The 72,089-nt window shown below is 38.5% G+C and overlaps 1 pseudogene; it reads right to left on the bottom strand.

Moving 5' to 3' along the window:
- Positions 1-17,410: 17,410 nt before the first annotated feature.
- Positions 17,411-44,238, bottom strand: LOC133069539 (tigger transposable element-derived protein 1-like; annotated as a pseudogene).
- Between the last annotated feature and the right edge of the window lie 27,851 nt (positions 44,239-72,089).

The raw sequence follows: 72,089 nt of genomic DNA, 5'->3' as shown, positions 1-72,089 counted from the left end.
CCATGTCTCCTGCATTGGCAGGCAGATTCTTTACCACTGAGCTACCAGGGAAGCCCACCCCTATGCTGTACCTGCTGCTGCTGTTGCTGCTAAGTCGCTTCAGTCGTGTCTGATTCTTTGTGACCCTATGGACCATAGCCTGCCAGGCTTCTCTGTCCATGGGATTCTCCAGGCAAGAACACTGGAGTGGATTGCCGTGCTCTCCTGCAGGGGATCTTCCTGACCCAGGGATCGAACCTGCATCTCTCGTGTCTCCTGCATTGGCCACTAGTGCCCTCTGGGAAATCCACCTTGTACCTAGGGGCTAATTTATTTCATAGAATTTCCAAAATGTTTTGAAACAACCCTCCTTCACAGAAAGGAAAAAAACAAATGATTTAGAATTCTAAAACTGTCAATGATAGCCTCATCAAGGCCTTTGGGCATCAGCTTTAAGAGAAAGTATGGAACCTGGTCAGGTTACATCTTTACTTTTTCTCTTCTCTGGTATTTATTTTTAAACAAACATGGACAGAGGAGCCTGGTGGACTACAGTCCATGTTCAGTTCAGTTCAGCTGCTCAATCATGTCTGACTCTTTGCAACCCCATGAACCGCAGCACGCCAGGCCTCCCTGTCCATCACCGACTCCTAGAGTCCACCCAAACCTATGTCCATCGAGTCGGTGATGCCATCCAACCATTTCATCCTCTGTTGTCCCCTTCTCCTCCTGCCCTTAATCTTTCCCAGCATCAGGGTCTTTTCCAATGAGTCAACTCTTTACATCAGGTGGCCAAAGTATTGGAGCTTCAGCTTCAGCATCAGTCCTTCCAATGAACACACAGGACTGATCTCCTTTAGGTTGGACTGGTTGGATCTCCTTGCAGTCCAAGGGACTCTCAAGAATCTTCTCCAGCACCACAGTTCAAAAGCATCAATTCTTTAGCACTCAGCTTTCTTTATAGTCCAACTCTCACATCCATACATGACCACTGGAAAAACCGTAGCCTTGACTAGATGGACCTTTGTTGGCAAAGTAATGTCTCTGCTTTTTAATATGCTATCTAGGTTGGCCATAACTTTCCTTCCAAGGAGTAAGCGTCTTTTAATTTCATGACTGCAGTCACCATCTGCAGTGATTTTGGAGCCCAGAGAAATAAAGTCTGCCACTGTTTCCACTGTTTCCCCATCAATTTGCCATGAAGTGATGGGACCGGATGCCATGATCTTAGTTTTCTGAATGTTGAGCTTTGATGGGGTCACAGAGAATTGGACATGACTGAGCACACACACACGAAAGGTACTTCTCAGTGCTGTGTAACTATGTAAAATCTTCAGTATTAGGCAATGGTAGGCTTTGTTGATTCATCTAGGAAATTCAATCTTTGAACTTTTGAAGTATGTTGAATCCTTAAAAATCCTTAAATTTCATTTGTGTCTGTAGTTGTTTGAAGTCTGTTCTGGTGCAGCGTGCATGTTGCATGTTGTCTTGCTGTCTTGCATTCAGCCCATAAAAGCATTGAAAAATTGCCAGGTGATTTTCACCTTCCTACAGACAGACATTGTTCCAGAGATGTTAAATTCAGTAAAACTGTGTATATGTGTATGTATGTCTGTGTGTGACAGAGAGTCAGAGAGAGGTGAGAGAGTTTCTTTAAACTTTATTAATAATGATTCTCTTTCATAAAAATTAAAGCAGCACAGTTGTATTTTATGCAAAATAATATAGACTGACAGCAGTGATGTGCTGCAGCTGGTTTGTACCAGCTGGTAGGAGATGACTGTGAAATTTTCAGGAATTCTGTGAGCTGGTGATTAAGCATAGCTGTTATTAAAAATTAATTATACATTTAAAAATTGTTTTGAAGTATAGTTGATGCAGAATGTGTCAATTTCTGCTGTTCAGCAAATTGACTCAGTTATACATATATACAGTCTTCTTTTAATTTTTTTATTATTTTTTATTACAGGATTTGAATATAGTTTCCTGTACTATACAGTAGGACCTTGTTGTTATAAATGATACATTTAGAATTAAATAAATTGTATTGAAAACAAAAGTAATCAATGTTAACAATCTGTCACCTCCTATTATTTTACTATATTTTATTGTTCTCAATGCTCTTTAAGTTCATTTACCTGTAATGTTGCATCTTCCTGAGGAGAAACTATGAAGTAGTATTCTACTGTGCATATTTTCTGAACTGTGCTCAGATTGATAGCTTAACATTAGCTATGGGAATTTTATACTTCAAAAATAGGCAAAAACTACAAATCAGATCTCCCCCTCCAGCTTCAAGGCAGGTTTTCCGTGATAGTTTCATTTACTTTTAGCTGTGCTGGGTCTCTGTTGCTCTGCAGGCTTTTCTCTAGTTGTGGCTAGTAGCGTTACTCTCTAGGTTGGTCCTCACTGCAGTGAGCATGGGGTCCTCACTGCAGTGACCTCTTTTGTTGTGGAGCAAGGGATCTAGGGTGCACAGGATTCAGTAGTTGGGCCATGTAGGTTTAGTATTTGTGGCTCTCGGACTCCAGAGCGCAGGCTTGGTAGTTGTGGCCCATGGGTTCAGTTCCTCCACAGTATATGGGATCTTCCTGGCCTAGGGATTGAAACTGTGTCCCCTGCATTGGCAGGCAGATTCTTTACCACTGAGCCATCAGGGAATCCTGAGGCTGTTGTGAAACATTTTTGCCAGCACATGGATGACTCCCAGGCAAGGCTCAACATTCCTTTCTTTCTGTTTCAAAGGGTAGAATCACAACCTTATTAACATTCATTACCTCTTAGTGGAAATTTGTCATTTCTCACCTTGTAGGACTTGAGTGAAGCAGATGGCAAATCTGAGAACTAATTAATTCCTGTTCTCGCAGTTGTATTTTGAGTTCAGGAGAGTGCATGTGGGATATAGATGAAACTACCGTTTTCCAAGTCAGGCCACAAATATGTGGAATTTACTTGTGGAATTTACCAGTCAAGAATGTGGAGAAAGCAAACACAAACCTAGAATGAAAATGGGCATGGAAAGCTTATTTATCGTCCTGTCAATTGTGAAGCTCCTTGTAAAGACGTGGATTAAATGAATGTTCATCCCAGATAAATACTCATTCAGTGATTGCCCCTGGGGCTTTGTCACTGTGAATACAAGAAATCGATAAGTGTGCACTTGAGGGCAATTACGTATTTCTAAAAATTCTTTGAATACACTGTGTGTCTACGCTGCAGTAGATGAAAACAAAATGGTGAGTATGTCATACATATTGTAAAACATTTTTAGATGTATTACAGCTAAGTGTCCTATATTGTTCTTCATTTGACACATCCTAAAAGAACTCGCTTACCAATGCAGGAGACATAAGAGATGTGGGTCCAATCCCTGGGTTGGGAAGATCTCCTGGAGGAGGAAATGGCAACCCACTCCAGTATTCTTGCCTGGAGAATCCCCTGGACAGAGGAGCCTGGCAGGCTACAGTCCATAGGGTCACAAAGAGTTGGACATGTCTGAAGTGACTTAGCACACGCATGAAAACTCTTTGTAATTATTACTTCACACTTAGGGAGTCCAGATGGTTTTCTTATTGAGGAAACCAAGAAGAGAAGGCTAAGTGAGCTTACAATCTTGACAGGAAACCTCAAGGAAAATATGAAAAAGGAATAAAATGACATTTTAGAAGAAAGGCGGTTATGTGATATTATAATTGGCTGAGAAAAATAGTTTAAAGTTTGTATTTCATTCTGCATAGAAAGACAGTCTGTAAAACTTCTGTGTCTGTTTATTCTACAGACCAGAGGTTAACCAAGTTTTTCTGTAAAAGGAAGGATAGTAAATATGCTAGAATTTGTAGAGTCTGGAGTTTCTGTTACAGTGGTTCAGCTTTGCTGCAGTGGCAGTACTGAGACAGCTAGAGAGAAGGTGTAAATGAACGGGAGTGGTCTTTCCTGTAACTCTTTTCTAAAAGATGATTTTATTCATTTATGGCTACACCAGGTCTTTATTGCTCCTTTCTCTAGTTGCAGCGAGCAGGGGCTGCTTTTTGGTTGTGGTGCATGGGCTTCTCACTGCGGTGACCTCTTTTGTTGTGGAGCAGGGGGTCTGGGGTGCCTGGGCTTCAGTAGATGGGCCATGTGGGTTCAGTGTTTGTGGCTCCTGGGGTCTAGAGCACAGGCTCAGTGGTTGTGGCACATAGGTTTAGTTCCTCCGTGGCCTGTGGGATCATCCTGGACCGGGGATTGAACCTGTGTCCCTTGCATTGGCAGATGGATTCTTTATCACTGAGCCACCAGGGAAGCCCTCCCACAAACTCTTAGGGCAACAAGATTTGGTCCGTGGGGCTGTAGTTTGTTAGGCTTTGGTCTATAGCAATAGGGATTTGGTAATCACTCTAAACAGCTGATAGTTCTCCTCTAGGACCTGAGTCGTTTGTTCAGAAGTTCTATTCTGATCACAGTGACTGGGGAACTCCCAAATGTCCCTGCATTTGTGCTGTGAAGACTGATGTGGCAGGAAATAAGACTGTATTCTCACTGCCAGGCACAGACTGCAACCTTTATTTAGATGTCTTTCACTGCAAAATATGTCCCCAACTATCTGCAGGCACTCTGCGAGAATATTGTGTACTGTCTGGATAATCCCAGCCTTTGAAAGTGCTTTTCACATTTATAGCCACAGTGTTAAACTGGCTAGCCGGAAGACAACCATGAAATCTCATGCATAGGAAAGATGACTGCACTGATTTAAGGACCTTTGTTTTTAAACATGAGATTCTAAGAGTAAGTGAGATAAAAGTTTGGAAACTGAAACCAACATAATTAAACAATACAGGAACAGAACATACTTGGTATTAAAAATAAGCAAACGTAACTTAGCTGCTGGTACCTGGACTGTAACAATGTGAACCAATTAAAATAGCATACTTATTTAGTGTTGTGGTTAATGTTATGTGTCACCTTGACTGGACCTGGGAAAGCCCTAACATTTGGTCCATTATTCTGGGTGTTTCTGTGAAGGGTGTCTTGGGATGAGAGTAACATTTCAGTTGGTAAACTCAGTAGAGCTGATTGCCCTCCATAATGTGGGTGTGTGTGTTACTGTGTGGGTTAGTTGCTTGGTTGTGTCTGACTTTTTGTGACCCCATGGGGTGTAACCCAGCGGGCTCCTCTGTCCATGAGATTTTCCAGGCAAGAATACTGGAGTCGGTAGCCACTCCCTTCTCCAGGTGATCTTCCTGACCCAGGGATTGAACATGGGTCTCCTGCATTGCAGGTAGACTGTTTACCATCAGCCACCAGGGAAGCCCAGTAATGTGGGTGGGTCTCATCAAATCAGTTGAAGATTTGAGTAGAACAAAAGGTTAATTAACCTCCCCTGAGTAAGGAAGAATTGTTCCTGCCTAATGGCTTTCGAACTGGGACACTGACTTTTTTCCCTGCCTTTGGATTTAACTGAAACGTTGCATCTTCCTGGGTTTCCAGCCTACTGGCCTTCAGACTACAACTACACCATTGGTTCTTCTGCTTCCCAGGCCTTTCGACTCAGGCTGGAACTAAACCATCAGCTTTCTTGGGTCTCCAACAATTTGCTAGGATTCACCCTGCAGATGTTGCAGCTTGTCAGCTTCTGTAACTGTATGAAGTAATTCCTTATAATAAACCTCTTCCCATGTGTATTCTGTTTCTCTGAAGACCCTAAGGTGAACAGTTTCCTCATCAAGGTTTTCTTCAAGAAGATTGCCACATTGTGCCTATCAATCCAAAATTACTGTGTCATACACTCTACTCAACTGTAGCCAGTTCCATTCTTTGCAAGACTCACTTTAATATCACCCAGCCCAGGTCATACCACTCTAACTACTAGAAACATGGTCCTCTAACTGTCCCCTTACAGATACTACTGTAAGTCCATCATGGTGATATTCTTCTTTTATGTTGTAGATCTAATAATCATAGCTTTGCTTAAAGCTGGTTTTATTGAAGGCCCTAATAAGTTGACAGTTGCAGTTTACATGAACTGAATTTACATGTTCAGTTTACTGAACATGAATTTGAATTAGTTACACCTTCATCATTTAATAAATATTTATCATAAGGCAGGACTTCTGCTCAGTGGCTGGGAGAGTTCTGGTCAATAGGAGAAATGCAGGCCTCATGTTTGTGTCATAACAATTCAGATCCTGTGACATTCCCTCCATTATAAAGATTTCAGTGGCATAAACCCAAATCTGTATCTCACCCAGCCCTAACTTTCATCCCACTGGTAGTTGACAGTTTTTCTTGAACACTTTTCTATAGGAACTTGTCAGTAAATAGGCTGTGCTCACATGTAATAGCACCTGCTTGTCACATGTCAAGGATGTACTAAAACCATTTCTGAGTTCAGTTCTGTTAGACCATTCTTCCTAATCCATCCTTGAGATTCCTGTCCCCCCAACCCCCAACCTCACCAAACACTTAAGAAAGGCAGTGGGGGTCCCCTTCACTCACACACAGACCTGGTGACTGACGATTCTGAGGAGACTCCCTGGCTTTTGCTTGGGCCATAAACTGGGCTCCAAACGTGGCTCAGTGGTAAAAAAATCCACCTGTCAGTGCAGGAGATGCAAGAGACGTGGATTCGATCCTTGGTTTGGGAAGATCCCCTGGAGAAGGGAATGGCTGCCGACTCCAGTATTCTTGCCTGGAGATCTCGTGGACAGAGGAGCCTGGTGGGCTACAGTACATAGGGTCACAAAGAGTCGGACATGACTGAGCGACTGAATACACACACAAACTACAAACCTTAGAATTTAGCCAAATGCCACTTTGGCTGCAATACATCACAATTTACTGGTGCTTAATTTCTGTGAATATACATAAGATAATAAAAATATCTCATTAAATCAATGGCATAGTTTTGTTGCTGTTACAATAAAGCAACAACAACAAAAAATCAGTCCTTAATTAAAAAGAAGAATCTGATTTCATAGAGTAACACAGAAAATAAAGCTGACATAATAATCAGAGTAGCTGTTTCCAGGCAAATACCTTTCCTCCTTTGTTCACCAAAAGATCCTTATGGAAAGCAACAGGTGTTGGGGCGGAGGAAGCAACTCCTTTGCATACCTGCTGCATTCATTAAAGAAACTGAAGTTATTAAAATACTTGGAGCTGTGTTGGAAGTGAGACACTCATTGCTGAGAGATGGCTTTTCAAAGCATCTACTCATTTTACACATGTGCCTCCAAACCCACAAGTACAGGATTGCTCGAGTACCGCTAATTGTGCCTGTGTTAGGTCCTTCCTCAAGGCATGTGGCCAACTACACACCTAGCCAGTTACTCAAGGTAGCAGTGACTTCAATATACAATTTTATTTTTTTTTCCTGGGGAAGCTCTCTTTTTGGAACATAGTTTTTGGGAAACCTCTTGAGGGATGAGCAGTACTTTTTTTTTCCCACCTCCCACTCCGTCCCACCCCTCTAGGCTGTGACAGAGCACCGGGTTGTGCTCCCTGCTTATAAGGCGAATTCCCACTGGCTGTCCAGTTGTACGCATGGTAATGTGAATGCTTCAATGCTGTTCTCTCAATTCATCTCACCCTCTGCTTCCCCCTCTGTGTCCATGAGTCTGTTCTCTATGTCTGTGTCTTCACTGTTGCCTTACAAATAGGTTCATCAGTACCATTTTTCTAGACTCCATACATATGTATTAAAGACCAGTTCTTTTCAGCTGCTGTTTGGTTTTGCTTCTGGAACAGTTGTGCATGACAGCCTGACACCCCTGTGCTGAAAACCAGTGGAGGGGATCCTCTTTACAGTCTACAGGGCTCAAACATAACCGAGCATATCTGGCTTCACTCTCTCCTAAAATGAGTGTGACTAATTAGAACAGCAAAAACCTTACATTTTATTGCAAGCCTCTGTTAATGCAGTTGCTTTTGTTTGCTATTATTCCTTAATAAGATACAATAAAATCACCATAATGCATGTAAACAACTAACCTCTTTGGGATAAAGCTGGATTAATGACATATTTTGTGTTTATAGAAACAAACACCATTTAGCAGCCATGCCTCTCCAGAGATTTTTCTTAACCAGGAACCAGGTACTTATTTTAGAACTGAAAGGAAAACATAGTTAATAATATTGAAAGGTTATTAGTGCAAAAGGATACTTATCATCCTCATGCAATGGAGAAAAGCAGGTTCATTTAAAAGAATCATAAAGAAAACCTACATATTTATATGAAACCTGGGACCATTGGCTTTCTCTCTCTTAAGGTTTGGAGTTACTTTTAATTACGAAATCCCTTGTTGACTAGGATCCAACAAAGGAGGCAAGAAAGTCGTCATTTCTAAATTGAAAAGCTGAAGTGTTTGCTCATCACATTCTGAACAGCAAGTTAGGAAACATTCAGGTGGTGAGATGGCATTTTCAGCTTAATTAACTTTGACTTAAGAGTCGTAGATGAACAGATTTCCCCCTTAATAAGAGACATGCCTCCCTCATGCATATTCGTCTGATTGGATTAAGTAGTATCCTTTAACATGGACAAAATCATATCTTCCTATGAGGTTTTTGCTCACAATCTTCTCATTTTTAAATGAAAATGACTTCTTTTAACTGAAAAGCAGATTTGGAAATTCAGGAGTAATATTTGGCCCAGGGCATTAGTTTCCTATCGCTGTTCTAACAAACTACGGCAGATTTATCTTTTTCTGAAAGGGGGAAGTGGGACTGGGAAATCACTGGGCTATAATCAGGTGTCAGCAGGCTTGCATTCCTTCTAGAGATTCTAGGGGAGAACATATTCCTTTCGTTCCTTAATGTCGTAAGGCTGCCCACATTCCTTGGCTTGTGGGCCTTGCCTCCATCCTCAGTGCTAGCAATTCCATCATCCAGACTTCTGCTTTATTGTCATATTTTCTTCCCTGATTCTGACAGTCCTCCCCAGTTTTTGTAGGGATCCTGATGATTGCCCTGGATCCACCTGGATAATTCAGGTAATCTTCCCTTCTTAAGACCTTTACCTTATTAAATCGTTGTGTTCCATGTGTGGTAACATATTCATACATCTCTGGGATTAGGACATGGACATCTTTGCGACTGCATGCATGCTCAGTTGCTCAGTTGTGTCTGACTCTTTGTGACTTATGGACTGTAGCCCACCAGGCTTCTCTGTCCATGGGATTTATCTGGAGTAGGTTGCCATTTCCTTCTCCAGGCGATCTTGACTCAGGGATCGAACCTGCATCTCCTGCATTGTATGCGGATTCTTTACCACTGAACCACTTGGGAAGCCACGCATAGACATCTGTGGGAAGCTACTATTCTGATTACTATACCCAGTCATTGATTTATTTACTTAGTTGCTCCCTTTATTTACACTATTATTTTCTTTTTTTAAAGTGCTTTTTTCAGAATGTGACATTTATCTTATGTGGGTTTTTAGTTGTTTTCTGGTTAATGTATCATTTTCAGTGGATCAACAGTATTATGAGTCAGTCAGTTATCTGCCTCTTAATTTTCATTATTCATTTGTCAAACTATTTATTTACTGTGTTTTTGGTTCAAGAAGCTGATAAAAAGGAAATGAATCAGTGATGACTCACATGAGATTCTTTAGATGCAGACTGGTCCTGCTTTCGTCCTTATAGATTATTGAAAATTAGTTCTAAGATACAAAATATAGGTTGACTAGGCATTTCTCCTCCCCAGGTACTTTGATTTGTGGGGTTACTGGTTAATGTGATAAAGGAGAGATAACTAGATGTTAATACTTAATTTTTTTAAAAAAAGTAACAGTTTATTATAAACGTAAACCTAATTTAACATCTACAGTATCTTACTTTTTTACCACCATCATTAATTCAAAATTCATTTTTTAAAAACTGAGTTTATTATGGTCAAGTCAAAAAAGATAATCCAGTAGGAGGTAAACATGAGACTTTCTAACACCAAAGACTCCCAGTGAAATGGGAACAAAAAGTAGCAGTGCTGCATGGAAAAAGGGAGGGGGGGGGTCTGTCCTGTGTTTAGCCAAACACTAGATTGTTATTTTAACATCTCACAAGCTCTAGTTTCATGTTTCCCTCTCATAGAGATAATTTTTAATATGCTTTGATATGTTGTACAATGCAGTGGTGTTTCCTGAAGGGCTTAATGCATTTTGCAGTGTTCTATGTGTTGAATTTAATAAGGAGGAATTTGTGAGAAATTTTGAATCTTAAAGGGGATTGTTCAGGGGCTATGTAGGAATTCTTTGAGTTAAAATCAAATGTAAACTGATTGAAGCACCTCTCTGATAAAACTGTGAAGTCTGGCGCTTTCTCTTTCTTTCAAGTTTATAGCTTTGTCTTCCAGTTACTCCACTAAAAGCTTCCAGTTCAATGGATGAACTTCTTTTACTTCGCTAAGAAAAGGTCAAATCCTGTTTCCCCCTCCAATCACCTCGCACCGCTCACAAGCTCTATGAAGCAGAGTGAGTTTTTGAAAATCTTATTTTACCTTGAGATGCTGCTGTCAGTGCTTTCAAGGCTTCTAATCAGAGCTGGCACTTTCCTGTCCCTGCTGATTCTTTGACTGCTGAAATCATTCCCTTTATCCTTCGTATATCAAGCAGCCTCAGGAAGACCTTCCCTCTGACTTGCTGTATATTTACATGTTATTATCTGGGCATGTGTTTCAATGGACTGACTGAGGATTGTTGCTATTTGATGAAGTTGTAAAACTGTGAAATAACTCACTAGAAATTAGCATAAGGAAATGTAGTCAAAGATACACTCAGCACTTAGTGGACTTAAAAAAAGTACTTTGGATGATGTTTTAAAGTAGTGTCTGCATGAAAGATTATGCAGACAGTTAATGTGAATTTGTTTTCTAATTTATAAAGTGCTTCATGTATGAAAAGTATTATTAGCTAATATATACACAACATTGTCTTGTATGTAAATAAATGCAGTGACTGTAAATTGTTTGCATTTTAATATAGCTTCCTTTAGAGGTTAGACTAGCAGGAATGTGAAATGATGTTGAATGACATGGTGTTTTTGACTCAAATTTTGATTTAAAGGTTTTCTTTTTTTGTAATGTAGGCAATTGTGACATTGATGATGCTAATTTAGGAGTTTTCTGTGTTTAACTTATGTATTTCCAGAAAGTCCCTACTATTTGAAATAATTGACAATTAAGTATGTTTTAACCAATTGGTAGTAATGCTTTAACTTCAGTCATGATCATTGAACAGCCTCATGTTTGCTGTCAGGAGAGAATCATATTTTTCAGCATTAAAAACTCACAATTCTTTATAAATTGGGTAAAGATTAGTATTAAGGATTTAACAGGTGGTACACATAAAGGAAGATTTAAATCAGTAACATTTAGCAAAATTCATCCCTAAAAATCTACAATTATTCTTCATCTAAACCCATTCATTTCTCCAGACTTTTATCAGAAAGATCTTTCTGTAATGCCCTCCCAAACACTTGTCCTGGAACTGTGGATTTTCTGGGAGATGGAGTAACTCTGCTGTGTAGGCTGGGATTAAGGTTCTGCCCTGTCAATCACAGCACAGGTTGAGCCTCCATTTCTGGGGTCCTGCTTTCGTTTTGTCTAGTCTTGTAAACAGATTGCAGAAGCAAAGTAGAAATGAATTATAACAGTAACTAAGACATGTGAAAAATGTGAATACATGGCCTAGTGTAGACACTCTTTGGATGTCTGCCTGGGATCTGTCATTAACTTTCAAGAATGGTAGGTAAATTTATCCGCTATCTTAAATACTGGGTTTATTATGACAAACTTCCAGTCATGATTCATGTAAGTTTCCCTGTGACAAAGTTCATATAAATGCATTACTATTATTTTAATGTCATCTCATGGCAGTGATGTTATTTTATGGACAAATTCTGGAACATGAGACTTTCAAGAGATGCTAAAATACTCTTGTCTACTGAAGTGTAACCAGCCCAGGCTTCCAATGAGACAATCATTCAGATGAAAACTGGGATTAGTTAATCAATTGCCAGGATAGTTAATTAATAATGTGTTTATAGGAGGCATTTCATAGTATCAAAGAAGGAGTGGAATTTGAATTTAAGGATTTTGTTTCTAGTTTGGTTCGGCCACAAATTAGCTCCTTTTGTCTTGGGACTTGTCTGAAGCTACATCACTTCTAACTCATGGGGTTGTTCTTAGTGATATCAAAATATTCTCCCAGGCTTCAGTGTGTTTGTAATTTTTGGGTGATTCTGGTCTGTATCATCACATGCTTGGCAGTAATTAATACCAGTTGCCTTGTCTCTGGTTTTTCCTCTATTGCATCCTGTACACTGCCTTCATAACAAGCATTGCCGAAGATTTTATTTTTCTATATCCTTCTGAAGTTGCTAGTGATTCTTTGATGATCGTAGAAAAAACTCACCACAGACTCATTCTTATCTGCCTTTTTAAACTTTTCTTGCTGAGCTCTCTAATACATATTTTTTTCTGCTTCAGTCTGTTTACTAAAAAGGAAACCAAGCCAAAGCAAACAAACCCCCAACCAACCAACCAACTGGTCAAACAAAGCAACACAGAAACAGCACTTTTTGCTTTATCCCTCGGATCAGAATGACTTTTTTTTTTTTCCTTCCCATATAACTGATCTTATTTCTCCTTTAAGGCCTCACTTGGCATTTTGACCTACAGGAAAATTTTCCAGATCTTTCTAGAATGAATCCTGTACTTCCTGAGTACGTACTATTGATTTGTGCTTTTCTCTTGTATGAAAACTCTATTAAATTCTAAACTGACACTTGTATGGATTGTTTACTTGTTCATATGCTTATTTCTCTCATTTCCAACTAGGATATAGGTATTTTGAAGAAAGAATACATATATGTCTTTGTCTTGTGCTTGGTACAGAGAGTGTATTGGTAAAAATTGGCCCTCAGTAAATACTTGTCAAAAGAACCTATAATTTGGAATACTTTTGTTTCCATAGCATTAACACACATTTTTTTCTGATGCAAAGATAAAGTAGAATGAAACAATGAAAATTTGATTTTTTTCCAGCAAGGCCCTGTGAAGTAGAATTATGTGGCTAAGAGAATGCTAATAGGATTTATGTATTAGATCCTAAGATCAACAGTAATACTAGTCCATCATTGGGTTCTTATTATTTGAGATGCTGTCCATCAAATTCTTATTTACTATATAAGAGCACTATCTTTAGCTTGGTGAAATACAACTAAATCTGGGTCCTCTGGTTTTGCTTTAAGCCCAGTGTCATATCCAATATAAGCATAAACATTTATACAAAGATTTGAAAAATAATATCTGTGTATCTCAAAGCTGTCTTGAAGATACTGAGAAGTATCTTCAAGTACACAGCAATAACACACAAACCTTTTAAAAATTGTATCTTAAAATATGTTTCTTAGAAAAGCTTTCTAAAACTTCTCTTTAACTATCTGGATATTCTCACTCTCCAGGAGTTTTTTCGGTGGTTTTTTACTCTCTCTTGTCTTTTTCCAATACTCCATTTTTAATGCATTATTTTAATCAGGACCACCGATTTCCTGGAGCAGATCAACACAAAAGAATTCTGTTGAGCAGCCTGGGGAGAGAGGAGGTGGGGAATACTTCTGTTTAAATGTTTTCGCCTGTGTTATGTATTCTTCATCATTCCTGTGTTAGAGGTTCTGCTTCCTCATGTTAGGGACTCAGGCAAGTGAAGGTTAGAGAGAATACAGAACTAGCCCAAGGCCACTGTTCCATTCAGCATTGCTCCGTATACCAGCGCAGAGCTCCGTGGTACACAGTAACCATTGTGATAGTCATGCTGTCTCTGTGGGCCAGGAATCTGGGCTGGGCTCAGCAGGGCCCTGGCGGCTGGGGCGTCAGCTGGGAAGGTGTGAATACTGGGGTTGATGCATCTGGGCTGTAAACTTTTGGAGACGCCTTCATTCACATGAACGGTAGGTAGGCCACTGATGTTTGGGCTCTCAGCTGGTCTTTTGGCTGGAGCACTGACCCGGGCCTCTCCAGGGGCTTTACATGCCCTCGTTCAGGCTTCCTCACAGCGTGGGATCTGAGTTCCCAGAACAAGCACTCCCAGAAAACAAAGCAGAAGTGAGCACCATTTTTAAGGTCATGTCTTGAAACCTGCAAGTGTCACTTCCGCAGTACTCTGTTGGTTTGAGGCTGTCCTAAAGGTCTGTCCAGGTTCAAGGGGAAGGGATCCTTACTGCTGAGTGGATGGACGTCAAGGTACAATGCATGAAGAGCATAGGGGATAGGAAATATTTCTGTGGCCCCAAAATACAATCTTCCAGAGTCACAGAGGTAGTCAGAAGCTGAGTAGGGATTAGAACCAAGGTTTTCTAACTCCAGTTCTGATCACTTTGATGATTATTCTCAAATCCATTCTTCAGTATAAATAAGAATTCTGTCACAATGTAGAATTGTATTCATTGCATTTTAGATATCAGTAAATAATTCAAAAGGAAATGCATTTACAAAAACATTGGATTATACAAGAAAAAATTTGTATAAAGCCATTTAAAATGTGCTGTTTTCCAAATAATAATGGGGAAGATTTTATTTCCTTTCAAAACCACATCTTTCTAAAATGAGTGTGGGGGTTTGGCTTACACTGAGTTTCTCTGATATTTCTAAATGAAATGTCAAATATAATTTAATGCTTGAAACTTGAAGCAGGCCTGACTACATTTAGAGTTTGACAGCTTGCTGTGTTTCTATTAAGCTATCTCACCATGGGGAGCAATATTATGTTTAATGTAGAAGCTAATTAGGTGATATCTGTGGATCCATCTATATATTTATGGGTTATTGATTATTAATAATAACTTGTATTTGAGTACTTTCTATGTGCCATGTGCCATGTTCGTAGTTTATCATTTTGAATACATTTAATAACTGTGTGTGGAAGATATTATCACTTCCTTTTGACAGATGGAGAAACTTACAAGTATTTTTTTATTTTTTGTCTAAGGTCACACAGCTGGTCAGAGCAGCATTCTTAAGCTCTATTTTACCCTATTTCTATCATATGTGAAATACAACAAATCTCATTCATCCTTTGAATATCTAAACTCCAACTACTCCCAAGGTGACCCTTTGATAGGGTCCACCCTGACCCATCCTGCCTGGAGCAGCAAAGGTGGTATGATGTTGGTAAAGGTGCAGTGCTCAGGGACATGTCTGTGAAGTCACTGTAGTTCAGCAGATGTGTGGCAAAGGCCATTTCTTTGGTTACTCCAAAGATCTGTAGGTTATCATTCTCCACCTTTTATAGACGACAAGTGGCTTCAGAGCTAAAATGAAGGACATCTTTTGTCACTTTGATTTCAATACTGGGAATCGTGCCTTTAAATACTTCACTTCTTCTTGCCCGTTGATGCTTTTTGCTATAATGTAAGTACACACACACTCTCTTCACACTCTTTCTCTCTCTCTCTTAGTGTGTGGGGTAAGGATTATGTGGAAGGAATGATAGGACTAATTGTTTCCTTTAACGATGGCTTTTCAGTCTTATAAAATTTGTGCTCGTGGAAGATTGACATACTAAAGCTAATGCTTTAGGTTAATCTGAGTGCTAACCTCTTACGTTAGTGCAGCATCTGGTGAGTCACAAACATTAATATCAGGATGAATGGAACCATTCCTTCTTTAAAGTTTCTGAGAATAAATATAGACTCAATTATGTAAGTGATGTTCAGGGTAAGGAAGTTGTCTGTAGAACAGGTCTCCTGAAACATCCAGTGGAATTGGATTTTCTCTTCTTCTACATAGTCCAATGGAGAGCTTCCTCCATAACTAGTTTTAGTGGACTAGAACCCCTTTCTTCTCCTGTGGGTACTATTTGTTGATTCTAAAATTTGTGTCCAGTGATCCAACCATAGAAGTCTTTCCTTGGACCATCCATGATTTAACTGATGTGTGTGTGTGTGTGAGTGAGTTGCTCAGTCATGTTTGACTCTTTGTGACCCCATGGACTGTAGCCCACCAGGCTCCTCTGTCCATGGAATTCTCTAGGCTAGAATACTGGAATGGGTTGCCATTCCCTTCTCCAGGGGATCTTCCTAAACCAGCGATCGAACTCAGGTCTCCTGCACTGCAGGCAGATTCTTTATCATCTGAGCCACCAGAGAATATGTTAGGGAATCATTTTCAGAACGTTTTGACTATTAACATTTAGGTTAACTTCATGGATTAGCCAGACAGCACAGCACTCATTACTTGCAGATGATACTATGATTTTAACATTTTTGGAGTTTTTTTAGCTCAAGATAATCACCTTGTACTGCCCCCTGGAATGCTGTGTGTGGTTTTGGCATAAGGACATACTAAGAGGATCAGAACTAAGTTTGAAAATAAAAATATTAAAAATATGATGGCCAGAGTGATACGGTTGATGTCCACAGGTGAACAGGTCAATCAAATCCATGTGAGGTTTCTACATCAGGTAGTTAACACAGATACAAACTGAAAAGTATAATTGGTGAACATTTTAAAATTAAAATTAAGAATATTAAATAAAGAATATTTTTAAAATTCTGTTTATTTACTTTTATTTTTGGCTGTCCTGGGTCTTTGTTGCTGCGCAGGCTTTTTCTCTTTTTGCCGAGAGCAGGGGCTACTCTCTAGCTGTGATGCTCGGGCCTCTCACTGTGGTTTCTCTTGTTGCAGAACAGAGGCTCTAGGATGTGCAGGCTTCAGTAGTTGCAGCTCCTGGGCTCGGGAGCACAAGCTGAGTAGTTATGGTGCATGGAGTTTGTTGCTCCGTGGCATGTGGAATCTTCCCAGATCAGGGATCGAACCCGTGTCTTTTGCATTGTCAAGTGGATTCTTCACCACTGAGCCACCAGGGAAGCTCCCCGAGGTCACCTTCCCGCCCCCCCCCCCCAAAAAAAAAGAAAAACAGTTTCATAGGAAATTGTTAAGCAAAAGCCAGCTGCTTTCGGGGCATATGTCTAACTTCTGGAGGTTGACGTCATGGTAGGTAACCATTGTGTTTCATTGCAAATCATCTCTTGGTGACAGGGGGTAGATATCTGGGCCAGTTGCCCAGCATGACATTGCTTATTGTACTCACCTGCCTGTCTTCTCCTTTATTCTCTATGTGGAAATATTCATAGGTTATCTGTAGTCATTTATTATCTTTGATTCCTTTTTCTTAGCAGTTCTGATAGAAAAATGGATGACATTTTATTATTGGCACAAAGATCAGTATTATTATTATTTTTTAATTAAAAAATGATTATGGGGAGCTCTATTACTAAATTTAAATCAATCTAGCATATTTAATCGATGTCTGTCTATACCCAATTCTATAGCTATATCTGTGTTTGTAACTTATTAATCATGTTGCTATGAGACCTATTTCTTTGGTTTATCAAGCAGGTTTTCTACTTTACCCTAAAAGCTTGTATTCTGATCTGATTTTTCTACATTCTTCCTTCTACTGACTCTGGCTCACTGAATGCCTAGGGTGAGCATGTACATCAGGAGACTGCAGTTTTGGGACATTAGACATTCGAAGCTGCAGAATGTGCCAGTAAGGAGCTAATAATCCGGCCGAAGGGCCGTGAGTGATGAAGCGAGGTCTGCCAGCTACTGTGCTACTTTGTCTGTTGACCTCGAGGAGGCTGAGTCCTGAGCAGGTAGCTTGGCGCTCACCCTCAGCCCAGTGCCCACCTTGCTGTGACCTCCAGTGCTCAGGCAAGTGTGGCACGTTCTTTGCATTAGTTCGGCACCTGAGGAAAATCTAGCTGTAATGTTGAGGAATGGCACAGATATTAAGGCCATTTCTGTTCCCACTAAGGGAACGGATTTCAGACTAACACACAGAAACTGTGCTAGTCTAATCTCACAGGAAGACCGATTTTATAGAGAAGACAAATAATACATATGGAACAAAACAAATACTGAATAAAAATAAGCTCCATTGACTTGTTCAAAGGCTTCCTGGTAAGTGGCAGGGAAGACAGTCACATGTTGACAGTTGGGGATGAAAGCTGGGACACAGCGGAAAATTATGCTCGAATCTTCTGACAGGATATTACATTTGCTTCACTTGCTCCTTATGTCTGAGACATAATTGAATGCTCCTTAATATGCCTTTCTTCCCCCAAGCAAGTGCCCTGACCCAGTTACAGAATATTTGTGGCAATTTTAGATGAAGGGTTGAGGGAGAGGGTTATGAGTCTGAGATAGTAACAGAAAATTTAATTTACTTTGCAGATCTCCGTGCCTGTTTGAAGTCTTCTGGCATAGTTGTGATAGAATTTTGCTTAGCCCGAGTCGTTACTTTAGCTTGAAAAATAGCGTGTTAAAATAAGTTCACTGGGCTGATCTTGGGTGAAGGATTTTATCTGAAAATAAGGATTAATCCAATCATACCTAATTTGTAAAGTGCTCCAAAATAAACTAGAGTTGTATGTTGTATCTATTGTTTCATTTAATATAAGTACACAGATTGGATTGCAACTTTATGTGAGACCTCTTGGGAAGTGCTTCAAAGGATGAATACCTCCAGTAAAAAAAAAAAAAAAAACAGAATCATTTAATCTTCTGTTAAAAGCCCATAACCTTTGGCTCCTATATATTTGTTTTTTGAAATTAAAATTATCTGAGACATTAGTTGTTGTTGCTGTTTAGTTGTTCAGTTATGTCTGACTCTTTTGCAACCTCATGGTCTTGTGTGGATTCTTTGTCATTAGTATCCATCTCTAATTTCCAAATAGCTACCTGTACATAAAATCTTAACATTACAAATAAAATACAGACTTCAGATATTGAGGACTTGGAAGGAATTAAACCATGCACATATGCTCACTAAGAAAATTTACACCTCAACTTGAGAAAGTTTCAAAATTGTTCTGAAAAGTAAAATCTAACACTCTGATTGGTGGAAGGAAAAGAAGTTAGCTGAAGTTATTTGTTTTTTAGGAAGTCAGGGTAGTGTGGGATAGTCTGCTTCAAATTGTAATGTCTTTACCTGGGAAATATGTGATTCACAGGGGATCTTGCTGAAATGCAGATTTTAATTCAGTGGATCTGAAATGAGACTGCGAGTGTTTCTAATAAGCTCCCAGGTGAGACCAGGGCGGCTGGTCTGAGGATCATATCTGAGTAACAAGGAGCAGCAGAGGAAACTTTTCTTCCCTGGAGGCTCAGATGGTAAAGAATCTGCCTGCAATGCAGGAGACCTGGGCTCGATCTCTGGGTTGGGAAGATCCCCCGGAGGAGGGAACAGCTATCCACTCCAGTATTCTTGCCTGGAGAATCCTGTGGACAAAGGAGCCCGGTGGGCTACAGTCCATGGGGTTGGACACGACTGAGCAACTAACACTTTCACAGAGGAGACCACCTATGCAGATGCAAGGGTTAAATCCTAGTCCTGTTTACTAGCTGATCTTAACCTCTCTTAGCTCCAGCTTGCTCACCTGTCCAATCGAACCTATTCAATAGGAACGTTGTAAATACACAACGTTAGTAAAGCATGCTTTTTGTATTCCCACTATATGCTATGTCAGTAACTGTAAACGTAGATGATTTGAAATATAATCAAATCTCATAGAGCATTATTATAACTATTTACTATTTTTTGTAGGATGTAAATATCTTTTGATGATAAGTTTTGAATTGTTGCAGATACAGGAAGAATTAGAAATAAATAAGTACTGAGTAAGCTGGATGGAAACAGAGTCCCAGTAACCATAGAGGTTCATCTAGAGTTGTTTTGGGAGCCTGGTCCTGCCTGGTGGCATGTGCCTCACCTGGAAATGCATAAGAAGTACAGGTTCTCAGACGTCATCCCAGACTTCCTGAATCAGGGGTGGCCCAGCCTCCTGGGATCCAACAAGCCCTCTAGATGATTCTGATGTATGTGAAAGAGTGAGACCCACTGAGGAAAAGCAGGAAGGCCTTTATTTGGGACTGTGGGTTTAAGAAGCCTTTCGTGGCTGTGCTCTGCAAAATGACCCTATTCTGTTTCTGAGTCTAGGTCTTCACATGAATAAATGGTTCAGCTCAGAAAGGGTTAAATATATGTTACTTATGAAACAGCACAATGTTGAACAATCAGGAGTCCAGGCAAGAGACACAGATGAGGTTGGATACAAGGGCGTGTGTGCGTGCTCAGTCGGTCTGACTCTTTGCGACCCATGAACTGTATCCCACCCATGGTCTGTAGCCCACCAGGCTCCTCTGTCCACAGGATTCTCCAGGCAAGAAGACTAGAATGGGTTGCCATTTCCTCTTCTAGGGGATCTTCCCAACCCAGAAATAGAACCTGTGTCTTCTGCATTGGCAGGTGGATTCTGTACCACTGAGCCACCTGAGAATCCCAGATACAAGAGTAGAGAGTAGAAGAAAAAAAGAAAAATAATAAAAAAATTGGTAGAGACTGGGGGTCAAGAGAAACTGATCTGAACAGAGTCAGATCACTGACAAGCAACCACAATGTTTGACATCAGAAGAACAGCACAATATACCCTATGCCTTTGGATGTCTCTGTCTTACAGTAATGAGCTAGAAATTGTAACCCTGGCAGAGGAAACTTCAAAGAAAGCACCACAATTTTCAACCTATATTATAGTGTAGAAAATGATACAATCTAAAATATCCATAAATTCAGGAGCCTTCTGTGAACCATGAGAAAAAAAATAATGCTTCAAATTTTGTAGATAAGTAGTCACTAGAAGGTTCAACTACAGATGCACCTGTAAATTCAAGTCTGTGATGTCTGCATTTTAAAATCTCTCCCAGGTTCTTGAAATCTGAGTTTATCACACACAGCTTTCACTAAGGCATCTACTTATATCTGTCTATCTCCACCCACAAGGCATGACATTGAACGTTTCTTAAAATAGAAAAAGAAAACCAGCTTTATGGAAGATGATGTAACGTCTCCTGGTTTCTGAACAAGATGTTTTACATTTCAACAAGGTCTAAGAAATCAGACTATCACTGGGTACAGGCCATAATTTGAGATAAGCTCTGTAACCAAACATTTTAAAAGTTCTCGTATTTAGTTTGTATCAGGTCAGGGGAGAGGAGAGGAAGAGAGAGGGAGGGAGAGATGAGGAAGAGGGAGAAAAAGAGACAGAGAGCACTGTGTCTGCTGTTTTATATTCATTCAGTGAGTTATAAAATAATACTGTGTGTGTCTTAGTTCAGTGAGCACTATAAAAAATCAGAACTCTGTTTGTGGCCCTATGTGAGCAGGTAAGAGGAGTGACCTGTCAAAGCCTTGGAGATGCAGCTCAAACCTGTTCTCTGCAAACCTGTGGGGGCATCTCAGCACTGCTGGCCTGTTTCTAAGAAAGAAGCCCAGGGACTAGTGGTCCAATGGTTAAGAATCTGCTTTCCAATGCAGGGTATGTGGTTCAATCCCTGCTCGGGGAACTAAGATCCCACACACTGCAGGGCAACTAAGCTCGTGTGAAACCGCGAACAGCCCGCATGCTGCAGCTGAGACCCAACACAGTCAAATAAATAAAAATACAGTAAAATGAATTAAGAAAGAAGCCCTGAACGACAGTGCGGTTGATGATAGAATCCAGCCAGGATTGTGTGTCCATGACTCAGCAGCATTTTCCCCGTGGTGTGTTCTTGTCATTTTCCTTAGTGATGTGTTTCCTTGGTGATGTGTTTCCATTTTTCTAAAGGGAACAAGAAGGGATGAAGGAGCAGAGGCTTAACTGTGAAATCTCTCTCTCTGTAAACACTTCCTTGAACCTTGCCCTAAGGATGGGTGGAGGGGTATTTTTTCAGTTTCATGAAAGAGAGTCTTTTCTCCTTTGACCAACATGAATGAGAATGTTCCTCTTTTAATTGGAGAAGAGATACTTGTCACGAATGAGGCATTTTTTGGTCCAGGGTGTCTAAAATCTTGTTGTTTTTATACTGTAGAAACAAGTCCAGTTTTACTAATTTATGGTATGAATTTATGAGTTTCATCTCACTGGATCAGTGAGATGATTATGTTAATTTATGTTAGTTTTTGTTAATTTTGATTTATGTTAATTCTCCATGCTCTCATACAATGAGATCAGAATTTGGTATCTTCATTTTCACCTTTATATCTATTACCAGTATATTGACTTGCACTCAATTTTAGTGGAGTGAATAAACAAATCAATGAATAAGTATTTATTTATTTTTTTTTAATTTTTTTATTAGTTGGAGGCTAATTACTTCACAACATTTCAGTGGGTTTTGTCATATAATGAATAAGTACTTAGTGTTTCTTAATATTTTATTTTTTTTGTTGGAGTAAAGTTGCTTTACAATGTTGTGTTAGTTTCTGTAGGACTAGTATTCCTTAAAATGACATTGTAGTGTCAGTGGAGGATGGATCATATCTGTTTTTAAATAGCAATTGGGGTGAATTTTGAAAAATTGAAAATCACATTATTTGGAATTGAAATGAGTAAAACAAAGATAAGGTGTCCATAGGTTCGTGGATTTATCTCTGGGCTTTCTATTCTGTTCCATTGATCTATATTTCTGTCTTTGTGCCAAAAACTGATAATAATGAATTATTAATTAATGGCACTGTGGATATTTGTTTAAGGAATGTAAATTAAACTGCATTCTATTTGTTAAAAACAAAAGAGGTTAACTGATTTTCCAATGGTTCTAATCTAGTTAGTCTCGGAACAGATACCAGAAGAAATTTTTTGGAATATTTTTGTTAAAGAAGGTTGCAAACATTTATGAAAGTAGAGGAGAGAGTATAATGTCTTGTTTCCATCAGTATTTTCAAGCATATTCTATTCATTTACTCAATATTGGTTTTATAAGAGTTTATTTCTACCCTCTGCTGTCCCCAGGTTATTTTTAGGCAAATCCTAGGAATCATATCATTTGTAAACATTTTAGTATTTAACTTGAAATGTTAGAGACAACATATCCACAGTACCATTAATTGATAATTCATTATTATCAGTTTTTTGTTTTATTTTATATTGGATTCAGTTCAGGTCAGTCGCTCAGTCGTGTCCGACTCTTTGCGACCCCATGAACTACAGCACACCAGGCCTCCCTGTCCATCACCAACTCCCAGAGTCCACTCAAACCCATGTCCATTGAGTTGGTGATGCCATCCAACCATCTCATCCTCTGTCATCCCCTTCTCCTCTTGCCCTCAATCTTTCCCAGCATCAGGATCTTTTCCAATGCATCAGCTCTTTGCATCAGGTGGACAAAGTATTGGAGTTTCAGCTTCAGCACCAGTCCTTCCAGTGAACACCCAGGACTGATCTCCTTTAGGATGGGCTGGTTGGATCTTCTTGCAGTCCAAGGGACCCTCAAGAATCTTCTCCAACACCACAGTTCAAAAGCATCAATTCTTCAGCACTCAGCTTTCTTTATAGTAAAGCTCTCATATCCATATATGACCACTGGAAAAACCATAGCCTTGACTAGATGGACCTATGTTGGCAAAGTAATGTCTCTCTGCTTTTTAATATGCTGTCTAGTTTGGTCATAACTTTCCTTCCAAGGAGTAAGCATCTTTTAATTTCATGGCTGCAGTCACCATCTGCAGTGATTTTGGAGCCTAGAGAAATAAAGTCAGCTACTGTTTCCACTGTTTCCATTATTTCCCCATCTATTTGCCATGAAGTGGTGGGACCAGATGCCATGATCTTAGTTTTCTGAATGTTGAGCTTTAAGCCAACATTTTCACTCTCCTCTTTCACTTTCATCAAGAGGCTCATTAGTTCTTCACTTTCTGCCATGAGGGTGGTGTCATCTGCATATCTGAGGTTATTGATATTTCTCCCTATAATCTTGATTCCAGTTTGTGCTTCATCCAGCCCAGTGTTTCTCATGATGTACTCTGCATATAAATTAAATAAGCAGGGTGACAATATATTGGATTACAGTTGATTATAAATATGTAAGTTTCAGATGTATAGCAAAATGATTCACTTATACATACATATGTATATATTCTTTTCAAATTTTTTTCCCATTTAAGTTATTACAGAATATGCACAGAGTCCCTTATGCTATACAGTGGATCCTTGTTGGTTATCTATTTTATATAAAGTAATGTATATGTCAATCCCAAGCTCCCAGTTTACTCTACCCCACCTTTCCCCTTCAGTAACCATAAGTTTATTTCCTAAGTCTATGAGTCTGTTTCTGTTTTGTAAATAAATTCATTCATATCCATCTTTTTAGATTCCACACATAAGCAATATCATATATTTGTCTTTCTGTATCTGACCTTATCATCATTTAATATCCAGTCAGTGTTCACATTTCCTTGTTTGTCTTATACATTTTTTACATTTCATTTGTTTAGATTGGAATTCAAATATGGCCCATATGTTATGTTTAGTTTTGTCTCTTAAGTATCTTTTAATCTACAAATTCTTCCTCTCTGCTCCTTGACCTCTAATCTCCCTCTGTTTTTTCAGTTGTTATTCATGAAACTAAGTCATTTGTCCTGTTTTTCCAAGTATGGAATTTGCTGATTGCCTAAAATACAGTTTTCTAACATAAAATTTGCTATTTAGTCCTAGTTAAAAAAAACAAAACAAGAAACTTGGAGTGGAAGATACATGTAGATTGAAAAATGTTTTCATAATGCGTGCTTTTTTAAAGTTTGAAAAATTGTGCTATCATATTTGCTCCTATTTGAAATTCAAAAATGACATCTCAAGAAAGTTTTACCACAGGATTCTATAAATGATCTTATTAATTTTCTAAAGTGTTTGTTTCTCTTTCCTCTTTGGTATTTGGATTAAAACCAACTTTTAATTAATGCAGAAAAATTACAAATCAGAACTGTGACAGGAACTTTCATAATGCTTAAGTGTTTCTTTACTGATTAGGGCAAATCCAAAGTAGTTATATTAATTTTTATAATTACTGAGTTTTTATTAATCATTTAGAATAGGAACCAAATAGACATGAAAATCCTGTCTTCTAAGGATTTATGTAATAAAACTGTCAGTAATACTAGTTGGTGATATTTCTGGGTACAGGAGCACCATTATTGCCCCTCCTGGTTTATTCTCCATAGGCTTCTGAGGATATTCTTAGAGATATGTAATGGTAAATTGAAGTCGACTCATGAATTTTCACCTTATTGCATAAAAACAAAGGGATTAAAGTATATGCTACAAGAATGTAGAATATGAACTTTTTGTCATACGTAAAATTAGCTAATCCATCTAAATTGTAATAATATCTGAACAGTTAGTTGGTGGTGGTACACAGAAAATTTCTTTAAAAACAAAGTTGTTGTTATTCAGTCGTTAAGTTGTGTCTGACTCTTTGCAATCCCATGGACTTCAGTACACCTGGATTCCCTGTCCTTCACTATCTCCTGGAGTTTGCTGAAACTCTTGTGCATTAAATCAGTGATGCCATCCAACCATCTCATCCTCTATCGCCCCCTTCTCCTCTTGCCCTCAGTCTTTCCCAGCATCAGAGTGTTTTCCAATAAGTCAGCTCTTTGTATCAGATGGTCAAAGTATTGGAGCTTCAGTGTCAGCATCAGTCCTTCTAATGAATATTCAGGGTTGATTTCCTTTAGGATTGATTAGTATGGTCTCCTTGCAGTCCAAGGGACTCTCAAGGGTCTTCGCCAGCACCAGAGTTCAAAAGCATAAAAGCATAAAAGTTACCTCCCTCGTTAGAGGTTTCTGTTGTCTTTGCTCTGTTGCTGACCTGACTTTGCTCTGAGCACTTTAATTTCTGCAGCTGTGAAAGCTCTGGCATCTTAGGCAGCTGCCAGAGAGCTGTGGAGGAGCCCACATGTGATTCTTTGCACTTGAAACACTTAGGATTGGGAAGGCTGACTGAGGGGTAACTGAGGACTCACTTAACCATACACTATTTTATGTCTTTCTTTTCAATTTAAATCTATTTCAAAAGAGAAAATATGTGAAAAACTTGAATTTTATTAATTTCACTCTATTACTGAAATTTCATTAAGATATGAAATATGTATTCACCTGTGCTTTCTTCAGCCTACCCCAACAGAAAAATATTTTAAGTCTTTGTTGAAGTTTTTATGATATTGCTTCTGTTTTATGTTTTAGTGTTGTGGCCCTGAGGCATGTCAGATCTTAGCTTTCCGACCAGGGATTGAAGTTAGAGCCCTTGGATTGGAAGGCAAAGTCTTAAACACTATCAGGGAAGTTCCCCAATTAAAAAATTTCTTTTTCATTTATTTCTGTTAGTTGGAGGCTAATTACTTTAAAATATTGTAGTGGTTTTTGCCATACATTGACGTGAATCAGCCATGGATTTACATGTGTTCCCCATCCCGATCCCTCTTCCCGCCTCCCTCCCCATCCCATCCCTCTGGGTCTTCCCAGTGCACCAGCCTTGAACACTTGTCTCATGCATCCAACCTGGACTGGTGATCTGTTTCACACTTGATAGTGTACTTGTTTCATTGCTATTCTCTCAGAACATCCCACCCTTGCCTTCTCCCAGAGTCCAAAAGTCTGTTCTGTACATCTGTATCTCTTTTTCTGTTTTGCATATGGGGTTGTCATTACCATCTTTTTAAATTCCATATATATGTGTTAGTATACTGTATTGGTCTTTATTGTTCTGGCTTACTTCATTTAAGAAATAAAATCAGAGAGGAGAAATAGTTGAAAGGCTTCTCTTTGACGTTTTAATGGAACAAAAATGGTTGTTTTGCCTATTTCAGGGGTAACACTATTTACTAAATGTTTTTTTCTCAAAAGGGGTGTCTGTTTAATGGCCACCTTATACTTTTTCAAAGATAAAATTATAGAATGCAAAAAATTCAGTTATTATAAGTCATTTCATTTATGAAAAGGATAAAAATTACTAATTGAAGTCTCTGACTCCAACAATTGTATTGTGACATTGGAACCAACTAGACCACCTAGAGTTGAATTCTTAGTAGGTTAGTGTTCTAGATGGATTTATACTCAAGTGTAAAAATTTGAACTATTACTGTAATAATTTTAAATGTTATATTCCTTTCAGAAATTATTATCAAACCCTTTCCTGGTGACTTTGCATCCTATATGTTATACTGTCTCTAGTTTTAAACTTCTCAATTTCACTTTCCATAAGACTTCCAGAGACATTTTAGCAAATATAAAAATTTTTATATCATTCCTTCAGTGATTTTCTTCAGCCTTGAAGATAAAGTCCCAGCTCCACTCTGTGACAGATGATGCTCGTATGCCTTGCCTTTGTGGACCCCTCCACCTGTATATCGGAGAAGGCAATGGCACCCCACTCCAGTACTCTTGCCTGGAAAATCCCATGGATGGAGGAGCCTAGTAGGCTGCAGTCCATGGGGTGGCTAAGAGTCGGAAACGACTGAGCGACTTCACTTTCACTTCTCACCTTCATGCATTGGAGAAGGAAATGGCAGCCCACTCCAGTGTTCTTACCTGGAGAATCCCAGGGACAGGAGCCTGGTGGGCTGCCGTCTACGGGGTTGCACAGAGTCAGCCACGACTGAAGCGACTTAGCAGCAGCAGCCGCCTGTACGTGGAGGCCCCTCCATCTCCTCCACCCTGGCTTCTTGTCACCCAGCCCCAGTCTTCTTTACTCACTTTTTCTGTCACACACAGTGTGGACACTGCTTTGAATACCTTCTTCTACTCCTGGCCTTGGTTAAAGCTTAATCATCTTTTAAATATGGAAGATTTAAACAGGTAGCCCTCCTCCTCTTCCCCCTTCCTTCAGGATACCACAGATCCTGACGACCTCTATCACGTCTCCTGTGATGCTGTATTGTAATAATGCACTATGTGTTTGTCAACGTTTAAGATGATAAATATTATGGATATAGACCACTTGTCGTTTCAGCATCTATTATGGTATTCTTACACATAAGAATCAATTAATAGTGGTGGTTTTTGAATGAATAACTAACATTGTTATTATTGGAATTTACTGAAGAACATAAGGTTATATTATATCAAATGCTGTGTTTTTTTCAACTATTGAGTTTTCATGGTATAGTCATTCTGTACATTCCTTCTCTGATTGAAAGAAAGTGAAAGTGAAAGTTGCTTAGTTGTGTCTGACTCTTTCTGACCCCATGGACTCTATAGTCCATGGAATTCTCTAGGCCAGAATAGTGGAGTGGGTAGCCTTTCCCTTCTCCAGGGGATCTTCCCAACCCAGGGATCAAACCCAGGTCTCCCGCATTGCGGGTGGATTCTTTACCAGTTGAGCCACAAGGGAAGGCCAAGAATATTGGAGTGGATATCCTATCCCTTCTCCAGGGAATCTTTCCAACCCAGGAATCGAACCAGGGTTTCCTGAATTGCAGGAGGATTCTTTACCAACTGAGCTATCAGGAAAACCCCCTTCTCTGATTGGCCACTGCTTGATCCTCTGGTGTTATCTGTCTGTGGTAGCTGCATATTTTCTTTTTTTTTTTTGATTTGATAGTTTTCATATATATTTTGTTTTCTTCTCAAGAAAGAATGTGAGAATATTCTAGTTGTGGCTAGAACTATTTGCTTCTAAGTGCATTAATTAATTCTATTCAAGAGCTGCTTAATTATATGCTATGACTAATTTTATAATACTGTCGGTTAAATAAATGTTGCTTGAATCCTTGATTATTTCAATCTAATCCATCATTGTTTTTATATTATTCAATAATAGCTTCTGTTACTTTTCTAGAACATGCAAATTTCTGTCATGTGCTATAAGCATGAACTTACTAATGTAAGTTTAACCAGGTCTATTTCAGTGTTAAAAGCAAAGCAGATAAAGAAGTTGTGGTTCATATACACAACGAAATACTACTCAGCCATAAAAAGGAATGCATTTGAATCAGTTCTAATGAGGTGGATGAACCTAGAACCTATTATACAGAGTGAAGTAAGTCAGAAAGAGAAAGATAAATATCATATTCTAACGCATATATACAGAATCTAGAAAAATGGCACAGAAGAATTTATTTACAGGGAAGCAGTGGAGAAACAGACATAGAGAATAGACTTGTGGACACGGGGAGAGGGGAGGAGAGGGTGAGACGTATGGGAAGAGTAACATGGAAACTTACATTACCGTATGTAGAGGGAATGTGCTGTCTGTCTCAGGAAACTCACACAGGGGCTCTGCACCAACCTAGAGGGCTGAGACGGGGAGGGAGCTGGGAGGGAGGGTCAGAAGGGAGGGGGCATATGTACACCTATGGCTGGTTCATGTTGAGATTTGACAGAAAACAGCAAAATTCTGTAAAGCAGTTATCCTTCAATTAAAAAATAAGTTAATTAAGAAAAAGAAAAAATGAAAGACAATTCATTTGTAAAGTGGGGAAAAAAAAACAGCAAAGCAAAATTCACACAGGTAAGTAAAAAAAATAGCACCAACCTGTAATTCTGTTTATAGAAAGATGGGTACATCATATTATGTTATTGCAAATGTTTAGAATTTTTTTTTACAATGAGAGTTGGAATGATTCTTCTTTTTAGAGTTCATAACAGCTAGTTTTCTCAGTAAAACCATAGGAGTGTTGATTTTTTTCCTCCTAGCTTATAGTTGAGAAAATTAGTGTGCAGTAAACTAAAGAGTTATTATATTGACCTCTCGGTTTTGGCCATTTTTAGGGGTAACACTGCCCCTTTTCATTAACTCTGTTATAAAGGCAGTGACCATGTAACTCTCCTCTCTCCAATAACCTGTGTCTTTAAATTAAAATATCATGTTATATGCTTTGTCACACAGTAGAGTTAGGTGTCACTTTCCTTGGGGTGGGGGTCTCCTTTCCTTGCTGGGACTATGGAATTGAATTAAATTGATCTTATCAAACAGTTAAATATTCTCAGCAATGTGACCTGGATTGACCAACTGAAATGCAAGCCGGGCATTTTGACGTGAGCAGAAGGAGTGTGGGGAGAGTGTCCTCTAAACTTGTTTCGCTCAACCTTGAAGGCAGGTTAAGTGTTCATTCCCTGCCTCAAATAAAGTGCACCAAGTGTACGCAGTGTTCCTGAAAGCTTCCTAATGAACTGAAAAACAAACAGTTTGAGGTGGGAAGAAATATATTTCATCAGCCCCCTGCACAGCGATGATTTACCTCAGCTTGTCATACCTACTTGATTCTGATTAGAAAAAGGCAAAGGAGCTATTTTAACCTTTCTTGATAAAGAAATTGCACTTGTATTTCATAAAATCTCAGACCTCTCATTATCTGGATTTTATACGTTCACTGTTAACGTGAGATGAGATGGGTACATGAGATGGTTAAATCGAGGAATGTGTTTCAGAGGTCACGGCTGGCTAGAGAATTCATCATTTTAAAATGACCCAAATGACAAAGATGACAGGATTTGATGTGATGATCTGGCTAAGGAGGCTTTCAAAACTTGTGATTTAAATGTTAGTCGCTCAGTCATGTCCAACTCTTTGCGACCCCATGGCTGGTAGCCCACGAGACTCCTCTCTCCATGGAATTCTCCAGGCAAGAATATTGCAGTGGGCTGCCATTCTCTTCTCCAGGGCATCTTCCTGATTCAGGGATCCAACCTGGGTCTCCTATACTGCAGGCAGATTCTTTACCTTCTAGATACCAGGGATGCCCTGATTAAAGTCAAGTTCTCCTCAAATAGTTCCATTCTTTTTTGACATTTCTTGTAGTTGGGTTAATAACAGTCACAGTGGTGACTGATGTTTCAAGAAAGAAAAACAATATCGTAGGGGAAAAACAGAGGCAATGCAAGAACATTTCTGAATTAAGTTTCTTGTGCTACAGAAGACAGATGAAGGGTAGCAAGACAAAAAGGTAAAGATGGTCCCCAGGCTCTCCTTGTATCGCTGTTCCCGCTGCAGGTCTGAATAGGAGAGGGTCAGCTTGAGGCTTGTTGATATACTGTGGGACGCCTGTTACCAAGCTAGCTTCCTACCTTCTGAAGGCATCTACTAGGAACAGCAAGACTTTGAGAAATGATCTACGTAATTTTAATCAAAAAGATAGTCTGCCTGACTAGTAATAAACCAAGATGATTTTATAGTTAGTATGATGTTTTATGTTTTATAGAGAAAGTTCAGCATGTAATCTCATGCATGTTCACAGGGACTTTGGGAGACACTATCATCCTTTACTGATGAGGTTCACAGAGATTAAGTTGAATAACTAGAACGTGAAACTGGATTTTCAGATTTCAGATCCAGAGCTATTCTACCATTTTGCTGTCTGTATTTCATACCTGAAGGTCTTAGTGAAAATCATCTTGACCGGAGAGCATCTAACAGCTACTATTATAGCTATTACTGGTTCTTGGAACTACAGAGTGTGGCTTTTTCTCTTTCTGCACCTGGCATTTCAAACTTTGCATTGTAGAATGTAGTATAAAGATATAATATGACTTTGGTTCTCTGTAACATATTTTAATGTGATATACAGGTATCTTCTATAATGCTACTAATTTCATGTTAGGGTTTTTATGTGTGTGATTCAGTAACTCAGCGTCCTTTGGGATATTCTGGTTATGAACACATTGGTTTCTGATCACAGAAGTTTGTGATGCCGTTTGCTGTGTGTGCTCAGCTGTGTCCAGCTCTTTGCAGCCCCATGGACTGTCACCTGCCAGGCTCCTCTGGCTGTGAGGTTGTCCAGGCAATAAGACTGGAGTGGGTAGCCATTTCCTCTTCTAGGAGATCTTCCTGACCCAGGGATCGAATCCGCATCTCCTGTGTCTCCTGCATGGCAAGCGGGTTGTTTTTATCACTGAGCCACCTGAGAAGCTCTTGATATGTTGAAGACCCTGCTAAAGAAAGGCTCTTAATGGTCATATATTTTTTATCTGAAGAAGACAAAATATTTTCTCATTGGAATATTATTATTTTTTGGAATTTAAACATGCTTTTATTTGCTAATAATTCTGTGGATCAGAAAATTGGGCTGATTTTTTTAAAAAAAAATTTCATTGGCGTATAGTTACTTTACAATGTTATGTTAGTTTCTGCTGCACACCAAAATGAATCAGCTATACGTATACATATATCTCTTCTTTTTTGAGTTTTCTCCCCATTTAGGTCACCACAGAGCACTGAGTAGAGTTCCCTGTGCTATGCAGTAGGTTATTATTTATCCATGTTATACATAGTAGCAATAATATATATATTATATATGTATATGTATAAATGTACATACATACATATGTCAGTCCCAAACTCCCAATTCATCTCAATCCCCTTTCCTCCCTGGTGTCCATATGGTTGTTCTCTGTCTGTGTCTTTATTTCTGCTTTGCAAATAGGTTAGTCTGTATACCATTTTTCTGGATTCCATATATATATGCATCAATATACGATACTTGTTTTTCTTTTTCTGATTTGACTTAACTCTGTATAACAGTCTCTGGGTCCATCCACATCTCTGCAAATGGCATGATTTTGTTCCTTTTTATGGCTAAATAACATTCTATTGTATATATGTGCCACATCTTCTTTATCCATTCCTCTGTTGGTAGACATCTTGTTGCTTCCATGTCCTGGCTATTGTAAATTGTGCTACAGTGAATACTGAGGTGCAGGTGTCTTTTGAAATTATGGTTTTCTCCATGTATATGAACAGGATTGGGATTTCTGGGTGATATTATTATTATAGTCAATGTTTGTTTATTGAAATACACATGTACAGACACACATATATATAAATATACATGTACACCCTGATATTCAAGATGACTGTGAAGAGCTCTACATTATTTTTAAATAACATATGATATGTATATGGAACATTTTTATAACCCACCCCTAACACATAACCTTTGTTTCATGTCTGTTTCATTCTCAGGAGTTTATTCAATTTTATTAATCTTTAGGCAGAATATTTAGTATTTTGAAGGTATATACTTTCCATAAAGTAATAAATTCTATAATGTCAATAATATTTCCAAATAGATTTCTTTGAAACTTAGAAACATGAAAAATAACAGGAACTTTTTGAAAAAGTAGAGTAATACAGGAAAAGAATGGTTTTAAAACTATAGGACATTGACACTAGCAGAGATAGTGGAATAGTCCAGAAAAGGCCCCTATGAATATTCATGAGTATGTAAGTGGCATTTCAATTCAGTAGAGAGAAAATGGTTCACTCAGTAACTAGTATTGGGAGAACAGTGGTTCATGTGGAAAAATGAAGATGAATCTCAATCCTTGCAGCAAGTAAAACTTTTGCTTTTCACTTGTACCATCTTATCCTAGATCACATTTGTACTCTGCTCATGTTTTATTTTTATAAAAAAATTATTTAAAAATTAATTTCCTCATAATTTGACTGTCTTGTGTGAATACCAGTTTATGCTGTTGTTACCATAAAATGAGTGATTTGTTATTCTAATGTTTCATAGTTTACTCTATGTAAACATTGAATATACATTTTAAAATGTGGACTTTTAAGTTGATAACAACAACCGAATGCCTTGCTTAGAAAATGAACTGTTACGCAAGTACTTTTAACAAGAAGTTTTAGTTCCCTAATTTTCTTATGATGCTTCTTGTTGGTGGCTTTTGATTCTGCTTTAAGTCTCTGATTTTCTTTTTTTTTTTTTTTCCATTTATTTTTATTAGTTGGAGGCTAATTACTTTACAATGTTGTAGTGATTTTTGTCATACATTGACATGAATCAGCCATGGATTTACATGTATTCCCCATCCCGATCCCCCCTCCCACCTCCCTCTCTACCAGATCTGAAAGAGACACGTGCACCCCAATGTTCATCGCAGCACTGTTTATAATAGGACATGGAAGCAACCTACATGCCCATCAGCAGAAGTCACTGGTTTTCTAAAACTCAACTTTCTCTAATGCTGCAGTGCCTGTGACCTTCCTTGCAGGCACTGATATTTCTGTTCACCGCTTAGTCTGTGGGTTCCTTTTCTGAGCTGAACTTTGTACAGCCCTGACTCAGGTGTCCGCATGGCACAGCTTCTGTTACCAGGAAGGAAGGGTCAAAGAGGACCCTCCCTCATGAGCATCAGTTCTTGTTGAGGACACAGAGAAGAATCTGAGGTTTCACCTGTGGTAGAAACAAGTTTACTAAAGAAAGAACAGAAAGACCACCTCAAGGGAGAGGTGGGCCAGGCCAAGAGAGGCACTGGTGCTGGAATGATGAGGTATGGGTTTTTCAAGACAGGGCTTTTGCATATTCATCTAGGTGGGCATGGACTGGCAGTTTTGATTGACAGTTGCAAGTTACACAGCAACAGGCTCTATTGGACATGTCTTTCCCACAGTTCTGTCTGTTAAAATCAGATATATGTATGTATAAAACATTTATGAACTCTTGGGCGCCTGGCTGCTTAAGGTCACTTGAGGACAAAGCTCTGCCCCAGGGGCAGGTGTCTAGGAGCTGGAGAAGCCCCTGTGGTTAGTTTGTAACTCCTGTGTGCCTAGGGTGCATGCCTGGAGCTGGAAAAGTCTCTGTGGTTATTTTGTAGCATATCCATGAGCTCTCCTGATGCACTGGGGCTTGTCTGGGGTGGGGTTTAAAGATAAGCTTGTGCCCTTTTTGGCTTTGCCACCCCTTGTTGCTCATGCTTAACTCCTCCTTGACACTTTGACTTCAGTAAAATCTAGATGCCAATAGTAGCACATTAGAAGCAGGGTGTCTTCATCTAATAATAATTTGAGAGGAATTTACATCCTTGAGATTGTTATACTATCTCAGAACACAAGAATCCTAAGTGGAGGGCAGCATTTCCTAGAAATGAAATATTCTCTGCCTCTGTTTTCTGGTGATACAGCCAAAGGGGTGTTTTATAATACCTCTGATTTAGCCTATAGATAAGTAGATAAAGCTTTCTGTGGAGTAGGATATATAAATATATGTGTGTATGTCTCTGTTTATTGCTTGAAGGAGTGTTTTACATTATGAAAGATGGTTAATAAATACTCATTATAAGAATATTTGAAATACCAAGTAGACTGGTAGCTGATAGTTGGATTCAGACAAGCACCCTATTTTCCATAAGCTGGTGACTTATATTGTTTTATTTAAGTCTTTAACTCTCATATTTACTCCTTCCTGATAATTTTTTCTTCTTTCACCTAACCTACAACCTCAATGTACCTTTTCAGTTACATGAAAGAGAAACAAGAAGAGGTACATGCTGAAATCTTAACCTGCTTTCGTAAGACCTCTGGATAGTGTGAACTTTTGATGGAGAATAGTTAATAAAAGGCAAACATTTCAGATTGGATTGAGAATAAGGTCAACTCTACTGCTTCAAATAGATGTCAGCTCCACATGGACTTACCTACCAGAGAAGAGAAAATCTACTTTCCAAATCCATATCACATACAGATTTTACATATATATGGTGTGTGTATATATAAATATATGTGTGTGTGTATGTATGTATGTGTATAAAATTAAAACTTTTTAAAGGTCAGTTTAAGGTTCAGAAAATTTTGTAAAGCAACAAAGACTCCCCCTGGCCCCTCATGCATAGCTTCCCCCATTGTCAACATTCCCTGAAGTGTACATTTGTTACAATTGATGAACCTACATTGACACATCATAATCATCCATGGTCCATAGTTCATCTTAGGGTTCAATTTTGTTGTTCTACATTCTATGTATTTTTACAAATATATAATAATAAGTATCTACCTTTGGGGCTTCCCAGGTGGCTCAGTAGCAAAAAGTCCACCAACCAATACAGGAAATGTGGGTTCAATCCTTGGGTCAAGAATATCCCTTGGAGAAGGAAATGGCAACCCACTATAGTATACTTGTTTGGAAAATCCCATGGACAAGGAACCTGGCTGGCTGCAGTCCATGAGGTCACAGAAAAGAGTTGAACGTGACTTAGCAACTAAACAATAGCATCTACACTTACTGTATCATACATTTTTACTACTATAAAAATGCTCTGTGCTTTGTCTGTTCATTCCCCTACTACTCCAGCCCATGACAACCACTGATCTTTTCACTGTCTCCATAGTTTTGCCTTTTCCAGAACATCACATAGTTGAAATATAATATGTAACCTTTTCAGATTGGCTCCTTCACCTAGTATTATGTATTTAAATTTCCTCTGTGTCTTTTCATGGCTTGATAGCTCATTTCTTTTTAGTGCTGAATAATGCAGGGATACCTTGGAGATAGGGTGAGTTTGGTTCCAGACCACTGCAAGATAGCGAATATTGCAGTAAATGAGTCCCATGATTTTTTTGATTTCCCAATGCAAATAAAAGTTATATTTACATTATACCATAGTCTGTGAAGTGTACAATATCGTTGTGTCTCCAAAAGTTATGTATATTAATTAAAAATGCTTTCTTGCTAATAAATGCTAGCATCTGAGCCTTGAGCAAGTCATAATCTTTTCACTGAATGGTTGTTTCTGCTGGCTGATCAGGGTGGCAATTGCTGAAGGTTGGGGTGGCTGTGCCGCTCTTAATATAAGACAACAGTAAAACTTCCTGCACTGATTTACTTTTCCTTTCACAAACAGCTTCTTTGAAGCATACAGTCTGTTTGATAGTGTTATACTTACAGTAGATCTCCTTTCAAAATTGGAGTAAAAGCTCTCAAACCTGCCGTGAGACCTAACCAAACCTGGGTCTGCTTAACCCAATGCACAGCAAAGCCAATCTATAGACATCACTTTGCTCATCCATAAGAAGTAACTCCTCATTCATTAAAGTGTTATCATGAGATTGCAGCAATTTAGTCACATCTTCAGGCGCCACTTCTGCTTCTGTCGCTGTTTCCACCACTTCTGCAGTTATTTCCTCCCCTGAAATTTTTATCCCCTCAACGTCTTCCAGGAGGTTGGAAAGCAACCATTTCCAAACTCCTATTACTGTTGATATTTCGGTCTCTTCCCATGACTTATGGATGCTCTTGATGGCAGCTAGAATGGTGAAACCTTTCCTGAAGGTTTTCAATTTACTTTGCCTGGATATATGAGAGGAATCACTATCTCTGGCAGGTAAAGTTTTACCAAATGTGTTTCTCACTCGCAAATCACAATTGATCCAGATCCATGGGCTGAAGAATGGATATTGTGTTAATAGGCATGGAAATAACATTAATCTCATTGTACATCTCCATCAGAGCTCTTGGGTGACCAGATATATTGTCAATGAACAGTAATAGTTTTGAAAGTAATCTTTTTTTTTTTTTTTTCTGAATAGTAGACCTCAGCAGTGGGCTTAAAATAGTCAGTAAACCATGTTGTAAATGGATGTATTGTTATCTAGGTTTTCTTGTTCTATTTCTAGAACATAGGCAGATTAGATTTAGGATAATTCTTAAGGATCCTAGGATTTTCAGAATGGTAAATTAGCACTGACTTCAGCTTAAAGTCACCAGCTGCATTGGCCTCTAACAACAGAGTCAGCCTGTGCTTTGAATCTTTGAAGGTAGACATTGACTTCTCCTTTTTATCTATGAAAGTCCTCAATGGCGTCTTCTTCCAATATAAAGCAGTCTCATCTACAACTGAAAATCTGCTTTTTCTAGTGTGCCATGCTCAAGTAGCTTAGTTGTGTCTGACTCTGTGACCCCATAGACTATAATAGCCCACCAGGCTCCTCTGTCCATGGAATTTTCTAGGCAAGAATACTGGAGTAGTGTGCCATTTCCTTCTCTAGGGGATCTTCCTGACCCAGGGAGTGAACCTGCATCTCCTGCTTGGGAGGCAGATTCTTTACCACTGAGCCACCCGTGAAGCCCATTGTCTAGTGTAGCCACCTTCATTAAGTATCTTAACGAAATCTTCTGGATGACTTGCTGTAGCTTCTACGCAAGTACCTACTGTTCCACCTTGCACTTGTATGTTATGGAGATGGCGTCTTTCCTTAAACCTCATGAACAAGTCTCTGTTAACTCCAGATTTCTGCAGTTTTCTCACCTCTCTCAGCCTTCACAGAATTGAAGAGAGTTAAGACCTTGTTCTGGATTGAGCTTTGTCTTAGAGCAATGTTGTGGCTGATTTCATCTTCTAGCCAGGCCACATAAATTTTCTCCATATCAGCAATATGTCTGATATGGAGAAAATTAGTTATTAATAGATGAGTTAAACCATCTAAGTCTTAGATGAAGAGTATTCAACTTCTAGCTTGAAGAGAAGGAATTCAAACCTTGGTAGCCTAGAAGCAAAGCAGAATGAAGGATTTGATTTTCCTTTCTTCTCTTTTGACCTAAATTTCAAACCTTGATGTGACTATATCAATGTGAGAAAACACCAGTTAATCATACGGTGAGTAGATAAAAATCAAGAAATGTGCCCATGAGCTGATGGCAGCACCTGTGCCAGATGTGTTTCTTGGGTCAGCTTGGGTTGTTTAACAAAGTACCATAGACAGGGTGGCATATAAATAACAGAAACTTATTCATTGCAGTTCTGGAGGTGAGGAGTGTGAGATCAGGGTGCCAACATGATTGGATTTTGGTGAGTGCTGAAGAACTGGTGCTTTTGAACTGTGGTGTTGGTGAAGACTCTTGAGAGTCCCTTGGACTGCAGGGAGATCCAACCAGTCCATCCTAAAGGAAGTCAGTCCTGAATATTCATTGGAAGGACTGAAGCTGAAGCTCCAATACTTTGGCCACCTGTTGCAAAGAACTGACTCATTGGAAAAGAGCCTGATGCTGGGAAAGATTGAAGGCAGGAGGAGAAGGGGATGGCAGAGGATGAGATGGTTGGATGGCATCACTGACTCAATGGACATGAGTTTGGGTGGACTCTGGGAATTGGTGATGGACCGGGAGGCCTGGTGTGCTGCAGTCCATGAGGTCACAAAAAGTTGGACACGACTGAGCGACTGAACTGAACTGAACTGAGCTGAGAGCCCTCTTCTAGATTGCAGGCAGCTGACTTCTCCTTGTATCCTCACCTGGTAGAAAGAGTGAACTAACTTTCCTCTTGTAAAAGCACCAACCCCATTTACTAGGACTCCACCCTCATGATCTAGTCACTTCCCAAAGTCCTCACCTCCATATATGATCACACTGGGGTTTAGATACCTACATGTGAATTTGAGGGAATAAAACATTCAGCCATTACTAGGGATGATGGGAAGGGGGTGGTTCTCAAGCCAGTTGCATCCAGGATTCAGGACACATCTTTACGTGGGGGAGAAAAGGCAAGCATCTGAAGAGAGAAAGTTACAGCTGAGAGTGATGTGACTAATAGTTCCACATGGTGACCCAAAGGATGTTGTAAAACCTCTTGAATCACAGCAGCACTTTTTCTCCCTGGGGATAGAGTGTTGCGTGGTGGACAAAGAGTGGATGGAGAAGAGCCATGAGCTTTCCTGTGAACTGTGGTCCTCATTCATTTTTTATTTTTTTCTATCCCAACACACAAGAGCATTATTATACTAGACCACCAGTAAACAGTGGACCTCAGTGGCAGAGAAGGATACAAATCACTCTCTGTCTCGGAAGTGAATTGGTCTATGAGGGAGGGATGGGTATGTTGTCAGAAGAAACTCCTTCCTATCCAGAGGTTCTGGTGCATTGTGCTCCCTGCTGATTCAATAGGAATCTTGCCTTAAGATTTCATTCACAGGAAAACGTAGTGTAGGGAGTGGGGGTCAACGTGAAAGAAATAAAATATAATCTCTATAGGTACATTCTGGCTTATGTAAGACACTGAAATGAAAGGGAATATATGAAAAAAATAAGTGATGACATGTCATGTTGTTCAGTCACTAAATCATGTCCAACTCTTCCTGGCTCAGGGACTGCAGCATGCCAGGCTTCCCTGTCCTTCACCATCTCCCAGAGCTTACTCAAACTCATGTCCATTGAGTCAGTGATGCATCCAACCATCTCATCCTCTGTCGTCCTCTTCTCCTCCTGCCTTCAATCTTTCCCAGCATCAGGCTCTTTTCCAGTGAGTTGAATCCTTGCATCAGGTGGCCAAAGCATTAGACCTTCAGATTCAGCATCAGTCCTCCTATGAATATTCAGGGTTGATTCCCTTTAGGACTGAATGATTTGATCTCCTTGCAGTCCAAGGGACTCTCAAGAGTCTTTTCCAGCACGACAGTCTCAAAACATCAATTCTTCGGTTCTCAGCCTTCTTTATGGTCCAACTCCCACGTCTGTACATGACTACTGGAAAAATAATAGCTTTGATTAGGCAGACCTTTGTTGGCAAAGTGACATCTCTGCTTTTTAATACGCTATCTAGGTTTGCATAGCTTTTCTTCCAAGGAGCAAGCACCTTTAATTTTATGGCTGCAGTCACTGTCTGCAGTGATTTTGGAGCCCAAGAGAAATGAGATGGAGGTAAAATGTAACTAAAAGGCAAAGACGAATATCCTTGACTATCTGTCGTCTAAAAAATGCAATAGTCTAGCTAACAGTAGTGAACTGTGAAAGGTGTGTTAGCATTTGTCAGTGATCAGTGGATGGATCACTGAACAAGTGTGATTTCTCTTGAGTGCAACATATCCATCAAGCAGGCTCTACAAGAAATTTGATGATTCTGTGAAGTCTGGATAAAGACTTTTAGATTTATTCTGTGGTACCATTGAAATATTTAAAATAGTCTCATTTTTAAAATTTAAATTATTATTTTTTACCTGTAAACTAGTCTTTTCTGATTTATTCATTTTAAAAATTAAGTGTAGGTAATTTATAATATGTGTTAGTTTCCAGTGTACAGAAAAGTGATTTAGTAACATGTACATATGTATATGCATAGACATCCATATTGGCTTCCCAGGTGGCTCAAGTGATAAAGAATCCACCTGCCGATGCAGAAGATTCAGGTTTGATCCCTGGGTCAGGAAGATACCCTGGAGGAGGAAATGGCACCCCACTCCAGTATACTTTGCTGGAAAATCCCATGAACAGAGGAGCCTGGTGGGCTATAGTTCATGAGGTCACAAAGAGTTGGACATGACTGAGCACACACACACACATTCATATATATATTATTTTCCACATTCTTTTCCATCTTAGGTTACTACAAGATATTGAATATAGTTCCCTGTTCTATACAGATGGTCCTTGTTTTTGTCTATTTTTTATATAGCAGTGTGTATATGTTAACCCCAAACTCCTAATTTACCCCTCCTCTTTGGTAACCATAAATTTGTTTTCAATATTTGCCTGTTTTGATCATCAAAATATTTTGCAAAGACAGTTTCGCCTTTTAAAATTAGGAAAATACTAGTAAAAATCACACACACACATCTGCGGTTATAATTCAGTGTTTCATACAAGTTTTTATTCTGCAGTAAAGCAGTAATATGCAGATATTGTAGGACTGCCCCAGGGAAAAGTTAGTAACACTGGGAGATTTCCTGAGCTCCTCTGGATTTACCCAGTGGTATGAAATTGAATCATTGTGAAATATCAGACAATTTGCAGAATGATTTCCTCTTACTGTAAGATTCCTCACCAGAGCATTCCACCCAATTCTTGGCTGATATTATTTCAGTGGCTTTTGAGAAGGGAAATGAAGCAGATTCCTTTCTATGTATTTATGGGCCAGAAAGGACAGATCCCTGGGCAAAGCAGAATGATCTTAAAACCTAGAGCTTTACATGTAGAAAAGTGCCAGTATTTAGAAACCAATACGACTTACTTTGGAGATTGCTCTTCAAGCCTAACTCATGTAAACTCAACATAGTAACTGATTAGCATTTACAATATAGAAGACTTCCATTCGTGTAGTTTTTTATTTTGCCTGTTCATCAATTCGGAGCACACTCTGGTATTCAGCAGTTTTATATCTTTAGGGTATAACAGTGAATGATGTTTACAAAATATCTCAAAGTCACTGAAAAATTGTTAAGTTCTTTGTGTCATCAAAGAAGCATAATACTGTATTCAAAATAATTGTGTGAAATATGCTTATTATGTTGATTTTTTTATTTTGAAAATTCTAATTGTTATAAGGGACTTAACAGGCGTTTCCTACTTCTCAGTCATATTGTATAATACAATTTACTGTGCTAACTTGATTTGCTATATTTATATATTTTTATAAATTATATCTTAGTCCAAGATTGCTTTTCTCTTGTATATTGCTAATAAAACAAGGCTTTCCACTTTGAGGTAAGAAAATAGAGGCTAATAAGGCCAGCATGTGAAAAAAAAGTGAAAGTGTTAGTCTGAATTGTATACAACTCTGAGACCCCATGGAATGTAGCCCACCAGGCTGCTCTGTGCATGGAATTCTCCAGGCAAGAATGTTGGAGTGGGTTGTCATTCCCTTCTCCCAGGGATCTTCTTGATCCAGAGATCGAACCCAAGTCTCCTGCATTGCAGGCAGATTCTTTACTAGAGTTCCCAGGGAAGCCATAGATCTTATAATGGAAAAAAAAAATTATGGGCCACTAAAAGAGTTATGTTGCATAATTTAAAAAGTGTTTATATAGACAAGTAAAAGGAATTTAAATATATCATATTCTATGGTGATTTTTTGTGTCCTATTGGATATCTCTATATAGACCTCCTTTAATCTTTCAGGAAGATACTGTTTAATCATATACCATTGACATTGAAGAATAGCAACAAACCTAGAAAACGTAAATCTTGTTTAAGCACATTTGTAAGGGGACTATTAATAGGCCCCTCACCTAGTCCCTGCTCCACATACTAAAGTCTGGTTAACAATAATCAGATATGTTTTTTTTTTTTTCAGATATGGTTTATTTGTATCATGTGGAGGATAAAAAAAAATGCTTCATAAAAATGCATCATACAAATAACTGAAGGACTGGTGCAGAATACATGAATTCACAATGTAGGATGATGAATACAGGCAGTTTCTCCTGCAGTTAAAGTAAACATAGTTATAGGCAATACACACCAATCACATTCAGTGAAGCTTTGCTATTCTCTTGGGGCTTCCCCTGTGGCTCAGACAGTAAAGAATCTGCCTGCAATGTAGGAGACCTGGGTTTCACCTTTGGGTCAAGAGTATTCTCTGGAGAAGGGAATGGCAACCCACTCCAGTATTCTTGCCTGGAAAATCCCATGGACAGAGGAGTCTGGTGGGCTACAGTCCATGGGGTTGCAAAGAGTCAGACACGACTGAGCAACTTTGACTTTCACAGCCAACTGAGGCGAAGTCATGCTTTGGAAACAGGCAACTGTCAACTCTCAGTTGCCCAATTCATCAGAGATTATTTGGTTCTTGTCTTCTGCATAACAAGAGTTTGGCCTTTTCTCTGCTCCATGTCATCTTCACCCCAACATCAGGCTGACTGAATGACTTTTGTTGGAACATTGCTGGGCTCAAAGCAGAGGGGAAAAATGGCAAACTGTGAGCTTTAAGGTTTGGCTCAGAGGTAACTTACATGTCTCTGTGGTATGTTTCACGTTTCACATCTGGGTTCAACAGTGTGGAGGTGAGTACACTTCCCTAAAGAGGGAGTCCATGGTGAGGTGGAAATTCAAGAGAGGAGCCACAAATACATGGGGCAATAATACACTCTCGTGTAGGTTTAAATTTCTAGTTTATTCTCATTAAGGAGCTGATAGAAACCCTTGGGCTAGGTATGGTTAAATATGGTGCAAAGAGTGATTTCAGTTTGTGAATCCCATGTTTTTACTATGAACAACTTGTCCTTAGTGAATTTTTAAAATCATTTTTTCCTACTATTGCAGAAAACTCTCATACCCTGTATTAACTTTGGCTACTCAAAAGTTTATTTTATTCATCAAATGCTTAATAAGCACTCTAATGTATTCATTAATATGATAAAATTCTTACCCCCAAAACCTTAGCATTTAGTTGAGAATAGAGATAGTTATGCCAAATCTTTTGAGGATAGTAAAATGGAAATGTAGGTTTATTTAGAGAAGGAACTGGCAATCCACTCCAGCATTCTTGCTTGGGAAATCCCATGGAGAGAGAAGCGTGGTGGACTGCAGTCTGTGGGGTCACAAAGAGTTGGGCACCATTGAGTGTCTGAGCATGGGCATATAGGCTTACTACTGTATTCTATGTTATTTTAAAAAATGTGAAATGTACTGTGTATAGATTTTCTCATTTAATACAGCAGTGCTACCAGGTGGAGGTCATTATTTTTTCCATAATGACAGGCTTAGAGTGGTTAGTGACATGCCCAAGGTCATAGGTAGTTAGTGTTCAAGTCAAACCAGGTCATCTGCTCTAGAGCCTAAACTCTAACACTATACTGTCAGTACCTTTGTTTTTCCCTCTGACGAGGTCTTACTTTCAGTCTGTGTGATCCTGAAGTTACGGTCTGCTCTGCGTCCTGCATCTGGGTTATCAGCAGTGTCAAGCGCTGTTTTCTCTCACGTTTGGTAGCGTAAGTGTCTTCTATTTCCAGATCAGAGCTGAATGTTTGTCCCATTGGAGATGCATCACTTCCTGCACATCTTTCTTCAACTTCCCCAGTAGCAGAAATTCAAGACTCTTTCACCATTTGTCGGCTTCATGGTGGATCTGTTTATGTTCAGGGTGCTTTACTCTGTGGGAATCAAGATGGAAGGGACTGTGCATGCACGCATGTGCTTACTATAATACCAGGATGAATTTAAAACTTAATGATAGATAGACTTAAATACTTACAGTAGTTTTAGGCACTCTCACTTAAATCACTAAGCCTCAACAGCATGGAAAATAAATTTATCCAAAATATTTCTGTTGTTGAATAGAGTGCAATCTACTTATTAATGATGCCTTTGTACACTTTAAAAATAATCTTTGTCAAGCTCCTATGTTTTGAAAAGACTGATCAAAATTATGAAAAGCTGAAAACCACTTTTGTGAATTCTGAAGCTTTGAGGACAATAAAAATCTAGTTAATTTAGTTTTTAAAATCGAGGGAGTTTGTTTCTCTGTATCTCAGAAGTAGCTATAAGGGTTCAGATTTTGCCTGAATATAAGGGAGACTTATTATTATTTTTTTTACATTAGAACTTTTCTCCAAAAACTTGAATTGTTTTGGAGGTGGAGAGTTTGAAAGTCATTGTAGAACACAAACAGAAGGTAGATGTCTACTTTGCAGAGAGGTGATGGAGAGTTTGTAGCATTAGATAGAACCCAACAAATATTGATAATATCTGTTTGTAGCCTCAGTTTGTAACTCTTGAAGCATGATTCATATCTCTGATGCCCTTGACCTCCTAATGTAAATTTATTTCCCAAATTCAAATTAATAATGGATATTTGTGTGACAGTTTCTTGGGGTGAGAGAGGAGAAACCATGTCACCGGCCGTACAGCAAAGAGCTTTATGAAATCTTTATTTGACATCTTGTTCTTCCAAAAGGACTTTCTTGGTAGCTCAGCTGGTAAAGAATCCACCTGCAATGCAGGAGACCCCAGTTGGATTCCTGGGTCAGGAAGATCTCCTAGAGAAGGGATAGGCTATCCAGTTCCTCAGGCTTTCCTTGACAGGGTATCTCCTCCTCTTTGCCTGCCTTCCTGTCTCACTCAGGCATCTAAATTTTCCTCGGTCTGTTTATTCTCCTCAATCCTCTGCCACTTGGCATTCTCTTCAAGTCTCTAATGCCTCCTTTTTAAAATCAGAGCAACTTGGCTCTTTATTATTTCTCTAACACTGTCCCTGTCCTCTTGGCCTTGCTTTGCTAACAAAACACTTTTGTCTAGAAATTTCTTCCTTGAATGCACTGGAGATTGTCAAGAACAAATATAATTTCCCTGTGATATACGTATTGACATGCAAGTATGTACACTTTGGGATGAGAACTTCTCAAAAATAAAAAAAATATGATGAAGATGCCATATGGATTGAAGAGGAAAATTGGAAGTACGAGAAAGGCATTATTTATAAAGTTAATACACTGAAATGTTTGCAGCTAGATACTGTTTTTGGTGATGGAAATAAATCATACATAGAAGGAAACCAGAAGATCTGACACTAATATCCTCCTCTCATGTTGCAAATAAAACATAATACTTTAAACCCATTAGTTAAGATGTACCTTACACTTTATTTGCGTGCAGTGTATCCACAGTTCCTAGAAATCACAAGAGGAATTTAGAGGGGAAAGACTGGATTTTTTTTTTTAAATTTCTATTTAACACAGGCTATCATGACTCCGACTGCAGTCCATTTTTGTTATAACAAGTGTTGGTATCTTCAGCTCAGTTCAGTCGATCAGTCATGTCTGACTCCTTGCTACACCATGGACTGCAGCACGCCAGGCCTCCTGTTCCATCACTGACTCCTGGAGCTTGCTCAAACTCATGTCCATCAAGTCAGTGATGCCATCCAACCATCTCCTTCTCTACTCTCCCCTTCTTCTCCTGCCATCAATCTTTCCCAGCATCAGGGTCTTTTCAAATGAGTCAGTTCTTTGTTTCAGGTTGCCAAAGTGTTGGAGTTTCAGCTTTAACATCAGTCCTTCCAATGAATATTCAGGACTGATTTCCTTTATGATTGACTGGTTTGATCTCCTTGCAGTCCAAGGGGCTGTCAAGAGTCTTCTCCAACACCACAGTTCGAAGGCATCAATTCTTCGGTGCTGGGCTTTCTTTGTAATCCAGTTCTCACATCCATACATGACTACTGGAAAAACCATACCTTTGACTAGACAGACCTTTGCTGGCCAAGTAATGTCTCTGCTTTTTAATATGCTGTCTAGATTAGTCATATCTTTTCTTTCAAGGAGCAAGCATCTTTTAATTTCATGACTGCAGTCACCATCTTCAGTGATTTTGGAGCCCAAAAAAGTGAAGTCTGTCACTGTTTCCATTGTTTCCCCATCTATTTGCCATGAAGTGATGGGACCAGATGCCATGATCTTAGTTTTTCGAATGTTGAGTTTTAAGCCAACATTTTCACTCTCCTCTTTCATTTTCTTCAAGAGCCTGTTTTGTTCTTCCTCACTTTCTGCCTTAAGGGCAGTGTCATCTGCATATCTGAGGTTATTGATATTTCTCCTGGCAATCTTGATTCCAGCTTGTGCTTCATCCAGCCTAGCATTTCACATGATGTACTCTGCATAGAAGTTAAATAAGCAGGGTGACAATGTACAGCCTTGTACTCCTTTCCTGGTTTGGCCCAGTCTCTTATTCTATGTCCAGTTCTAACTGTTGATACTTTACCTACATACAGATTTCTCAGGAAGCAGATAAGGTGGTATGGTATTCCCATCTCTTTAAAGATTTTCTGCAGTTTGTTGTGATCCACACAGTCAAAGGCTTTGGCATAGTCAATACAGCAGAGGTAGATATTTTTTTCTGGAACTCAGTTGCTTTTTTGATGATCCAGTGGATATAGGAAATCTGTTCTCTGGTTCCTCTGCCTTTTCTAAATCCAGCTTGAACATCTGGAATTTCACGGTTCACATACTTTTAAAGACTGACTTGGAGAATTTTGAGCATTACTTTGCTAGTGTGTGAGGTAAGTGAAATTGTGCGATAGTTTGAACATTCTTTGGCATTGCCCTTCTTTGGGATTGGAATGAAAACTGACATTTTCCAGTCCTGTGACCACTGCTGAGTTTTCCAAAGTTGCTGGCATATTGAGTGCAGCACTTTCACAGCATTGTCTTTTAGGATTTGAAATAGCTCAACTGGGATTCCATTATACACTAGCTTTGTTGGTAGTGATGCTTCCTAAGGCCCACTTGACTTTGTATTCCAGGATTTCTGGCTCTAGGTTAGTGATCACACCATCATGGTTATCTCGGTCATGAAGATCTTTTTTGTATACTTCTTCTGTGTATTCTTGGCACCTCTTCTTAATATCTTCTGCTTCTGTTAGGTCCATACCATTTCTGTCCTTTATTGAGCCCATCTTTGCATGAAATGTTCCCTTGCATGAAATGTATCTCTGATTTTCTTGAAGAGATCTCTAGTCTTTCCCATTCTATTTTTTCCCTCTATTTCTTTGCATTGATCACAGAGGAAGGCTTTCATATCTCTCATTGCTTTTCCTTGGAACTCTGCGTTCAAATAGGTATATCTTTCCTTTTCTCCATTGCGTTTAGTTTCTCTTCTTTTCTCAGCTATTTGTAAGGGCTCCTCAGACAACCATTTTGCCTTTTTGCATTTTTTTTTTCTTGGGGATCATCTTGATCACTGCCTCCTGTACAATGTCATGAACCTCTGTCTATATTTCTCCAGATACTGTGTCAATCAGATCTAATTCCTTGAATCTGTTTGTCACTTTCACTGTATAATTGTAAGGGATTTGATTTATGTCATACCTGAATGGACTAGTGATTTTCCCTACTTTCTTCAATTTAAGTCTGAATTTGACAGTAAGGAATTCATGATCTGAGCCACAATCTGCTCCCGGTCTTGTTTTTGCTGACTGTATAGAGTGTCTCCATCTTTGGCTGCAAAGAATATAGCAGTCTGATTTCAGTATTGATCATCTGGTGATGTCCATGTGTAGAGTCTTCTCTTGTGTTGTTGGAAGAGGGTTTTGCCATGACCGGTGCATTCTCTTGGCAAAACTCTGTTAGCCTTTTGTATTCCAAGGTCAGATTTGCCTGTTACTCCAGGTATCTCTTGACTTCCTGCTTTTGGATTCCAGTCCTATAAAATGAAAAGCACATATGTTTTGGGTGTTACTTCTCAAAGGTCTTGTAGATCTTCATAGATCTGTTCACCTTCAGCTTCTTTAGCATTACTGGTTGGGGCATAGACTTGGATTACTGTGATATTGAATGGTTTGCCTTAGAAATGAACAGAGATCATTCTGTCATTTTTGAGATTGCACCCGAGTACTGCATTTTGGACTCTTGTTGGCTATGAGGGCTACTCCATTTCTTCTGAGGGATTCTTCCCCACAGTAGTAGATAAAATGGTCATTTGAATTAAATTCACCCAATCCCGTCCATTTTAGTTCACTGATTCCTAAAATGTCGTTGTTCACTCTTGCCATCTACTTTTTGACCACTTCCAATTAGCCTTGATTCAGGGACCTAACATTCCAGATTCCTATGCAGTATTGTTCCTTACAGCATCGGACTTTACTTCCATCACCAGTCACATCCACAGCTGGATGTTGTTTTTGCTTTGGTTCTGTCTTTTCTGGGGTTATTTTTCTGCTCTTCTCCAGTAGCATATTGGACACCTACTGACATGGGAAGTTTTATCTTTCAGTGTCATATCTTTTTGCCTTTTCATACCGTTCATGGGGTTTTCAAGGCCAGAGTACTGAATTGATTTCAGTATTTGTTCCCTTCTCAAGTGGACCACATTTTTGTATCTTGAAAATGAAATGATAGTGAAAGTCACTCAGTCATTTCTGACTCTTTGTGATCCCATGGCCTATCCAGTCCGTGGAATTTTCCAGGCTAGAATAATGGAGCAGGTAGGTAGCTTTTCCCTTCTCCAGAGGACCTTCCCAACCTAGGGATTGAACCCAGGTCTCCCACATTGCAGGCAGATTCTTTACCAGCTAATCTCCAAGGGTTAGTAGCTGTCAAAGCTGCTACTTTTTCCTCTTCTTCCTTCTCTTCCACCAGAGCCTTTTTGAAGGACAATCTGAAAGGCCACAGAAAAATGAACCAAAAATTCTGAGCTGCAGCGCTGAGTTTGGGAGACACAAACTTTTTTTCTTGGCTTTTTGAAACTTTTTGTGGATATATTAAATATTCCTAGATTTACCTTATGATATTGAGTGAAATAGAAGAACATTATTATAAACATAATTTACTTTTAAATGCAGTACCACTTGAAATTCAAAACATTTCATCATTATATGAACTATTGAATGTACACTATAGTGTCTTTTAAATCTTGGACTTCTACCAGTTTGATGATCTTTCTCAAGACTCATGAGGTAATGTACAAAAGAGGTACAGTAACATAGTTTTATTAAAACTAAAAGTGTCCTGAAATTGACAGAGTGATAGAATCAAAAAATAATAACCTGGTCCCTATTTCTTTCATATTTTATGAAATTAAAATACCCCAAAATGTCATGGGATGATGTTCTATCTCTTGAAGGCTATCATACAACTTTAATATAACAGATACATAATCTCAGTTGTTTGATTTTTAGTTTATACTCAATTATAGATCTTTGTCTGTCTTAAATATGTACTAATTTTCCATGTGGACCTTACCTTCTCAGTCTTGAAAGCATTTTGAGAGCATATGGTTTCATTAAACTCTCCTTGAGAATGTGTGCAGAGTAATCAATATTTTAAAATAATTTGTTACCTTATCTTGGGACATTTCCATTTTCTTTACCTTATGAGATGGTAACCTATTTGAAATAAAAGTGAAGAGCATTCCGGTTCTTCTTTTCTTTTTTTTTTAAACAGGGATGAGTTATTAATTTGGGACATATGAGCAATGTCCATAAATTTAAAAAAACGAGATGGGTTGATAGTAAATAGCAGTCTTAAGCAATCTTAATTTTGGAAAATTTAACAAAATAGAATGTAATTTTTTATCCTTTAATAATGTCTGTTACTGCAACATTGTTTTCAATAAATTAAGGAATCTCAGTAGAGATTCTTAGAACATTTTAGAAATTAGAGAAGTGATTGCATGTCAGTTAAGCCCATGCCATGTTAATTTTCATGATATTTTATATAATGTATTTACTACTTGCAGGGTTGTATGTATGTAATGAAAATATGAAGTCAAATGTGTATTTCATGATTAACTTCTTCATTAAAACATTACTGATCAGAACCTTCAAGAATTAAAATTATCATAGATAAATTTAGTTTCCATGCAGATAGGGTTTAGTTTTTAAATCAGGCTATCTAAAACTAGTATATGTTAAGATTTACTTGATACATTATAAGATTTTATTTTATATTTTAGAGTATACTGAACATAGTTCATATTTTATTTGAGTGTGGAATTTGTTGTAAACACCCCACTTTAATTTACTACTTTGGGAGCTTTCAGATGTAGACTGTAGATTGGTTTGGACCTGCATGTGTTGACCAGGTGTTTATGCCAACTTTGGCTTTCAATCTTTCCAAGTGATTCTTCAACATAAAAATTAATAAAGTATTATTTTATTGATTGACCCTGCTAGGTAAAATTATTGAACATAATCAGATGTGAACCAGTTTTGTCTAAATTATAAAGATATTCCTTTGTAGACTAAAAGAGTGCTTGACCGCATGGTATGTGCTGAAGTTGAGATTTATGGAGTGAGTAGATGAATGCACTGTAGATTTTTTAGTCAACTCAGTTGTGTCTGACTCTCTGCGACTACAAAAAGAGTAGTAGTCGCAAAAAGAGTTGTGTCTGACTTTTTACTAATACCGTGAACTGTAGTCCACCAGGCTTCTCTGTCCATGGGATTTCCCAGGCAAAAATACTAGAGTGGGTTGCCGTTTTCTTCTCCGGGGGATCTTCCCAACCCAGGAATTGAACCCAACTCTCCTGCATTGCAGGTAGGTTCTTTATCACTGAACCATCTGGGAAGTCCGGATGAATATATAACTCTTTTGTAGAAATACTTTAGCCATTTTTCTTCCATGCCATTTTCAGGTCATGGATAGATAGCTGTTTCACTTTGATGATTGCTGTAATTTTCTTAAACATGCGTTTTTCCTTTTATTCAAAGTATGAGTTGCTTTGTTATGTTCCTAGTTGTATATGACAGTACACAATGTGGAACTACTGTAGAGTTTTTTAGAATTTAGTCTCTCATTTATTCACTTACCAAGCATATATTCATTATTTTCTATTTGCCTGATCCTTTGCTAGAAGGATATGATACAAACATGAGACCTACTCTCAAGAAATGAGAGAAATAGAAGTGTTCACATTTATTATAATTATGAAACAGTCTGTAACATACACACTCAGTGAAACACAGGCACAGTGTACTTCGGGACATTACAGGCAGGGTGATTATGGTCACCCCGTGCTGAGTAAACAAACACTGAATGCACAGAAAAGTGGGAGTGAAGGAAACTCTGAAGGGTTAGTTTTAAGTCTGCAGAAGGGAGTATGGATATAAGAAGCTATAAGGGATGAAGAAACAGCCTTTCTAGGGGATACTGCAGAAAGGAACTGAGTAGAGAGTGATCTCTTTCTATCAATAGCTGACCAAAGGTGTTCAGAAGGTTTTGCTTTGGACATAGCCTGGGAGAAGGAGATGAAACATTCTAGGGCACTGGCTAGCTTCTGTCCTTCAATTTTTACTCTGTTTCTTATTTAATTAAATTAATTTATTTAATTTATATTTAAAATTTTCTTGGCCTTGCTTCATGGCATGTGGAATCCTAATTTCCTGACCAGGGATCAAACCCATGCCCCTTGCATTGGAAGTGCTGAGTCTTAACCACTGGACCACAAGGGAAGTCCCGTATATTTCTGTTTCTCCTAACCAGTTATGAAATTTAATGACATTTTAGTCTTTTAGTATGAATACTTTCCAGAGAGGGCCCTCCTCAACCCCTCACTCTTTCCCATTTAGGTTGACATTCTTTCTAATCTTGCATGCATGCTAAGTCACTTTAGTCATGTCCAACTGTGTGATCCCATGACTGTAGCCCACCAGGCTCCTGTTTCCATGGGATTCTCTAAGCAAGAATACTAGAGTAGGTTGCCATGCCCTTGTTCAGGGGATCTTCCTGACCCAGGGATCAAACCCACGTGTCTTATGTCTCCTGCATGGGCAGGTGGGTTCTTTACCACCTGAATCTGAATTCTGGCATGCATCCACAATGGCAAGTGTAAAAAGCCAGAAGGCACAGCTGTGTAGGTGGGGTCGGGCAGAGGGTATTTCTTATGATTAGCTGTTAATTTGCTTTTGCTTTGTGAATTTCAAGCATTTACAACATGGAGATGTCTCAGCACAGTCTCACCTTGTGCATAGCTCCCTCCTGGGATTCTAGTGCTTAGCACTAATCCTTTTATAATGTATCTCTTCCTCTTCATCTGATTGCTAGCTTTGCTGTTGTTGTTCAGTCGCTAAGTCATATCCAACCCTTTGCTACCCCATGGATTGCAGCACACCAGGCCTCCCTGTCCTTTACTATCTCCTGGAGTCTGCTCAAACTCATGTCCATTGAGTTGATGATGCCATCCAACTATCTCATCCTCTGCCATTGCTTTCTTATCCTGCCTTCAATCTTTGCAGGCATCAGGGTCTTTTCCAGTGAGTCAGTTCTTCACATCAGGTGGCCAAAGTATTGGAGTTTCAGCTTCAGCATCAATCCTTCCAATGAATATTCAGCGTTGATTCTCTTTAGGATTGACTGGTTTTATCTCCTCGCAGTCCAAGGGATTCTCAAGAGTCTTGTCCAGGACCATAGTTCGAAGGCGTCAATTTTCGGTGCTCAACCTTTTTTATTGTCCAGCTGTTACATCCGTACATGACTACTGGAAAAACCATAGCTTTGACTATACAGACCTTTGTCGGCAAAGTGATGTCTCTGCTTTTGAATATGCTAAGTTTGTCATAGCTTTTCTTCCAAGGAGCAAGTGTGTTTTAATTTCATGGCTGCAGTCATGTCTACAGAGATTTTAGAGCCCAAGAAAATAAAGTCTCTCAGTGCTGCTAGTTTTTTACCATCTTATTTGCCATGAGGTGTTGGGACTGGATGCCATGATTTTAGTTTTTTAAATGTTGAGCTTTTAAGGCAGCTTTTTCTCTCACCTCTTTCACCTTCATCAGTAGGCTCTTTAGTTCCTTTTTGCTTTCTGCCTTTAGGGTGATGTCATCCGCATATATGAGGTTATTGATTTTTCTCCCGGCAATCTTGGTTCCAGCTTGTGCTTCATCCAGCCTGGCATTTCACATGATGTACTCTGCATAGAAGTTAAATAAGTAGGTGGACAGTATATAGGTTTGACATACTTCTTTCCTAATAATTGAACCAGTCCATTGTTCCATATCCAGTTCTGTTGCTTCTTAACTCATACACATTTCTCAGGAGGCAGGTAAGGCTGATAGTTCTATCTCTTCAAGAATTTTCCACAGTTTGTTGTGATCCACACAAAGGCTTTAGCATGCTCAATGAAGCAGAAGTAGATGTTTTTGTTAAATTCCTTGCTTTTTCTATGATCCAGCAGATATTGACAGTTTGATTTCTGGTTCCTCTGCCTTTTCTAAATCCAGCTTGTACATCTGTAAGTTCTCAGTACATGTACTGTTGAAGCTTAGCTTGAAGGATTTGAGCATTACCTTGCTAGCATGTGAAATGGGTGCACCTGTACAGTAGTTTGAACATTCTTTGGCATTGCCTTTCTTTGGGATTAGAATGAAAACTGACCTTTTCTAGTCCTGTGGTCACTGCTGAGTTTTCCATATTTGCTGGCATGTTGAGTACAGTGCTTTACCAGCATCATCTTTTAAGATTTGAAATAGCTCAGCTGGAATTACATCAGCTCCACTAGCTTTATTCGTACTAATGCTTCCTAAGGCCCACTTGATTCACACTCCAGGATTTCTGGCTCTTGGTGGGTGATCACACCATCACACATAATAAACACATGAATAGTGTTTATTATCTAGGCCCTGGAAAATTTCAGCCTGAAACCCAGGCTTCTGATTCCAAGCCCACTTTCATTCTCACCTTATGTTTCTCTTTTACTTACTAACTATTCCATGTGAGATTCTTGCTTAGTTTTCTATCTCCTAATGAGTGATGCTGGGATTTCCTGGTGGCTCAGTGGTAAAGAATCCACTTACCAATGCAGGAGATGCAAGTTTGATCCTTCGGTTGGGTAGGTCCCCTGGAGAAGGGAAGAGTAACCCACTACAATATTCTTGCCTGAGAAATACCAAGGACTGAGAGGCCTGGTGCGCTATAGTCTGTGAGGTCACAAAGAGTCAGACATGATGTAGTGAAACAACAATAAATGAGTGAAGCTAAGTACTTTTAAATGCTTAAAAAATGTTTGTCCCCCCCCCCCCCCCCGTGTTAGCTGTTTATTCATGTATTCTATACATTAATTCTTCTGTGGGATTTTTTTTTTTTTTTTTTTTGACTGCATCTCACTTTATTGCTTGCTTTATGTGTTAAGGAACTTCACCCTTTTCCATAGATACTTTTCCCATTTCATGGTTAGTGTTTTGGGTCTTCTCATGGTGTTTTGCCCTATGGATGTTTTCATTCATTGTTATGGAGTTGACATTATCAATGTTTTTGTGACTTCTGAACTTTAACGTATGGTTATGTCAAATGTGGACTCCTCAGAAGGCAAGTATAAAAAAGCCTGTTAACCAAGTAAAGTTAAACTAATTAGTATGGTTAATTAACACAAGAGGAGAGAAGGGGAGAACACTCAACTTGACAGAGTAAAGTAGTATATCAAAATTAGGAAATTAGGGCACAGATCTGTAGGGTTTCAGGGCCTATAAGGATGAATGTAAGGCAAGTCTTACACAACACATGTTGGCTAAGGTTATGCAAGATACACGACAAAATTGCTTTTGGGTGATGAGAATGACAAAATGAGGATCTGGAAGGGCACCTGGGTAAACAAGCTGTTAGTATTGATTGGAAGGTGAGATCTCAGTCTTAGAGCTGGTATTTCCAGGAGGAAGCAGCTAAGCCGTTTTTGCCTGCTCCTGATGTTGTTTGTGTGTAGTACAAAAACAGTAAATTGTCTCCATTCTCTATCATTCAACATGAGCGTAGGGCAAAATGTTAGATTCACTTCTCAGTTATAAAGAAGTGTTACCCCTTTCTCTCATTTTACCTTTCTATGCTTGGAAGTGAAAGTTTAGTCACTCAATCTTGTCCGACGTTGCGACCCCAAGGACTGTAGCCTACCAGGCTTCTCCGTCCATGGGATTTTCCAGGCAAGAGTACTGGAGTGGGTTGCCATTGCCTCCTCCAGAGGATCTTCCCGACCCAGGAATCAAAGCTCGGTCTGCCACATTGTAGGCAGATACTTTACTGTCTGGCCACCAGGAAAGTCCTGTATATATGACTTAATTTTATATGTAATTCTTTATTATTTGTAGACTTTATCCTGATGGACGGTGGATTTAGCTTTGTTTTCATACAGAGTCTACTTGGTCATCTCAGTACTATTCATTAAACAATTTAATGTTCCCCCAGAGATTTGAGATTTTATTTTTATTATATATAAATTTTCATCCATTTTTGATTCTCTTTCTGCACTTTACCTTCTGATTCATCCAAGTGTCTACCTTTATATCACCATCATGCTATATGAATTCCAGAGTCTGGGTATGTTTTGAAGTTTGTTAGTGGTTATTCCCCCTTAAAAAAACAAAGTACTACTTTCCTTTCAGATATATTTCTGGTTATTCCTGTTTGCTTATTTTTTCCATAGGAACTTTAGAATCAACTTTTTTCTCTGAAACTGATATTTTCTAAGACATTTTAGAATAGAAAGTATTTGTATTCTATAGGAAATAAAAAATTGAGTTAGTTTAGAAATTACTTTAGAACACATTGGCTAATTTTTCACAAAATAAAGTAAACTCATCCAGACCATGGGTACACTACAGAATGTTTTGATATCTTTATACAGTACTTGCTTCTTTTTTCAGAACTTGTATTCTTGGTTGACTGTCTTTTCTAGTTGGCATTATAAATGAGAGCTCTTCCTCTAGCTGTTCATATTCAAATTTATGAATGATTTTATTATTTAAAGCTATTATGTTTTGTCAATTATTTGCCCTATCACGTTACTAAATTCTCTCATTGCTTATGTAGTTTTTTATTTATTTATTTTTTATTTTTATTTTTTTATTAGTTGGAGGCTAATTACTTCACAACATTTCAGTGGGTTTTGTCATACATTGATATGAATCAGCCATAGAGTTACACGTATTCCCCATCCCGATCCCCCCTCCCACCTCCCTCTCCACCCGATTCCTCTGGGTCTTCCCAATGCACCAGGTCCGAGCACTTGTCTCATGCATCCCACCTGGGCTGGTGATCTGTTTCACCATAGATAATATACATGCTGTTCTTTTCAAATATCCCACCCTCACATTCTCCCACAGAGTTCAAAAGTCTGTTCTGTATTTCTGTGTCTCTTTTTCTGTTTTGCCTATAGGGTTATCATTACCATCTTTCTAAATTCCATATATATGTGTTAGTATGCTGTATGAGTCTTTATCTTTCTGGCTTACTTCACTCCAGTAAGTAAGTAACTTTCTGGCTCCAGTTTCATCCATCTCATTAGGACTGATTCAAATGAATTCTTTTTCATGGCTGAGTAATATTCCATGGTGTATATGTACCACAGCTTCCTTATCCATTCATGTGCTGATGGGCATCTAGGTTGCTTCCATGTCCTGGCTATTATAAACAGTGCTGCGATGAACATTGGGGTGCACGTGTCTCTTTCAGATCTGGTTTCCTCAGTGTGTATGCCCAGAAGTGGGATTGCTGGGTCATATGGCAGTTCTATTTCCAGTTTTTTAAGAAATCTCCACACTGTTTTCCATAGCGGCTGTACTAGTTTGCATTCCCACCAACAGTATAAGAGGGTTCCCTTTTCTCCACACCCTCTCCAGCATTTATTGCTTGTAGACTTTTGGATAGCAGCCATCCTGACTGGCGTGTAATGGTACCTCATTGTGGTTTTGATTTGCGTTTCTCTAATAATGAGTGATGTTGAGCATCTTTTCATGTGTTTGTTAGCCATCTGTATGTCTTCTTTGGAGTAATGTCTGTTTAGTTCTTTGGCCCATTTTTTGATTGGGTCATTTATTTTTCTGGAATTGAGCTTCAGGAGTTGCTTGTATATTTTTGAGATTAATCCTTTGTCTGTTTCTTCATTTGCTATTATTTTCTCCCAATCTGAGGGCTGTCTTTTCACCTTACTTATAGTTTCCTTTGTAGTGCAAAAGCTTTTAAGTTTCATTAGGTCCCATTTGTTTAGTTTTGCTTTTATTTCCAATATTCTGGGAGGTGGGTCATAGAGGATCTTGCTGTGATTTATGTCGGAGAGTGTTTTGCCTATGTTCTCCTTTAGGAGTTTTTTTTTTTTTTTTTTTTGTAGAAAGAGCTGAGAAAATACTAATGTATTTTTGGATATGGTTCTATTAGTTTCCATGCCAACAAAATTTTGATTATTGTGATATTTGATGGTAATTAAAATAATAATACAAATATGGAACATCTGTCCTAAAAGCATTTTTATTTTCTGATAATATGAAAAATCTGCAACTAGGACTGGTTGTTGGCAACTTCTTTTTTTTTTTTTTTTCTTTTTTTTTTTATTATTATTATTATTTTTTGGTCATACATTGATATGAATCAGCCATAGAGTTACACGTATTCCCCATCCCGATCCCCCCTCCCACCTCCCTCTCCACCCGATTCCTCTGGGTCTTCCCAGTGCACCAGGTCTGAGCACTTGTCTCATGCATGCCACCTGGGCTGGTGATCTGTTTCACCATAGATAGTATACATGCTGTTCTTTTGAAATATCCCACCCTCACATTCTCCCACAGAGTTCAAAAGTCTGTTCTGTATTTCTGTGCCTCTTTTTCTGTTTTGCATAAGGGGTTATCGTTACCATCTTTCTAAATTCCATATATATGTGTTAGTATGCTGTAATGTTCTTTATCTTTCTGGCTTACTTCACTCTGTATAAGGGGCTCCAGTTTCATCCATCTCATTAGGACTGGTTCAAATGAATTCTTTTTAATGGCTGAGTAATATTCCATGGTGTATATGTACCACTGCTTCCTTATCCATTCATGTGCTGATGGGCATCTAGGTTGCTTCCATGTCCTGGCTATTATAAACAGTGCTGCGATGAAACAGTGTGGAGATTTCTTAAAAAACTGGAAATAGAACTGCCATATGACCCAGCAATCCCACTTCTGGGCATACACACTGAGGAAACCAGATCTGAAAGAGACACGTGCACCCCAATGTTCGTCCTCTAGGAGTTTTATAGTTTCTGGTCTTACATTTAGATCTTTAATCCATTTTGAGTTTATTTTTGTGTATGGTGTTAGAAAGTGTTCTAGTTTCATTCTTTTACAAGTGGTTGACCAGTTTTCCCAGCACCACTTGTTAAGGAGGTTGTCTTTTTTCCATTGTATACCTTGCCTCCTTTGTCAAAGATAAGTTGTCCATAGGTTCGTGGATTTATCTCTGGGCTTTCTATTCTGTTCCATTGATCTATATTTCTGTCTTTGTGCCAGTACCATACTGTCTTGATGACTGTGGCTTTGTAGTAGAGTCTGAAGTCAGGCAGGTTGATTCCTCCAGTTGTATTCTTCTTTCTCAAGATTACTTTGGCTATTCGAGGTTTTTTGTATTTCCATACAAATTGTGAAATTCTTTGGTCTAGTTCTGTGAAAAATACCATTGGTAGCTTGATAGGGATTGCATTGAATCTATAGATTGCTTTGGGTACAATAGCCATTTGACAATATTGATTCTTCCAATCCATGAACACGGTATGTTTCTCCATCTGTTTGTGTCCTCTTTGATTTCTTTCATCAGTGTTTTATAGTTCTCTATGTATAGGTCTTTTGTTTCTTTAGGTAGATATACTCCTAAGTATTTTATTCTTTTTGTTGCAATGGTGAATGTTATTGTTTCCTTAATTTCTCTTTCTGTTTTCTCATTGTTAGTATATAGGAATGCAAGGGATTTCTGTGTGTTAATTTTATATCCTGCAACTTTACTATATTCATTGATTAGCTCTAGTAATTTTCTGGAAGAGTCTTTAGGGTTTTCTATGTAGAGGATCATGTCATCTGCAAACAGTGAGAGTTTCACTTCTTCTTTTCCTATCTGGATTCCTTTTACTTCTTTTTCTGCTCTGATTGCTGTGGCCAAAACTTCCAACACTATGTTGAATAGTAGTGGTGAGAGTGGGCACCCTTGTCTTGTTCCTGATTTCAGGGGAAATGCCTTCAATTTTTCACCATTGAGGGTGATGCTTGCTGTGGGTTTGTCATATATAGCTTTTATTATGTTGAGGTATGTTCCTTCTATTCCTGTTTTCTGGAGAGTTTTAATCATAAATGAGTGTTGAATTTTGTCAAAGGCTTTCTCTGCATCTATTGAGATAATCATATGGTTTTTATCTTTCAATTTGTTAATGTGGTGTATTACATTGATTGATTTGCGGATATTAAAGAATCCTTGCATTCCTGGGATAAAGCCCACTTGGTCATGGTGTATGATTTTTTTAATATGTTGTTGGATTCTGTTTGCTAGAATTTTGTTAAGGATTTTTGCATCTATGTTCATCAGTGATATTGGCCTGTAGTTTTCTGTTTTTGTGGCATCTTTGTCTGGTTTTGGAATTAGGGTGATGGTGGCCTCATAGAATGAGTTTGGAAGCTTACCTGCATCTGCAATTTTCTGGAAGAGTTTGAGTAAGATAGGTGTTAGCTCTTCTCTAAATTTTTGGTAGAATTCAGCTGTGAAGCCATCTGATCCTGGGCTTTTGTTTGCTGGAAGATTTTTGATTACAGTTTCAATTTCCTTGCTTGTGATGGGTCTGTTAAGATCTTCTATTTCTTCCTGGTTCAGTTTTGGAAAGTTATACTTTTCTAAGAATTTGTCCATTTCATCCAAGTTGTCCATTTTATTGGCATAGAGCTGCTGGTAGTAGTCTCTTATGATCCTTTGTATTTCAGTGTTGTCTGTTGTGATCTCTCCATTTTCATTTCTAATTTTGTTAATTTGGTTCTTCTCTCTTTGCTTCTTAATGAGTCTTGCTAATGGTTTGTCAATTTTGTTTATTTTTTCAAAAAACCAGCTTTTAGCTTTGTTGATTTTTGCTATGGTCTCTTTAGTTTCTTTTGCATTTATTTCTGCCCTGAGTTTTAAGATTTCTTTCCTTCTGCTAACTCTGGGGTTCTTCATTTCTTCCTTCTCTAATTGCTTTAGGTGTAGAGTTAGGTTATTTAATTGGTTTTTTTCTTGTTTCTTGATGTAAGCCTGTAGTGCTATGAACCTTCCCCTCAGCACTGCTTTTACAGTGTCCCATAGGTTTTGGGTTGTTGTGTTTTCTTTTTCATTCATTTCTATACATATTTTGATTTCTTTTTGGATTTCTTCTATGATTCGTTGGTTATTCAGAAGCGTGTTATTTAGCCTCCATATGATTGAATTTTTAACAGTTTTTTTCCTGTAATTGAGATCTAATCTTACTGCACTGTGGTCAGAAAAGATGACTGGAATGGTTTCAATTTTTTTGAATTTTCCAAGACCAGATTTATGGCCCAGGATGTGATCTATTCTGGAGAAGCTTCCGTGTCCACTTCAGAAAAAGGTGAAGTTGATTGTTTTGGGGTGAAATGTCCTATAGATATCAATCAGGTCTAGTTGGTCCATTGTGTCATTTAAGGTTTATGTTTCCTTGTTAATTTTCTGTTTAGTTGATCTATCCATAGTTGTGAGTGGGGTATTAAAGTCTCCCACTATTGTTGTGTTACTGTTAATTTCCTCTTTCATACTCGTTAACGTTTGCCGTACATATTGCGGTGCTCCTATGTTGGGTGCATATATATTTATAATTGTTATATCTTCTTCTTGGATTGATCCTTTGATCATTATGTAGTGTCCGTCTTTGTCTCTTTGACATCCTTTATTTGAAAGTCTATTTTATCTGATATGAGTATTGTGACTCCTGCTTTCTTTTGGTCTCCGTTTGCGTGAAATATTTTCTTCCAGCCCTTCACTTTTAGTCTGTATGTGTCTCTTGCTTTGAGGTGGGTCTCTTGTAGACAGCATATATAGGGGTCTTGTTTTTGTATCCATTCAGCCAATCTTTGTCTTTTGGTTGGGGCATTCAACCCATTTACATTTAAGGTAATTATTGATAGGTGTGGTCCCGTTGCCATTTACTTTGTTGTTTTGGGTTCACGTTTATACAACCTTTCTGCATTTCCTGTCTAGAGAAGATCCTTTAGCATTTGTTGAAGAGCTGGTTTGGTGGTGCTGAATTCTCTCAGCTTTTGCTTGTCTGTAAAGCTTTTGAATTCTCCTTCATATCTGAATGAGATCCTTGCTGGGTACAGTAATCTAGGTTGTAGGTTATTCTCTTTCATCACTTTCAGTACGTCCTGCCATTCCCTTCTGGCCTGGAGGGTTTCTATTGATAGATCAGCCGTTATCCTTATGGGAATCCCTTTGTGTGTTATTTGTTGTTTCTCCCTTGCTGCTTTTAGTATTTGTTCTTTGTCTTTGATCTTTGTTAATTTGATTAATATGTGTCTTGGGGTGTTTCGCCTTGGGTTTATCCTGTTTGGGACTCTCTGGGTTTCTTGGACTTGGGTGGCTATTTCCTTCCCCATTTTAGGGAAGTTTTCAGCTATTATCTCCTCGAGTATTTTCTCATGGCCTTTCTTTTTGTCTTCTTCTTCTGGGACTCCTATGATTCGAATGTTGGGGCGTTTCACATTGTCCCAGAGGTCCCTGAGGTTGTCCTCATTTCTTTTGATCCTTTTTTCTTTTTTCCTCTCTGCTTCATTTATTTCCACCATTTTATCTTCTACCTCACTTATCCTATCTTCTGCCTCCGTTATTCTACTCTTGGTTCCCTCCAGAGTGTTTTTGATCTCATTCATTGCATTATTCATTTTTAATTGACTCTTTTTTATTTCTTCTAGGTCTTTATTAAACATTTCTTGCATCTTTTCAATCTTTGTCTCCAGGCTATTTATCTGTAACTCCATTTTGTTTTCAAGATTTTGGATCATTTTTATTATTATTATTCTAAATTATTTTTCAGGTAGATTCCCTATCTCCTCCTCTTTTGTTTGACTTGGTGGGCATTTTTCATGTTCCTTTACCTGTTGGGTATTTCTTTGCCTTTTCATCTTGTTTAGATTGCTGTGTCTGGAGTGGGCTTTCTGCATTCTGGAGGTCTGTGGTTCCTTTTTATTGTGGAGTTATTTACCCAGTGGGTGGGGTTAGACGATTGGCTTGTCAAGGTTTCCTGGTTAGGGAGGCTTGCGTCAGTGTTCTGGTGCGTGGAACTTGATTTCTTCTCTTTCTAGAGCAATGGAGTGCCCAGTAATGAGTTTTGAGATGGGTCTATTTGTTAGGTGTGAACTTGAACAGCCTGTATGTTGACGTTCAGGGCTATGTTCCTACGTTGCTGGAGAATTTGCGTGGTATGTCTTTCTCTGGAACTTATTGGCTCTTGGGTGGTGGTTGGTTTCAGTGTAGGTATGGAGGCTTTTGGACGGTCACTTATTACTTAAAGTTCCATGTAGTCAGGAGTTTTCTGGTGTTCTCAGGTTTGTGGCTTAAGTCTCCTGCCTCTGGATTTCAGTTTTATTCTTCCTGTAGTCTCAGGACTTCTCCAACTCTACAGCACTCCTTTCAAAGACAATGGGCTGCTTTTCTGGGTGCCTGATGACCTCAGCTAGCGATCAGAAGTTGTTTTGTGAAGTTTGCTCTGCGTTCAGTTATTCTTTTGATGAATTTGTAGGAGAGAAAGTGGTCTCCCCATCCTACTCCTCTGCCATCTTGGCTCCTCCCGTCTGGAGAAGACTCTTAAGAGTCCCTTGGGGGCTGCATTGGGTCTCCACTGCTGTACAGGTGCCTTCTCTAGTCACTGTGAGCAGGGGCTCGTCTTCACTGTGGTGCGAGGGCTCCCACTGCGCTGGCTTCTCTTGTGTTCAGCACAGGCTTTAGCAGCGTGGGCGCAGTACTTGGGGTGCATGAGGTTAGTTGCAGGTCTTCAGGGATGGAACCTATGCTCCTTGCATTGGCAGGTGGATTCTTAACCACTGGGCCACCAGGGAAGCCCCCTTGTTCTCGGCAGCGTTGTAGGGCAAACGGACCGGGGAACCCTGAGGAAGAGAAGGAGGCGGCAGAGAAGGGGCGGCCCAGGCCTGCGTCTGCCGCAGCTCCAACCCCTCCGCGAGGAAGCGCTTGTGTGAGGAGAGCCCTCCCGCTCCGCGCGCAGCCTGGAGACCCTTATGTAGTTTTTAAGTTTATGCTTTTGATTTTCAAGATGGACAGTGATTTCATCAGCAAATTTTACATCTTCTTTTCAATGCATATCCTTTTTTTTTTTTTTTTTTTGGCTAACTGAATTGACTAGTACCTTAATTACAATTATAAATAACAGAGGTGATGGTGGATGGACACATCCTTGTTCTTGACTTCTGTGGGAATGCTTCTGGATTCTCCTCGTTAAGCATAGCCTTACTTTTAAGCAGAGAGTCAGTGTTTTATTGTGTTAAGAATATTTCTGTGTCTGTCTCAGTGCCTAGTGGGTTTGCTAGGGTGTGTCTTCGGTAGAAAGCATTAGGTCCAAACTTCCTCTGCCGTGTGTCCTTTTAGTGTTGCTGGATTCAAGTTTTCCTTTTCTTTGATGGGGAAATTTTTGAATTATAAATCATATATTTTTTCCTTTTCTGTACTTTTGGTTTTCTTTGAGAATACATTTATATATTGAAACTGCTTTGCATGTCTTTTACATATCTATGTTTTTTTCCATTTCTTTTTTTTTTAATTTATTTTTATTAGTTGGAGGCTAATTACTTTACAATATTGTAGTGATTTTTGCCATACATTGACATGAATCAGCCATGTGTTCCCCACCCCGATCCCCCCTCCCGCCTCCCTCCCCATCCCATCCCTCTGGGTCTTCCCAGTGCACCAGCCTTGAGCACTTGTCTCATGCATCCAACCTGGGCTGGTGGCCTGTTTCACCCTTGCTATAAAACTCCTAGAGGAGAACATAGGCAAAATACTCTCCGACATAAATCACAGCAGGATCCTCTATGACCCACCTCCCAGAATATTGGAAATAAAAGCAAAAATAAACAAATGGGACCTAATTAGACTTAAAAGCTTTTGCACAACAAAGGAAACAATAAGCAAGGTGAAAAGACAGCCCTCAGAATGGGAAAAAATAATAGCAAATGAAGCAACAGACAAAGGATTAATCTCAAAAATATATAAGCAGCTCCTGCAGCTCAATTCCAGAAAAATAAATGACCCAATCAAAAAATGGGCCAAAGAACTAAACAGACATTTTTCCACTTCTTTCAGTTATTTATTTTTCTTCATTGGCTTAATTTTTTTCAGAATTATGACCATTTCATGCTTCCTCCAGTACTTAGTCTTCTTCATGCACTCTCCAATTATTATGTTTATTCCTGTGAATTTCTGTGTTCTTTGTTCAAGTCCTTTCCTATCAGTTCACGTCTCTCCCTCTGTTTTATTCAATATCTCCATGCCAAGTCTCTGTGTGCTAGTTTTGTGGTCTCCTTTTATTGACAGCTTCCATTTTTTTTTAAAAGATAACATGTATATTCACAAATTTTATCTGCTCTCTAATATACTTTTTTCTCTTAAATGTTTTCCCACTGTAGATGCTTTCACTACTGTTTTTTCTTGTAGTTTTCTTATAGTATCATTGCATCAAATCTATACCATGGTATTATTATGGATTTCCCTTTCATAGCTTTTGAAAGAGGTTCCTTTGGGGATGGGGATGGATAGCTTTCTAGTCTCTGCAACCCAATTCTCCCTTCTTCCCCCAATCCTATGACACAGAGGCAGAGTGATTCCTGCATACAGGGTTCGTGTGTGTGTGTGTGTGTGTGTGTGTGTGTGTGTGTGTGTGTAGGTGAACTTCTACCTCTTCTGTTCTCTGTGAGTAAACCACTTATAGGAAAACTTATACTGACTTTTGTTAACTTTTTTTCTTCCTTCTTTAAAGACTATAGCCCCTATTTCCCAAGGTAGACTCTTGAAAAAGTGTATTTTTGTTGTCACAGTTTGAAATCTTCCACCTGTGATTCCCTTAACACTCCCCTGAAACTCTCTTAATGGGTTCTGACCATTCTGACATATATTATGCACTCCTTCCTAAATTTTGAAGTCTCAGATTTAAATACCTAAAATTGGTATTTGTGTGACTTTAACAATTTGTAGCTTTATACACTTTTCAGAAGAAGGAAAAGCTTTGAATTAAGATGGTATCATGTTTAGGTCAGAAATCTGAATGGCCTTTAACTAATTCTAAGAGAGAAAGAATTAGAAAATTGGGTACTCATTACTTAAAAGATGCTGTCAGCTTAAGATGGGTTAGGAGATATTATTTGTAGCTCAGTTACAAACTACTTTAAAAATTTTTCTGTTTTGCACTATTAATATTTCTATAGATTACATAAAATATCACTTACAGAGCTTTGCCTCCCATCTCTCTATACACACCCTTTGCCAAGTCCTCTGATGCTCTTCCTATCAAGAAATGGAGTCTTTATTTCTCCACCCTCATCCATCCTGGCTAACCTTGTAACTAGCTTTGGCCAATAGATTAGAGCAAAAAAATTCCTGGCTTCTGCCTACATTCTTGTGGAGCTCTGTCAGCACCATGTGCAGACACCAGGCTGACCTCTTTAAAGGTGACAGAGAGGCCCACTTTAACTGCAGCATTAATTCCTAGATAAGAGATTGACACTGTTTAGACTGTCCAGCTGCAGTTGGATTGAACAGATGACTCCAAGTGAGACAGCAAAATGTCTTCCCAGTTGAGTCAAGCCCAAATTGCTGACCCACTGAATTGTGAACAAATAAAATGGCTGTGATTTTCAGTCTATGTATTTGGGGATTTTGCTATAATGCAATAGAATATTGATGTAATAGTTCAGTATATTTAATAAATATTTCACTATATGTATGCTGTCATTAGACATGGCATGAAAATAATGATAAAATAGTGCTCATGCATTATTACTATTTTTAAATAATAGAGTATACCACATTATAGAGTAAGGTTTAGTGATGTGCAGAAAACAAGCTCTTTGATACTACATAAAGACCCTGATGCTGGGAAAGATTGAGGGCAGCAGGAGAAGGGGATGGCAGAGGATGAGATGGTTGTATGGCATCACTGACTCAATGGACATGCGTTTGGGTGGACTCCGGGAGTTGGTGATGGACAGGGAGGCTTGGGGAGAAGGCAATGGGAACCCACTCCAGTATTCTTGCCTGGAGAATCCCAGGGACAGAGGACCTGCCGTCTATGGGGTCGCACGGAGTCCGACATGACTGAAGTGACTTAGCAGCAGCAGCAGGGAGGCCTGGCATGCTGCGGTTCATGGGGTTGCAAAGAGTCGGACATGACTGAGCGAGTGAACTGAACCGAACTGATTAATATATTAAGAATTGCTTTATCTTAAAGATTCACTGCTCTAAATTATTGCTCTCAATCCAGTCCTGTGGTTGGAACTCTGTGGCAGTACTTGTAAATGTGTCAAAATTTAATAACTTACCTAATAAATTTTAGAAGTGACTAAAAGTATTGTAAAAGTATAGAATAAAATATATATTTACCAGTTGGAATACATAGTATATTACTTTTTTAATTAATTTATTTTTTATTGAAGGATAATTGCTTTACAGAATTTTGCTGTTTACTATCAAACCTCAACATGAATCAGCCATAGGTGTACATATGTCCCCTCCCTTTTGAACCTCCCTCCCAGCTCCCTCCCCATCCCACCCCTCTAGGTTGATACAGAGCCCCTGAGTTTCCTGAGACACAGCAAATTCCCATTGGCTATCTATTTTACACATGGTAATGTAAGTTTCCATGTTACTCTTTCCATACATCTCACCCTCCCCTCCCCTCTCCCCATGTCCATAAGTCTATTCTCTATGTCTGTTTCTCCATTGTTGCCCTGTAAATAAATTCTTCAGTACTATTTTTCTAGATCCTGTATATATCTGTTAGAATATGGTATTTTGATAAAGTCCAGCATTAGTATTTTTCTTTTATGGATTATACTTTTTATAAAGTCACATCTAAAATATCTTTGGTTTCTCCAAGGTTGCAAAATTTTTCTCTTGTGTTCTATTTTTTTTTTTTTTAATAATCTCAACTTTTCATTTAGATCTGTGATCCATTTTAAGATACTTATTGTGTATTGTATGTGGTAAATGTCAAGAGGCGTTTAGTTTTTCCATATGGTTACTGTGTTGCTCAAACATCATTTATCTGAAAGCTCTCTGCATTGAATTACCTTTCTACTCTGTTGCAAGTGAATATGTATGTAGAGTGTATTTCTGCATTGGCTATGAGCACAGATCATTTTTTTTAAGGTAATTATCATCTGTAGTTCACTTTTATCCTGATTACCTCTAACACATAAGTGTAGGTTAGTCACAGTGCAGGACTGACTAGCTAGGGAAATGAGAACTGGAAAGGAGGTATTATAAAGACTGAGAGATGGAGGTGAGGCAACCCCAGCCAGGAATGAGGGCACAGAACAACATTCATGGCTTGAACACTGGCCAACAGGAGAAGGATATTCCCTGAGAAAGGTTCTCAACAAATTTTAACTAAATACTGAATGAGTTGATAGATGAATAAATTGGGAAGTGGAGTAGCAAGTTCAGTTTTCTGTTCTTATAAATTACTACTATTTATTCCTACTTTTTTCTTAAGGCTTTCAATGGGGTTTCATTCTAAGACCTATTTGGTATAGTGTGTCAATAACCAGAATAAATTTAGATGCCATCTGGTAAAAGTTTCTCATGTTACATGTTAAGAAAACATTCCACTCAATCGGGAGAGAGATAGTGTTCAAGGCATACAGTAGATGGTCAAAGCAGAATCTTGATTCAGATCTTTGGACTTTTTGTGCAGGTTTGGGTTCTTTTGACTGTACCAAATGTTTTGTTTCAAATACTGAAAATTATGCTTTTAAATGAATAATGGAATCAACTCTGGTAGACCCCCCAAAAAATTTAAAAATCCATAAAGGAAACCTTTTAGAAAAAAAAACGTCCAGGGAGTAAATGTTTTACTAATTGTTAAATCGAATGCTTTCTTCCATCCAAGATCAGTTTGGGTCTAAAAAATGTTTCAAGACTTTGTACTGTAGCACTGGGATATAATGCCTAATTTTCTAGTGTTCAAATCAAGCAAGAGATCCGTGCACAGCTCCTTCTGTATTTTTTTTAAACAGGGCTACTCTTGCAGATATCAAAATCTGTTATATTTACTGAAAAAATAATTTCTCTCAAGAATGTGGAATTAAGGCTGCTGCATTCTGAAAGCTAAGTGACATAATTAATACATAATGAGTCAGAATAAAGATATTCGACATTAGCTTTAAGAAACAGTGACTTTCACAGTCAAAATCAGACATGACACTAAACTATTTTGAAGTCAATAATCTGTTTAAAGAATGAATGTTTGTCCTTCAAGAGAAAGGTTCCTTAGTAGCAGAAAGACGGAAAAAAGTTAGGGATGCGGATGCATGCAAAGAAGTCAGGGTGGTACTTAGAGAAGAGAAGGTTCTAATTTTTAAAGCTTTCTCTTTTTCTTTTGTTAAGAATATGTAAGTTCTACTTTCTTAGTGAATATCAGTTATATAGTACAGTGCTATTAGCCACAGTTAACATGTTATTATACATTAGATCCTCAGACCTTATTTATCTTACAAATGAAAATGTGTCCCCCTCACCATCCTCTCCTTTTCGCCACCCTACCTCCAGCTCCTGGCAACTACTTTCTACTCTGTTTCTGTGACTTCATTTTTTTTTAAAGATTCTACATTTAAGCAATACCATGTGGTATTTCACTTAGCATAAATGTTCTCCAAGTTTGTCCATGTTGCTTTAAATGACAGGATTGCTTTCTTTTTTAAAGAATGAATAATGTTCCATTGTATACACATACCACAGTTTCTTTATCCATTCATCCTTTCATGGACACTTAGGTTGCTCCCATAGATTGGATATTGCTGCAGTGAATGTGAGAATGCCGATATCTCTTTGATATGATGATTTCATATCTTTGAGTGTATACCTAGAGGTGAAACTGCTGAATCATGTGGTAATTCTATTTTTAATTTCTGGGGAACCTCTATACTCTTTTCCATAGTGACTACCAGTTTACATTCCCACCACCTGTACACAAAAGTTCCCTTTTCCCCACATCCCCACCAGTATTAGGTGTCTCTTGATTTTTCAGTAGTAGATATGCTAATATCTCACTGTGGTATTAATTTGCATTTCCCTGCTGATTAGTCATGTTGAACACCTTTTCATGTACCTATTGGCCATTAATATATCTTTTTTGGAAAAATGTCTGTTTAGATACATTGCTCCTTTAAAAGGATTTAATTTAAAATTAGATGATGATGATCCTGTTCTAATGAGTTATATAAGCTTCTTGTGTATTCTGGATATTAACTCCTTACCAAATATGTATTTGAAAATATTTGCTCCCATTCCATGGGATGATCTTTCATTTTGTTGATAATTTCCTTTGGTGTATAGAAGCTTTTTAGATTGATGCAATCCCATTTTTAAACCTTTGCTTTTGTTGCCTTTGCTTCTGGTGTCAAATCCTTGTCAAATATCAGGTGTTCCCACTTATATTTTCTTACAGAAGTTTTAGAAATTCAGGTCTTATGTTTAAGTCTTTAATTCATTTTGAATTGGTGTTTGTATGTGATACAGGATAATGGTCCAGTTTCATTCTTTTGCATGTGGTTATTTTTCCCAGTACCATTTATTGAAGAGACTACCCTTTCCTCATTGTATATTCTTGACTTCCTTATAAAAAAAAATAATTCACCATATACATGTTGTTCTATTTCTGGGCTTTCTATTCTTTCCCATTGATCTATTTTAGGCCAGTCCCGTACCATATTGATCACAATAGTTTTTAATGTAGTTTGAAATCTGAAAATGTGATACTTCAAGCTTTGTCCTTCTTCACAAGATTGCTTTGGCTTTTTTGGGGTCTTTCATTATTCCATACAAATTTTAGAATTGTTTGTTTGATTTCAGAGAAAAATGCCCTTGGAATTTTGATAGGGATTACATTGAATATCTTGATTGTTTTGGGTAAAGGGATATTTTAACAATGTTTAACTACTTTAATCCTTCCAATCCATGAATATGGAATACCTTTCTATTTATTTGTGCCTTTTCCAATTCCTTTCATTAGTGTCCTAATTTTCAGTGAATAAATCTTTCACCTACCTGCTTAAATTTATTTCTAAATTAAAAAAATATATTTTAGATGAGATTGCTTCTTAACTTCTGTCTCTGATAGTTTGTTGTTGGTATATAGAAATGCTACTGATTAATTCTTTTGATTTTATATCCTATAATTTAACTGAATTATTTTATTAGTTCAACATTTTTTTTTTCATAAAGTCATTAGGGTTTTCTGTATATAATATATTATCTGCAAAGAGGGATGGTTTTACTTCTTCTTTCCCAATTTGGAGGCCTTTTATTTATTTCTCTAGCCTAACTTCTCTGTCTAGCACTTTCTGTAGTATGTTAAATAAAAGTAGTGAGAGTGGGAATTCTTGTCTTAGAAGAACATTTTCACTGTTTAGCCATTGAGTTTGATGTTAGTTGTGGGATTGTCATGTATGTCCTTTATTCTGTTGAGGTGCATTCCTTCTGTACCCAGTGTTTGTGAGAGTTTTTAATCATTAGAGGATGTTGAATTTTGTCACATACATTTTCTGCATCTATTAAGATGATCAGATGATTCTTATCCTTCCTTTTTTATGTTGTGTATTACATTAATTGATTGTGGGTATTGAGCCATCCCTGTGTTCCTGGAATATATTTCCCTTGATTTTGTGTATATTGTATGTTTTTATGTATTGTTCTAATATATAGTTGACTTTTGTTTGCTGATTTATTGTGTTAACTATTTTTGCCTCTATGTTCATCAGAGGTATTGATCTGTAATTTTTCTTTTTCTGTAGTGGTTATGTCTGTCATTGGTATTAGGGTAATTCTGGCCTCTTAAACTTAGTTTGAAAGTGTTCCCTCCTCCTTTGAGAGGGTAAAAGGCAGGAAAGCCAGGGGTCTCCAAACAGAGGAAATAGGCTGCAAGTGTCACATTTTTTATTTCTCTCTTAAGCGGCAGGAGGAAACAAAGTAGTGTTATATTTTTTCCCCTTCTCTATACAAATTTAAAAAGAGGTTTCTCTTAAAATTCTGTGTTGCCATAATGACACCAGGTTCGACCTGAACTTAACTTTTCTCAAACCTTGAGCTAACCAATGCATTTTTCTTATGGAAATGTTTGTCTTAAGCTATGTTAATGTACTGTGTATTTACCCTAGACTGTCTTCAAGTCAGTTACACCTAAATGCTCAGAACCGACTAGACAAACCGGTATGCTATACTCATACATTGTTCTCCTGATCTACGTTAATGAAACTGTATATTTGTGTGGAAATTTGCCTTTCTTTAAGATTCATGTCAATTGTTTTATGGCTGGAGATGACTCACCTGGTGCCGATGGTATCTCAATGTATCTTGTGGGTGAGCGGCCTGGTGTTATTCTCTTGAGTTTTGAGACATTTCCTTTCTCT

Source organism: Dama dama, chromosome 14 (assembly GCF_033118175.1).
Source record: "Dama dama isolate Ldn47 chromosome 14, ASM3311817v1, whole genome shotgun sequence".
Classification (NCBI taxonomy): Eukaryota; Metazoa; Chordata; class Mammalia; order Artiodactyla; family Cervidae; genus Dama; species Dama dama.
The sequence above is the reverse complement of the archived record's forward strand: the minus strand, read 5'-3'. Positions and strand labels throughout refer to the sequence as shown.